This window comes from Prionailurus bengalensis, chromosome D2, assembly GCF_016509475.1.
Source record: "Prionailurus bengalensis isolate Pbe53 chromosome D2, Fcat_Pben_1.1_paternal_pri, whole genome shotgun sequence".
Lineage (NCBI taxonomy): Eukaryota > Metazoa > Chordata > Mammalia > Carnivora > Felidae > Prionailurus > Prionailurus bengalensis.
In genome coordinates this window covers 14,782,786-14,854,064 of record NC_057351.1, presented here as the reverse complement: position 1 = coordinate 14,854,064, position 71,279 = coordinate 14,782,786, and the positions used below count along the sequence as shown (strand labels likewise).

At 47.3% G+C, this 71,279-nt stretch overlaps 1 protein-coding gene across 1 annotated transcript; it reads left to right on the top strand.

Moving 5' to 3' along the window:
- The first annotated feature begins 13,029 nt into the window (after positions 1-13,029).
- Positions 13,030-66,327, top strand: KCNK1 (potassium two pore domain channel subfamily K member 1). Its single transcript, XM_043596288.1, has 3 exons — positions 13,030-13,489; positions 62,085-62,480; positions 65,323-66,327. The coding sequence occupies exons 1-3, from the start codon at positions 13,135-13,137 to the stop codon at positions 65,580-65,582; spliced, it is 1,011 nt and encodes a 336-aa protein (XP_043452223.1). The 5' UTR covers positions 13,030-13,134; the 3' UTR covers positions 65,583-66,327.
- The last annotated feature ends 4,952 nt before the right edge of the window (positions 66,328-71,279 follow it).

Here is a 71,279-nt window from a genome sequence, read left to right as displayed (position 1 = left end):
CAGCCGAGAATACTCTATCCAGCAAGGCTATGACTCAGAATGGAAGGAAAGATAAAGACTTTACCAGACAAACAAAAAGCTAAAGAAGTTCTTGACCATTAAACCAGCTCTACAAGAAATATTAAAAAGGACTCTTTGAATGGATAGGAGAGGTCACAAGTGACAATATAGAAGTTGGAAACACAAAAGCAGTAAAAATGAACTTTTCTCTAAAAATAAAAAAAAAATCAGTCAAGCGGCGGGGGGCTGGTGCCTGGGTGGCTCAGTCGGTTAAGCATCCGACTTCGGCTCAGGTCATACCTCTCAGTTTGTGAGTTCGAGTCCCACATTGGGTTCTGTGCTGACAGCTCGGAGCCTGGAGTCTGCTTCAGATTCTGTGTCTCCCCCTCTCTCTGCCCCTTCCCCACTCGTGCTCTGTATCTCTCTGTCTCTCAAAAATAAATAAACATTAAAAATTTTTTTTTATATCAGTCAAGGAATTCACAAGGAAAAGATATAAAATACAATAACATACACCTAAAATGTGGGGAGAAGAGGAGTAAAGAATGGATTCATACTTAAGTGGCCATCAACTTATTATAGACTGCTATATGCAGAGGAGGTTGTATACAAAGCTAATGGTAACCATGTGTCAAAAACAATTAATAAATATTCAAAGAATAAAGAGAAAGAAATCCAAATATATCACTAAAGAAAATCAGCAAAACATGAAAGAGAGAAAGACATGAAAGGACAGGAGAAAAATCTTCAGAAACAACCACAAAACAAGTAATAAAACAGCAATAAATATGTATCTATCGATAATTCTTTGAACATAAATGGATTAAGTGCTCCAATCAGAAGACACAGATGCAGTGGCAGAATGGCTAAAAAAACAAGGCCCATCTATATGCTGCCTAGAAGAAACTCATTTTAGACCTAAAGATATCTGCAGATTGAAAGTAGGGCATGGAGAAACATCTGTCATTCTAATGGATGTCAAAACAAAGCCAGAGTAGCAATTCTTATATCAGACAAAATGGACTTTAAAACAAAGACTGTAACAAGAGACAAAGAAGTATACTATGTAATAATAAAGGGGGGACAATCCAACAAGAAGATCTAACAATTAGAAATATTTATGCATCCAACATAGGAGGACCAAAATACATTAAACAGTTAATAACATGGGGCACCTGAGTGGCTTAGTCGGTGGAGCGTCCAACTCTTGATTTTGGCTCACATGATGATCCCAGTGTTTTGGGATGGAGCCCTGCATCAGGCTCTGTGCTGAATGTGAAGCCTGCTAAAGATTCTCTCTCTCTCTCTCTCTCTCTCTCTCTCTCTGCTCCTTTCCCCTGCTCATGCTCACTCTCTCTCTAAAAAAAATTGCTTTTAATTAAAATAATTAAATATAAATTTAAAAAAATCTCTAAAAAAGTTAATAACAAACATAAAGGAACTAATCTATAATAATACAATAATTGTAGGGGGCTGTTACACCCTTCTATATCAATGAACTGATCATCTAAACAGAAAGAACATCAACAGGGACGCCAGGGAAGCATGTGGGTAGAACCCGGTTCCTGTGGTTCATTGAGGTCCCCATTTCCCTGCTGGCTGTCAGGTGAGGGTTGCTGTCAGCTTCTAGAGGCATCCAAGTTTCCTGGCTTCACCAGCTCCCTGACCCCTCCTTTGCCTCATCACCTCTCTCTCTGATGGACTCTTTGACCTTCCTCTTCTGATTTTCAGGGCTCCTGTGATTACACTGGGCCTTGCTGGATGATCCGGGTTAATCTGTTTGTTTTAAGGTCAGCTGATTAATAACCTTAATTCCATTTGCAAAGTCCCTTTGCAGCAGTGCCTGGGTTAGTATTGACTGAAGAGCCCGGGGTGAGGGGCAAATTCTCAGGGGCTGCCTTGGTGTCCTGATTCAGCACTGCAGGTGGCCACAGGCCAGTAGGAGGTGACCACTAATACAGCAGGTTTGCTTTAAAAACAAGTACAAGGGGGCACCTGGGTGATTCAGTTGGTTAAGTGTTCAACTCTTGATCTCACTCAGGCCGTGATCTCACAGTTCAGGAGTTGGAGCCCTGCATCTGGCTCTGCACTGACCCCTGCTGGGGATTCTCTTTCTCCCACCTCTCTGCCCCCCCACAGCTGTCTCTCCCCAAATAAATAAATAAACATTAAAAAAAAAAAAAGTAAAAGCAAGTACAGGGCAAGCATACAAAATATTGGAGCAAAAACTCTGGACCCTTCAGGGACTAAAAAGGTACCATAGCAGTCCTAACTTTGCATTCTGTGGGAACGGCTCAGTCACCACAGGGAAGAAACACAAATCCTCTTTATTTGGGATGTCGTCACGGATCCGGGTCTCAAAAGATAGCCAGTTATGGGATATGGTTTCACCAAAATCTAACGAGGCTGAGCAGGAGGTGAGCTTTTGAGAAAGGGGCTGGGCCAGGCACTACACAGCTCGGATTTCAGCTCTTGATATTATCTATCTGCTGAGCCTATGATGCACACACACCCGCTACAAGCTCTCTTCCTATTACTCTGACACGCTAAGGATGACATTTCTATCCTTTCCTGAATACTGACACTGATACTACTTCATACCCAAAAGAATAGACAAACATTTTCTGTTCTTTGGAGAATAAAACCACATTTGAAAGAAAGCAGTAGCGGACCTATCTACGTTTTATTTCTACTTTGTTTATTTACTCAGAGTCTGCCTTCTACTGAATTTTCATTTTAGGGTCAATCTGTGGTTTGCTAATTCTTGTCGCAAATATTTTCCTTAAATTGTTTATTAACATAGGTCGGTATCTACCACCTGGTATTTGAAGTCCCAGCTCAAGAACGACTTCACTCAAGACATTTTTGGGTAACCCAAGGCAGTTCACAATGTCTTTTATCTTCTGAATTCTTGGGGCTTTTATCACAGCTCAGGTGTGAAAACCAAGTGCAGCCATGCCTTACTTTTCCATAGTGCTCAATTACATATTTATATAAAAATTATTCTCCTTGATTCCCATTGTAGACAGAGACAGGTGATGAGTTATTACCACTCTGAGGGACATTCAATGACTTACTCAAGCTGCATAGTTGGATGGAGGTAGAAACAGCGTCTTCTGAAACCTAGTCTCTTACCTTCCTTTGACCTGTGCACCTTCAAAGCACTTGGGGACAGTTTCTCAACCTGTTCCCCTTGTTTCCTCTATCACTCCTCAGGTCCCTGAGGACTTTGGCACTAGGTTTATGCTGTCTCTCACACCAACCCCCACCATCTTCCTGGGAAATATTTGACATCCATGTGGGCGTCCCATCCAGCAACCAACATAGAGATCTGTGTTCTTGACCTTCTTTATGCCAGTAATCTTATACCTTGACTAAACTTCAGTCACTCACTTCCATTGCAAAGCCAAAACGGCCATTATCTAGAAGTGTTCCATATATGAATGTTAAATTGGATAACCCACCATGTGGATTTACATCTCCACCGGAATTCTCCGAGCTCTAAGCTTGTATACACAACTGCCTAGTGTTTCCTTGAGCATCTGAAAAGTAACTCACTCAGCTTGTCCTAAACTGAGATCATGAGCTTCTTGTGCAAACCTGATCGTTCTCCCAACTTAGCACGTAGCTCCCACTATGTGTCCAATTCTGTTGGCTACTGAACAGACAGTGATCCCTGCCCTTACTGCATTCACACAAGGAGGTAACCTGTCATCATTTGCCTCCTGGGAACTCCAGTGGTCCCATGGCACCCACTCCTGCTCTACTCAAACCCATTCTTCACACTGCCAAGCAGCCATTTTGAAACGTAAATTCTTATGCTGAAAACCCTTCCCTGGATTCCAAGAAAAAGACCTGTATTCTTAAGCTGCCCTGCAAGGAAGGTCCTGTGTGATCTGGCCCCACTGCCTTCATAGCCTGTTTTCCCACCAGTTCCAGACCCTCCTGCAGGCCCACCTCTTTATTTTAGTTAATTCCTATCATCTTATAAACATTTTTTAAACATTTATTCATTTTTTGAGAGAGAGCGAGACAGTGCAAGCAGAGGAGGGACAGAGAGAGGGGGACAGAATCTGAAGCAGGCTCCAGGCTCCGAGCTGTCAGCACAGAGCCCAATGTGGGGCTCGAACCCACAAACTGTGAGATCATGACCCAATCCAAAGTTGGAAGGTTAACTAACTGAACCACCCAGGTGCCCCCAATTCCTATCACCTTTTAGCTCAGCCCAAACAGCATGGACTCAGGGAAGCCTTTCTGGTTCCCATATTCCGACAGAGTTCCCTGTTAGATACTTTATAGGTCCCTGGGCCTTGCTCTTTGTATTTAGTTAATGTTTGACTGTCACATTTGAATATGTTCCTTTAAGACAAGAAACATAAACATCTTGCTCACTATTACATTCTCTGAGCCTAGCGCAAGTCTTGCCACATGGCAGGTATTCAAACTCTATGTGTTAAATGAAGCAATAAATAAATGAATGAACAGACCGATCACTTAACTTTTTTCTCTCTTTCTTTGTCTACTTCTATGCTATTGAGTGCAGTCATGCCTACTTCCTCTGAAACCATTCTTTATTAAGTGTCTTCTTTTTCTTCTCTTGCTTAAACCCTACTTCTCCACTGGCTACTTCCCTGCAATACCCAGTCATGCTCAATTCTCTCCCATTTTAAGCATACAGCAAGTCCCCACCCACAACCACTCCCCCCTCCCATCCTGTATCCCCATTAGTGGCTCCCTTTTCTCCATGGGCTAGCTGGATGTTCTGAGCTTACTGTCTTCACTTATCCACCTTGCTCTTCTTTTATTATTATTATTATTATTATTATTATTATTATTATTATTTCAATGTTTATTCTTGCAAGAGAGAGAGGGGGGAGTGGGGGAAGGGCAGAGAGAGAGGGAGACACAGAGTCTGTAGCAGGCTCCAGGGCTCCGAGCTGTCAGCACAGAGCCTGATGCGGGGCTTGAACCCACGAACTCTGAGATCATGACCTGGGCTGACGTCAGACGCTTAACCGACTGAGCCACCCAGGCGCCCTCCACCTCCCTCTTCTTAACTACAGTAACTTCTGGGCCCTCTACAACTGCACTGGGTAGGGTTTCCAACAACTCCATGATGGTCACACTTCAACCTTCTGTTTGAGTGTCCTCCTACAGCATCCAACCCTCTTGTGTATTTTCCTGGTTAATCTCTCTCCTCCTTTGTCTTACAGGTCACCACTCTCCCCCGGTTCTCTTCCTGCTCTACTTCCCAGTCCCTTTCTCGACTGTTTCCAATGTCTTTCTGCTAAAATCTCACCTTAAAATGATAGATGACACTCTGTTCTGTTCTTTCTCGTCCCTTCTCACAGTCAAGCATTTTGGAGGCATTATCTCACCAGCTATTTCTGCTTTCTCACTCTTTATTTACTGCTCAATCTATACAATCTCCCTCCCCCTCTCTCATTTCACTGAAGCTTTCTCTTCCATCTTTTCTTTTCTTGCTTTTCATGCAGGCAGTTTCCTTCTCTTGAACCTGATCTCTTTCAGTCCCAGCACCCCCAGTGCCTGAGAATCCCCACTGGGTTTTCAAATGATTGTAGGGAATCTGGTTGGTGGGCAGATAATCATTGGTTTGACCATCTTTGGTTCAAACTCTATCCCTAGTCCAATCAGTCACGTTAGGGATTGGGTCATGGCCATAATTCTGCTCCTTCTAGAATCTGTAAGAGTGTGTGCTGTTCTGTTGTGCCTTGTTTCAAAGGTGGTGCTCAGGACCAACGATCAAAGTTAAAGTCTAACAGACGGCCTTTGCCTTCCATTGAATAAAAAAGAACCCGAGAAGTCTTCTTTATATATGCAAAATCCTAGAATCCCAATGGAACAAAATTAGCCCCAAGATAAATCATTTCCTTGTCAAGGGCCCCTCGGGCAAGTCCTTGTGCTAAGAACCAGCTTCCTCACATTAAAAGCAATAACAAATACTTACTGCATAAACATGGATAGTTGACCACGGTTCTAAAAATATTTCTCACTAAACAAATCTTTCCTGCTGGGGAAAGTGTAATCATTGTGATTATTTATTAATCAAACAATCAAAGGTATTTACGGTACATACATCATGTGAAAAAACTGTGCTGAGCTTTATCAAGGATACAAAGAACTAAGAGACATAGGGATTCTTCCTAAGAGTGTACACCCTCATTGCAAGACAAAGCGTCTGTGGTTGACCCTTGAACAATGCAGGGGTTAGAGGCACCAATCCCCCCGTGCAGTTGCAAATCTACAAATAACTTCTGACTCCCCCCAAACTTAAACACTAATGGCCAACTCCTGACTGGAAGCCTTACCGATAACATAAACGGTGTCGATTAATACCTATTTTGTATGTCCTGTGTGTTACATGCTGCATTCTTGTAACAAAGGAAGCTAGACAAAAGGAAATGTTATTAAGAAAATCATAAGGGAGAGAAAACACATTTACAGTACTGTGCTGTATAAAGTCTGTAAGTGGACCTATGAAGTTCAAACCCACGTCGTTCAAGGGTCCACTGTACTCATAAAAATAATGAACACTGGGAGCTATATGTTAGGGACCAGGAGGCTCAAACAGGTCACGTGCATAGCATGAATTCAGAGAGGGGAGAGGTGGAGTTTTGTGTGTTCAGATAGTTTAAATAGGTGACCTGAGGGGCAGATTTGAATGGGGTCTTGTAATACAGGAAAGTTTAAGTGGAAGTGTGATAGGGAGGAAACTAAACTATTCTAGGATCTAGGGAAGGTACTAATATAGCAAACTCAGAAGTGTGTGGACTGAGCATTTATAGACTTCATTTGAAGTCCTGCCCCTAGAGTTCGGGGAGATTCAGGGGGCCGAGGGGGAATCTCAGTGTGCCCAGATTTGAAGATTTTCTCTCTGAGTAGGTAGGTTCTTGAAAAGTTAAACCACTGACCTTCAGCATAAAGTCACTCTCTGCTGGAGAGCTTCCTGAAGGACACTTGGGGTCTCGAGTGCAAACGCAATAGTTTATGAAGTGCAGTGTGCTGTCACAGAGCTTGCTGGCCAGGTCCTGTCACACGGCAGGAGCACTGATGATAACCAGCACCCAGGCTGGACCACTCCAAGAGGCAAAAGAGATACTGTCCAACTCTTTTTTTTCCTCTCTCTCTTCTGGCATTAGGGCGATAACCTCCCACTCTGTGTAGTAGTTTGAAACATGGGATAACCAAGCCATTCCTCTGCTCAGACACATGACCTGGTTTTGAACAGTGATGAAGCACTGAGTGAACAGTGCGGGGACCTCAGTTCAGGTGAGCAGGAGCTCAGAGGCAGAGCATGGTGGGGGACTGTGGTGGAGGTAAGTGCACAGCTGGGGGTGGGGAACACTGTCCCAATGTGCATGGCACGGCAGAGCAGCAGATGTCATCAGAATACTCTTCTAGGAGCCTGGGTGGCTCAGTCGGTTAAGCGTCTGACTTCAGCTCAGGTCATGACCTCACAGTTGGTGGGTTCAAGCCCCGCGTGGGGCTCTGCGCTGACCACTCAGAACCTGGAGCCTGCTTCGGGTTCTGTGTCTCCCTCTCTCTCTGCCCCTCCCCCACTCGCACTCTGTCTCTGTCTGTCAAAAATAAACATTAAAAAAAAGAATACTCTCTAAAATAGCTCTTTTAATTAAAAAAAGTTTTTCTTTAAGCTTCAGCTTCTCCCTCTTCTATTTGATCTCTTTCTCTTGCTTCCAGGAGAGCCCCATCTTCCTTTCCTTTCGCTCCTTATTCCTTGCACCCATGGAGGTCATGCCGAATAACAGGTGAGCAGGGATCAATTGTTTTAACACGCACAGGTAAAGCGTGACTGGAGGCGTGGTTAAGAGACAGAGATGAGAGCAGGGAAATTGTGAGCATTGCTCAGGTCAAGGTGGACAGCCTGTCACAGGGCGGCGTGGGAGGGAGGACCTGAAGGGGAGTCATCTGTCGCTCGCTGCTCTAACACCAGACGCTATCTACACGCTGAACCTGATCTGCACTTCTCACAGGATGGACATCTCCCACCACAGTCACGGGGGATGGCAACACCCTTTGGCAAAAATGGCAGAGAAGCTGGGGGGGGTGTCCACTGTGTCGGGGTTCCCTGACACGTGGTCATGACACCACCAGGAGCTGGCAGCTCAAGGGCCGGAGCGTGTCGGGGTTCCTGGCTAGGAATCCGTAATTTTAAGAGGAATCTCAGGGCAACTTTGTGTCTCACCTATTTTACTCCTGATCTCCTCATACACTTGACCTTGTATACACACCGCAACGGTAAAATCTCAGACTTGGAAGGAGCCTGAAGACGCTAAACGCTCTCCATTGTATCTTGCTAATTTGCGATTGATTGCCTTCTGCTCCAATGCTCAGGGCTGGGAGCTGTTTCCAGAGGCAGCTCATTCCATTGGTGGTCAAGTCATGATTAGAATGTTTAGAATGTTCTCTCTTAGAGTGATTTCTAAGTCCTACACCCTTTGAAGACACACAAAATAAATTCACATTTTTTTTCTTGGCATGCAGCTATCCGATCATCCTAAATTTTTTTTCCTCAGGGCAAATGTCTGAATTCCTTCCGCCATTTCTCCAGGCTGAGTTTCCGGATCCATCACCAGCCTCCTGTATCTCATCTGGGTATGAGCCACATCACTGAGGAACTGTCCCAGTTCCCTGGACTGTCTCAACACTGTCCCAACACTCTCTGGAGATGAAGGATGTCTGCTTCTTCAAGGACCCACATCAGGGAGACAGCCGCTCGCTGGTGGGTGGGACAGCTTCAACCCACTCTTAATGACCATGTTCCTACTGTCAACCCAAATGCTAACATTTTTTTAAAAATGTTTATTTATTTATTTATTTATTTTTTCAACGTTTATTTATTTTTTTTGGGACAGAGAGAGACAGAGCATGAACGGGGGAGGGGCAGAGAGAGAGGGAGACACAGAATCGGAAACAGGCTCCAGGCTCCAAGCCATCAGCCCAGAGCCTGACGCGGGGCTCGAACTCACGGACCGCGAGATCGTGACCTGGCTGAAGTCGGACGCTTAACCGACTGCGCCACCCAGGCGCCCCTTAAATGTTTATTTATTTTTGAGAGAGAGAGGGAGCTCACGGGAGAAGGGCAGAGAGTAAGAGGGAGAGACAGAATCTGAAGCGGGTTCTACACCGTCGGTGCAGAGCCCAATGTGGGGCTCGATCTCACAAACCTTGAGATCAAAACCTGAGCCGAAATTAAGAGTTGGACACTTAACCAACCGAGCTACCCAGGCACCCCAATGCTAACATTTTTTTAAATGATGGTAAAAGTGTGCAATTCAGCTGCATTAAGCACATTCCCATTACTGTGTAAGAATGACCGTCGTCTCCAGTATTTTTTCACCCTGCAAAACTAAAACTCTGTTCCTACTAAACACCAACTCCCTGGTTCCCTTTTCTTCCCAGCCCCTGGCAAATACAATTCCTTCTACTTTCTGCCTCTGTGAATTTGACTCCTCTAGATTTCTTACAGTGGAATCATACAGTTTTTACCCTTCTGTGATTGGCTTATTTCATTTAACGTAGGTCTTCTCAAGCTCATTTATATTGCAGCATGTGTCAGAATTTCATTCATTTTTTTTAAAACTTTTTAATGTTTATTTATTTTTGAAAGAGAGAGAGAAACAGAGCACAAGCCAGGGAAGGGCTGAGAAAGCGGGAGACACAGAATCGGAAGCAGGCTCCAGGCTCCGAGCTGTGAGCACACAGCCACACGTGGGGCTCGAACTCATGAACCGCGAGATCATGACCTGAGTCGAAGTCGGATGCTTGACCGACTGAGCCACCCAGGTGCCCCATCTTAAGACTGAAACATAGGGGTGCCTGGGTGGCTCAGTCGGTTAAGCATCCGACTTCAGCTCAGGTCACGATCTCGCACTCCGTGAGTTCGAGCCCCGCGTCAGGCTCTGGGCTGATGGCTCAGAGCCTGGAGCCTGCTTCTGATTCTGTGTCTCCCTCTCTCTCTGCCCCTCCCCTGTTCATGCTCTGTCTCTCTCTGTCTCAAAAATAAATAAACATTAAAAAAAAATTAAAAAAAAAAAAAAGACTGAAACATATTCCATTGTGAATTTATACTACTTTTTGCTTATCCATCATCCGTTGATGGACACTGGGGTACTTCCACGCCTTGACTGTTGTGAATAATGCTGTGAACATGGCTGCACAAATGCCTCTTTGAGTTCCTGCTTTCAATTCGTTTGGGTATAAACCTAGAAAAGGAATCATAAATGCTAATATTGTGTATGTGTTGCTGATTGGCTGGGTTTCCCTAACACCGTGTTTGTGAATTTCACTTTTTGTAAGTGAAACACTTTCCTAGAGAGCTACCCTGTCTATAAATAGTTCTCATTGTCTCAACCTGTTGAGAGAATAAAACCTATTTACAGGAACTGCTTGCCATTTATGCCTAATTATCATATAGCACAACAGTGATCATTTACATCATGAGCTCCGTGTCAGATTAACTTGCAAGGCTCTGCCTAGCGCAAGGTTTGTTTCTCACAAAGCTTAGTCAACTTGTCTCCAAATTATGCTAATTAATGTGAACACCCTGCAGAAAGCACCTCACTGCTTCTCTGCCCACTGCACCCCCTCCCATCCCACTCTTCTCCCCTCTTGTGAATCTCTACCCTTTCCTCTGAGTTTTCTTCCATATTCCTTTTTTCCCCCCTGAGAAATGCTTGCAATGTCCTCTGCCATGCTGAGGTGGGGGTAGGGTGTCAGGGATCTCAGCTCCAGCTCGCATGGTCACAGGGGGAATGGAGCTAGTCGACAAAAGTCCTAGTCTTGATTGACATTGCTGAGATTGCTAACTACCCTGAAGACAGGTGAATAGTGTGTCCAGAGCAGTGGGCCAAGAAGAAGATGGGAGACAGCCAGCCTTGATTCTCATGATTTGGGTCAACTCTGAGAGCCAAAACCACAGAAATACCCACACTCCCCAGCCCACTCCCATCTCCAGGCTTCACTCCACACATCTCACCCCGTGCAGCAAGACCTGGTCCCCACCAGACCACTCACATGGTATTTCCAATTTCTACTGATAGCCTGAGGGTAACATACGATTTGCAAGTATTTGGTATCCCTGGCCTAGCTGTAATATGGAACCAAGGTAGAGTCTAAGTCAGAGAAGTGAAATATGGCAGACAATGACAAATTCATCGGAAGAAAACTTCTAACGATGATTTGTAAAGTTCAGCATAATCCAGATGCATGCTGTTCCAGGCACCTATCAGTGCATAAAAAGCTATCTCAAAACTTAACAGCTGAAAACAGCAACCATGTTCTTGTATCTCATGAGTTAGGCCAGGTTCAGCTGGGAGAGACTCAAATATGGAAAATATTTGTATTTTGTCTTATAAAATAGAACTGCATCTGCCTCACAGATCAACTACATAGAAAAAAACATTTCTTCAGAAAATCGGAAAACCATAAAAATGTACAAGAAATAAAAGTCACTTATGGTCTCCACTATCACCCAAAGACAGCTGTTGGGAGCTAATTTACCTACTTGAGATTCTATACATAAGACTGTATATATTCAATACATACAATTGCTTATGCTTCAGTGGTTTTCAAACACGTCTTTTTTATGTTTATTTTGAGAGAGAGAGAGAGAGAGAGAGAGAGAGAGAGAGAGAGAGAGAGAAAGAGAGAGTGCACATGCATGCAAGAGAGTGGGGAAGGGGCAGAGAGAGAGAGGGAGAGAGAGAATCCCAAGCAGGCTCCATGCTGTCAGCACAGAGCCTGATGCAGGACTTGATCCCCTAACCATGAGACCATGACCTGAACTGAAATCAAGAGTCAGAAGCTTAACTGACTGAGCCATCCAGGCACCCTGAAACACATCTTTAATAGCTATACAATATCCATGCTATAGTGATACCATAATTCATTCATTCCTCTATTTGGAACATTTTGGTTATTCTTGATCCTTAATTATTTCATAATATATACACGTGTATTGCATATATATAATATACATATACATATACACTATTTATGAATAGTCTTGTCTATAAATCTTTGCCTGATTATTTTCTTAGGACAGATCATGGAGTCAGAGTACAGAAGATGTTCAAGGGTCTAGAAGCATTTGCCAATTTGCCTTTCCAGGAGGGTGTGCCAATTTTTACCCTCACCCACTGTCACCTTAAAAAAAAAAGTGGCTCACTGACCCTGTCACCTTAAAAAGAGCATTCGGGAAAGCTCAGTTTCTTCTGTGGACCGTTCTTCCCCTCTTTATGTTTTAAAGAGGGAAGAGTTCAGAAATGTGACTTTTCCAACTCTCTTCAATTCTCGGATTCTTTTTGTGAGGAGTTGAGTGGGTGGGTGGGTGGAAAAAGACTTCTAAGATCCAAAGTGCCTTCCAACCCCGAGGTTCTGATATTTTCACCATCAGCATTGGCACCAGATTGCGAGCCTTGCTTGGACCAATAAGGCAGACGAAGGAAAGAATTCCAGTGCTCGCTACTGGGAAATGCAGGCTTTGATTAACAAAAAATAGGTGGCAAGCAAGTTGTAGCTGGGGCCGAAGGCCTGGACAGGCAGCGCACGGTCCCACGCAACACGCGCACACGCTGTCACACCCCGCCAGCGGTCGGCTCTGGTTTGGTTACCCAAGGGGGGAGGACGCAGCGGGTGGCCGCGGCGGGCGGTTCAGGGGTCTGCGCGCCAGCGCCCGGCCAGCGGGACCACGCGAAGGGCGGGGGCCCCGGGGCCGCGCGCCCAGCCCCGGCGCTCCAGCCAAGTTTGCCTCGCGGTCTGGGCCGACTCGCGGGTTACCTGAGCCGCCAGCCACGTCAGCGCCACATCATCGGGGCCTCTTACAGTGCTAGGGAACAGGAAAAGAAGGAAGCAAAACCACTCCCGGGCGAGCCAATCGCAGGCACACGGCGCTGCGGGGGAACGCGGAGGGCTCGCGTGGGGAGTGGGCGGCGGGCCGGGGGCGGGGCCGGGGGCGGGGCCCGGGCTGCCTGGGGCGGGGCCTGGGCGGGGCCGAGGGGCGGCGGGGCGGCGGGCCGCGCTCGGGCCGGTCTGCGGCGTGGGCCTCGGCTGTGGCGGCTTTGGCGGCGGCTTTGGCGGCGGCGGCGGGGGAAGATGCTGCAGTCCCTGGCCGGCAGCTCGTGCGTGCGCCTGGTGGAGCGGCACCGCTCGGCCTGGTGCTTCGGCTTCCTGGTGCTCGGCTACCTGCTCTACCTGGTCTTCGGCGCCGTGGTCTTCTCGTCGGTGGAGCTGCCCTACGAGGACCTGCTGCGCCAGGAGCTGCGCAAGCTGAAGCGGCGCTTCCTGGAGGAGCACGAGTGCCTGTCGGAGCAGCAGCTCGAGCAGTTCCTGGGCCGCGTGCTGGAGGCCAGCAACTACGGCGTGTCAGTGCTCAGCAACGCCTCGGGCAACTGGAACTGGGACTTCACCTCCGCGCTCTTCTTCGCCAGCACCGTGCTCTCCACCACAGGTAGGGGCCAGCCGCCGCGGCCACCCCCCTACCCCTCCGCGCCCGCCGCCCGCGCCCCGGCGCCCCGGGCCCTCCCGCGGCGCGCACACCCGGCGGAGCCGGAAGCCGGTGCTGTGGCCGCGGAACACGCCCTGGGTGTTGCCTCCCGTAACTCTTGGGAAGTGGTCCCCGAAGCCTTCGGCCCGGGTGGCTGCGGGGGCTTCGCGGGCTGCGTCCTGTGTTTTCGCGGTGCCCTGCACCAGACTGTCCGGTAGGAATCCGGAGCATCCCGGCCGCCGCGCGGCGAGGCGAGGGGATGCTGGAAACTGTCCACTGCTCCGAGGGCGCTCACCTTCGTCCCGACCCCGTCCCGCAGGGCCGAGGCCGCGCTGGAGGGTCACCTTCCGGAGGGTGCCCTCTCTTTGGGTGATGCATAGATTTCTCGGCTTTTTGCTGTTTGGGGGGGGAGGTTGTGGGGGTAGCCGAGTGACATCACTCTGCTCTTCGCAGGTGACCTCCGAGCGGACAGGCGGATCCGGTTTCTTTTCGGAGTAGGAGGAGGGGTGAGGGAAGGGAGCATCCGATTGCCTAGGATCCGGCAAAATGGGGGCACCCTGATTCAGCAGTTTTTTTCAACTTTAGGTGTGCGAGGCCACCCTTCAACTTCGCAGCGACTCTTCCCCCACCCCGCACTAGTCACCCAGCAGGACGCTCACGAATGGAAGAGCGTCCTCGGGTGAAAGCCGAGGCCGGCGAGTGCCCCAGGGCGCCCTTACTCTGCCGGATTAGGTGAATGAAGGCTGCATTTTTCCCAGCGGCTAAGTGGGGCACACACACTTGGTTGGAGATAATTATAAATTGATGTTTGAACCCTGGAAAGTATCCCAGAGAATGCTCAGCGAAGCCCCCCTTTTATCCACGAGATCCAGTCTTTGAACAATCCATCTTGGCGTGCACAAGGGCACACACTTACTACTTCCCAGTGTAGTCCTAGAATCTGGGCCTGGAGTGATCCCTGCCGGGATACTGGACCCGCCCCTGCCCCCACCTCCGGAGCAGGTGAATCAACTTCTTGTGGCGCCAACTCTTACATCATTCCACCCCTTCGACACTTCCCAGGGTTTATTTGTTTATATTCCCCTTGGGCTAAACCCAATTGATTGTTTTAGTAATAAGTGGTACTGAGTAATAGTAAATAGTACACTTTCCACCAAGATCCTGGGAAGCAATGGTTTAGAAGTCTGAGGTGAATTTCTAAACTGTAGTAAACAGAATTCTAGCTTGTATTGTGATACGTTAAAAACTTAGCCCTAAACAAGACGTATTCTCTTACTTTTCACCTTTGCCAACACCACTCTTTAGCTATATGTCCCCAAGTGTTCGCTTCCGTTGTCTTCAGCTGGGTCCCTTTCTGGGAACATTTAGAGGTCACCGTGCTTTTCCTTTGCAGTACATTTATTTGTTCTGAATGGGGAATATTCATTCTCTGCAGAACTCTTTCCACTGGGTTACAGAAAGTCTACAACTGGGTCACGGTGTTGAGTGGACATTGGGAAGAGTTTATCACTTTCAGTACCTTCTAAGTAATGGTATTTTAAGAGTAGAACAGTCTAAGAACAGTGTTGCGAGGAAAAGAATGCATTTGCTTTTACTGGGTGGGATTTTCTAGGACTGGCACAGCTCATGTATAACCTCATCATAAGCAGCTAATTAAATCTCAAAAAAATATGAGTTTACATCTCGATTAGACAGTTATTTCCTAGATTCTGTCTCCTCCTCTTTGTTTTTAATTAGGAAAAATGCAGTTCCTGTTTAAATAAGAAAAAAGGTGGGGATAGATGTCTTATTATTGGTATTCAGATTACATTGTAGTTCCTAAGAAAGTCTGTATTCATGCAAAACAAGAGTTCATTTAGGAAATCCGGTGCAAGGGGCACTTAAGGATAAACTAGATGAAAAAGGTGTCTCTCAGTTCGTAACATTAGCAAATCAATGAATTCTTGTCCTCGATAGAACTGACTTAATTAATTCAGATAGGGTTCCAGCAAACTTCAGAATTCCCTAAATCAAAGCTACTCTTCTCCCGGTTTTGTGTCGACCCGGTATCTGACACATTTTGATGTTCCACGTGGTAGCAAAACACAGGTCTCGTGGCCGGAAGTCAGACAGTTGGTCGGGTGAAGCCAGTATACTTCATTACTAGAAAAATATGTCCTAGAAAATTACTAGACAACTTGAATTGGAGTTATGGTTCGTGCCTGTCTTTCGGGTAGATAGTAGACATGCTGTGGCCGTGGTTGGTTTGCTTGGTTAACTCTTCTCGCACTGTAGGTGGCAAATCCCTGAGCTTATTGTCACCCAGTCAGTACAGCCAACCCTAGAATGCCTAGAATGGTAACGGTGGGGATTACAAAGTTGCTGTTCTCCTGGTCATCACCTTGATACAGGAACGGGATGTGTCTACGGCAGAACCTTCGCATCTCACAAAGTCCAGGCTTCCAGTTTATGCGAGGAGCTTGGTGGTCTCTTGGGAAGAAGACTTAGGTTGGTGATTCAGGGATGATCTGCAGTCTCCGCTCTGCCAAGGACTCTGGGAATTATTTCAAACTGAACGTCTCTTTACTTTTCCTTGATTAAAAAAAAAATGCAGCAACACCTGCGTAGGAACCGTATGAAAGTGGAAGGGGAAACTGTGGTACACTTTTATCTTTCCAGAGGGAAGGGCTGTAGAAAAATAAAAGGAGGCGTTATAGACTGAGGCATTTCCCATGTAACTTTTATACCGTGAATTTTTTTTTTCCCCGAGGAGTAAGGAACACTTGGGAAGGAAGAAATAATTAAGAACATGTCAGTTTACTGTAAGGTGACTTCTTTATTCATCCCCCTGAGCAAGGTTATATCATGCAGATGTTTGGTAAAAGTAAGTTTTGTGTGCATATGACTGTAAGGCTGTCACTTTTTGCTGTGTTGTAAATAGGGGTCTGGATGATAGCTCAGTCCCTGTTGCTGTCAGTTGTAAGCATGGAGCCTTGCATCATGACGCTGCCTTATCCCTGTTTATGAAGAGAGGTTTTGAAACTTTTATTTAAAGTGCTCAGAACAGGGGAGCACCTGGGTAGCTCAGTCAGGTAAGCATCCAACTCTTGGTTTCTGCTCAGGTCATGATTTCGCAGTTGGTGGGTTCAAGCCCCACGCCTGGCTCCACCCTGATAGCGTAGAGCCTGCTTGAGATTCTCTCTCTCCCTCTTTCTCTCTGCCCCTCTCCTGTTGGCGCTCTCTCTCTCTCTCTCTCTCTAACTAAAAAAATACACTTTATTTTTTTTTAATTTTAAGTTTATTTATTTTTGAGAGAGAGAGACAGAGAGAGCCAGTGGGGGGAGGGGCAGAGAGAAAGGAAGAGAGAGAATCCCAAGCAGGCTCCACACTGTCAGCACGGGGCCCCATGTGGGGCGTGAGCCCACAAACCGTGAGATCATGATCTGAGTTGAAACCAAGACTCAAGCCACTTAACTGACTGAGCCACCCAGGTGCCCCTAAATAAGTAAACTTCAAAATAAATAAATAAATAAATAAATAAATAAATAAATAAATAAATAAATAAAGTGCTCAGAAAAGGAAGCTAATTTGGTTTGTTTTACAGTGGCCTTTACAGCTCCGGTCAGGTAGGGAGCTGCTATGGCATTGGTCGTTTTCAGGAAGAGAACATGGGAGAAGGAAACAGGGGTTCCAGGTTGACCCTTAGCTTTCAAACCATTTTCACTAGGAAAACTGGGTTATGGTTAACAACAAATACGGGTTGAGCTTTTAGAATCTAACAGCAGTGGGCAAATTGCAGCTTCTGGGCCAAATCTGACCCACTGCCTCTTTTTATGCAGCCCATGCTAAGAATGGTCTTCGTCTTTTCAGCTGGCTAAAAAGAAATCAAAAGAAAAGTCACGTTTCCTGACACGTTGACGTTTTACAAGAACCAAATTTCAGCACCCATACAAACTTTGAGTTGGCGTACAGCCATTTGTTGGTATCATTTATGACTGCTTTCCCGCTGAAATGGCCGATTTGTGACAGGAGCCATGTGGCCCCCAAACCTCAACTATTTACAGCTTGGCCATTTGCAGAAAGAGTTGGCCGAACCCAGCTTTAGAATAAGCCTTAAAAGGAACTCTTAAGTCAGAGGAGTTCTAAGACCTGTACTTCCTTTGGGAAAACTTTCCAGAAGACAGTTTAGCATCTGAGACTTCTTTGCACTGTGGCATGCAGCATTTAAATTAGTTGGTTAAAATTTTCAGGGGTATGCAGCATTTAGATTAGTAGCTACCATCCCAACCATTTCCAAAACAAATGATTGTTTATTGTAGAATGTCACTAGATTTTGGTCAAATCTGTGACACCACCGCCCTTTTTTTTTCAATTTGGAATGGTGACAAAGCCACACCTCACATTGTAATTGCCTTATCTAACATGCTTGGTAAATACTGTATTCTATCTGGAACAGAAATGCCAATGAGGAAAGGAATTCCCCCAGAAACAACCAAGCAAACTATTGACCTGGAAGAGAGATCTGAAATCCCACGTGCTGAAGTCTGTGGTCTTTATGTGCAGGAGAGCCTTTGGTCTTGATTTGGAGCCTTTATGTTTAATTCTAACAAATTTAATTTTCTGGCTTCAAAGCCCCTAGTGGATTGAAGAAGGAAACGTACAGCTATAAGCAAGCCTAAGCAAAAGGTCACAAAAAGACAAATACTTTAAACATCAGAAAAATAAAGCAATATTATTTTTTTAAATTTTTTTTAATGTTTATTTATTTCTGAGACAGAGAGAGACAGAGCATGAATGGGGGAGGGGCAGAGAGAGAGGGAGACACAGAATCAGAAGCAGGCTCCAGGCTCTGAGCTGTCAGCACAGAGCCCGACGTGGGGCTCGAACTCACAAACCGTGAGATCATGACCTGAGCCGAAGTCGGTCACTCAACCGACTGAGCCACCCAGGCACCCCAAAGCAATATTACTAAGAACAAATTTTTATTGAACACTGTATGTGTACCCCTATCTCAAGGAGCTAATGAGGTGTAGGGGTCATTATCCTCTGTTTAAAAGAGGCTGAAAGTAAAATTTAGGTTCAGGGACCTTAGCTAGGTCACAAAACTAGTAGTGGCCTTGCTTTGAGTCCAGATGTGTCTGGGTTAAGAGCTTGGTATTTGCATAGTGTCTAGGCATAGGGACTTGTTATGGGCTGAATGTGTCTCCAAAATTCGAATGGTGAAGTCCTAATCCTTATACTTCAGAATGTGACTATGTATTTGGAGATAGATCCTTTAAAGAAGTGACTAATGGGGTGCCTGGGTGGCTCAGACTACTGAGCATCCGACTTCAGCTCGGGTCATGATCTCAAGGTTCGTGAATTTGAGCCCCACATCAGGTTTTGCACTGACAGTACAGAACCTGCTTTGGATCCTCTGTCTCCCTCTCTCTCTGCCCCTCCTCTGCTTGTGCTCTCTCTTTCAAAAATACATAACATTAAAAAAAAATCTAAAAAATAAGAAGTGATTAAGTTAAAATGAGGACCCGATGAGAAGGTGCCATCTGCAAGTTAAGGAGAGAGACCTCGGAAGATTCCAAGCCTGCCAGCACCTTGATCTTGAACTTCTAGCCTCCAGAACCATGAGAAAATGAATTTCTGTTGTTTAACCCACCCAATCTGTGGTACTTTTTTATGGTAGCCCTAGTAAGGTAATACAGAAGTACTGTTGTGGTTTTTGGTTGTTGTTGTGCTAAAACAAAGAAACAAAAACCAAATATAGGAACACAAGGAACAGAATTTTTATGTCTTTGCCATGTATGACATGCCAACAACTGCATATGCATGAATAAGACACCATTATTTTAGGATACATTGTAATAATCGATATCCCTGAATGATCAGGAATAATACTTCAACCTGACTCTATTTAGGAAGGCAGAGAAATGCGTCATAAATCCTAGAAATGTTTCCACCCACTAATGGTCAAAGAGTATGTATTAATATTTACTAATACTCATGTGTAAGCCCATCCCTGTCTCTGAAACATCGCTTCTTTAGCATTTTGAAGGGTTTTTTTCCCCCCAAAACTATACATTTGCTATTATCTAGGCCTATTTTATGGCACTCGGAACATCCTGTTGCCATTATAAATGATAATAACTTGAAAGAAAGCATGCGTCTGCTTTTATGACATAACTGTAAATCTAGTCCAGATAGAATTTTCTCTTGTACCGGTAACCCAGTGGGAAATCTGGTGCCTTTCAGGACAAGTTGTTTCATGCACCACACGTTGGACTGCTGAGGGTGGGGAGACCATCTGTTGTCTCTAGCACAGAAGAGGACTCTGAAGTTGGAGCATGTGAAATTGCTTCATTGTTTTGACCCATACGGCGATTTCATGTGGTCCAACTTCCCGCAAGCTGGTTTCCGGGACAGAGAAACCGTTTATACCGTACCCTCTCTTTGGCATAGAATTGCACTGTGCTAGATTTTATTCTCAAGAAACCTCACTCGGTCTCAACTGTAGCCAAATCCATGAACTGCTGAAGTCCTTCTCTTCTCTGCTGACTGTGCCATGATCACCTTGTCTGTTACCGGTGGGAGCTAAGGGTTGTCTCCTTCTTAAAAAGCAGACAACTTTGGGGGTGTCCTCTAGACTTCTGTGATGCTTCTGTCTCCCAGGCTCAGTTTGTGCTCTGACTTCTTTGTTCATTCTGGGTGGATTCCTTGCCTTCAGAGTTGGTGGCCACTCCATCACAGGGCCGTGCCCCTGACCGAAGGTCAAAGTGAAGAATGAGGCGGAGGGGGATTTGGAGGCACAGAGGAAGTAGAACCGGAAGGACCTTGGTTCTCTCCCTGGGTGTGAGGCAGACCCAGCAGCCTTGTATTTTCTGATTGTACTTGTGTTTCCGTTCTTTAATCTGTGAAACAGAATAGGTTCTTAAATCAACGAGATTAACTGGGCTGTGTCTGACATTGGCCGTGTTTCTTCATTGGCTACTATCTGCTTGATTCCCCGTCGGGTTCTGTTTGCTTTGGGTGCTCTGGCTCAAGTTGACTTGCTTTGTGAGATGAGAGCCCGAACTCTGAAGCCTTTGTAGATTTAGTTATGGTACCCGGTGGTGAGGTTTGGGCAGAAAGCTCCCCAGGGACTCAGTGACCCAGGTAATGTAAAGTCAATATAAGCACAGTTTGTGGGTGCTGAGCAGAGGAGACAAAAACACACAATTTAAAAAAAATGCTAGTTTTTATTTCTCCGAGTGTGGTCAGTGGATTGCATATTAGCAATAAGAACTGAGGGGCACCTGGAGAGGATGTGGAGCAACGGGAACCCTCTTGCACTGTTGGTGGGAATGCAAATTGGTGCAGCCGCTCTGGAAAACAGTGTGGAGGTTCCTCAAGAAATTAAAAATAGACCTACCCTATGACCCAGCAATAGCACTGCTAGGAATTGACCCAAGGGATACAGGAGTACTGATGGGGCACTTGTACCCCAATGTTTATAGCAGCACTCTGAGCAATAGCCAAATTATGGAAAGAGTCTAAATGTCCATCAACTGATGAATGCATAAAGAAATTGTGGTTTATATACACAATGGAGTACTACGTGGCAATGAGAAAGAATGAAATATGGCCCTTTGTAGCAACGTGGATGGAACTGGAGAGTGTGATGCTAAGTGAAATAAGCCATACAGAGAAAGACAGATACCATATGGTTTCACTCTTAGGTGGATCCTGAGAAACTTAACAGAAACCCATGGGGGAGGGGAAGGGAAAAAAAAAAAAAGAGGTTAGAGTGGAAGAGAGCCAAAGCATAAGAGACTCTTAAAAACTGAGAGCAAACTGAGGGTTGATGGGGGGTGGGAGGGAGGGGTGGGTGGGTGATGGGTATTGAGGAGGGCACCTTTTGGGATGAGCACTGGGTGTTGTATGGAAACCAATTTGACAATAAACTTCATATATTGAAAAAAAATTAAAAAAATAAAAACACTGGACAGCACCTTAAAAAAAAAAAAAAGAACTGAGGGGCACCTGCGTGGCTCAGTCGGTTGGGCATCTGCCTTCGGCTCAGGTCATGATCTCGCGGTTCATGAGTTTGTGCCCTGCGTGGGACTCTGCTGTTAGCACAGATCCTGCTTCGGATCCTCTGTGCCCCTCTCTCTGCTCCTTCCCGTCCTCCGCACTCTCAAAAACAAATAAAATAAAACATTAAAAAAAAAAAAGTATTGAAATAGAGACTTGCAGTATAAACACCGTGTTGTATACCTGAAAGTAATGCAACGTTGCGTGTTAATTATACTTCAGTTGCGAAAGAACAATAAGCACTGGAGGGTCAATTATAAGCGCTCATCCCCTATTCATGCTTAGAGCGGCATGGGGACCCAAATTAAGCTATGTACTCAAGGTGGTGCCTTCGCCCCCTCTCTGCTCAGCTTCGTGGAAGCCTCTTGAGGTTTATTCAGGCTCTGGTTCGAGTCTGCAGCACAGTCCGAAGGAGACCTTTAGACCAAAGGCGCACCGAGGAGGGGAGACGGGAGAGGCACCCGTGTCCCGGAGAAGAGAAGAGTGCCACCCTGAGCGCGGCATCCTGAGCTGGGCACACACAGGCCTGGGGGCTGCACAGAAGCTGGCTGTGCTCCCCGTCTTCCCAGACGTGTACCCCATTTGTTCCTGCTCTTTCTCCTCTCTGGTTCCCGCAGCATCTTGTGTCCTGCCTGATGTGGGACTATCCCCTTCTTCTGGTACAGCGCTCACCACCTTGGACAGAATTACTTGTTTTCACGTCTCTCTTCCCGCAAGGGTGGTCTCGAGAATGAGCGCTGTCTTGGCCTCGCGTGGTGGCATCCCTAGCACTCAGTAGGTCCTCAATAAAGGCAAAGGAAGGCACGTTTCTTCCCTTGTCTGAGTCTGTTTGCTCTTCTGTGAAGCAAGGAGATTTCTAAAGATGCTACTCATTTTCAAGAGACCTCAGATATATTGTCATTGTCTTGATAAGGAAGCAGAGGCCCACACTGCTTAAATGACCTCCTACAGTTATTTATATAAAAAGTTGTATCTGAGTGCCTCGTGTCTACTCACTGCACTGTGGAAGACTCTAAGTGATCCAAAGCGAGGAGAAAGGCATGCATTCCTGAGCAAATGTTTATTGAGCGCTTAAGTTTACCAGGTACTGATCCAGGCACTTGGGGATCTTGCCTAACTGGATGTCTGTCTAGTAGGAGGAAGGAGATCCTGTAAATAAGATGATTAAGTGTGAGATAATGGAAAATATATATTGGTCTCTGCCCCAGGTTCCTGGCACAGAGCTCCTAAAAGCTTTGTAAATTCCTGATTAGAGCACTGGGAGAATCTTTTGTTCCGGAAGGCAGCTCTGCGTGTGCTCTAGGGATGGGGGCTGGTCATCAAGAAAGACCAAGCCATGATCAGAAGCTTGGAATTTTCAGCCCCACCCCCATCATCCAGAGAGGGGAGAAGCTAGAAATGGAGTTAATGATCTGTCATGCCATTGTGAGGACACCTCCATAAATATCCCAGTAGCACGAGATTCAGGGAGCTTCTAGGTTGGTGAACACATCCACGCTAGGAGGGGGACACACCCCAAGTCCACAGAGACAAGAAGCTCCTGCCTTGGGACCCTCCCAGCTCGCCCCATGTATCTCTCCATCTGGCTGTTCCTGAGTCATAAAATGAGGAACCGGTGACCTAGTGAACGGACTGTTTGCTCTGTGAGCCCTTCTAGCAAATTGACCCTGAGGAAGGGATCGTGGGAACTCTGATTTATAGCCGATAAGTCAGAAGTACAGCTGCCAGCTGGACTTGACTTCGGAAGTGAGGACAGCTTTGCGGGACTGAGCCCTTCACCTGTGGGATCTGATGCCATCTCCAAGTAGACAGTGTCGGAATGGGACTGACTCACAGGACACCAGCTGCTGTCGTGCAGAATTGCTTGTTGTGGAGAAAAAAAACCATCCACGCATACGGCGACCAGAGGTGTCAGAAGTGTTATGTTTTGTGTGAGGAGTGAAAGAGGTGCAGGATGTACACTGAGTGGAGTAAAACGCACAGCACGTTGTGTGGGGATAGATTGCTAAGGAGCAGCATCCCCTCCAGCAGAGAGAAGGAAGCCAAGGAGATAGGGAGACTTGGGTGTGTGTTGCGGGTGGGGGGGGGGGTCCAGGACTGTGGTCTCTGATAAGGAAGTCACAAAAGGTCTCACTGAGTAAATGGCATTGAGTCAAGAACCAGAGGAGGTGATAGTGCATCATTCAGCTATCTGGGGAACTGTTCTAGAACACAATCCCCGTATCGGAGGCGCTGTGAGAAAGCCCTCATGGCTGGTGCTGAGTAAGACAGCGCGTGACCAGGTCAAGGAGAAGGGAAGCGGGCACACGGGGTAGGGTGTCCCAGGCCGCTGCAAAGCTTTGGGCTTTTCTCTGAGCGAGGTGGAAAGCCCTGGCCAAGTTCAGATATCACCCCCTTGTGTTTGGGCACAAGGGTAACGTGATCTGACCGATTGTTCTACCAAGTTCACTCAGGCTGATGGAGGAAGGCAAGAGAGGAAGCCGAGGGCGTAAAACAGGACATTTCCAATATCCCAGATGCTTAGAGCAGGCGGAGGAAGTAGGTGGTGAGAGGTGGTCAGATCTCAGACACAAATGGATGGCGTAACCAACAGGATTTGCCAATAGATTGGATGTGCGGTGTTGAAAAAGAATAATCAAGAATGACCCCAAGGTTTTTGATCTGAACCCTTCCTGGAGACAGAGAAGGCCGGGGAAGGAGCAGGTTTGGGGTAGGCCTGGAGCTCAGTCATGGGCCTGTCAGACTTGAGGTCCCTGCTGTTCGGGGTCCACACATGGCTGCACTCACTCTGATGTGGCGTCCCCAGGGCCGTCCTTGCACTGGAGCCGCGTGCTGTGATTTCACATCACATCTGTGTGTCATTCATCTGACTCAGACTTGAAGAAAGCTTTTGAGGGGTGATACCTGAACTTGGCCTTGAGAAATAATAGCATGTCCATAGGTAGAGAATAGAGAGAAAGTATTGCAGGTGAAGCACGTGAATTCTCTCGACCAAGTTGCCATTTGATTAATTCATTTAACAATAGTTTAAATACTTCAACTTCCCGGCTAAGAAACAGTCTCTAAACTGTAATATTATTTTCTAATTTAATATTATATAGGGCCGTATGGAAAACTGGGAGGGCGGGACAGGAAGATTTGCTTCATATTTTTCTTAAAATTTTAACAACAGGATATTTAGTATCTGACATAATAGTTCAATTTAAAATTTATATTCTGTATAGTCCAGAGAACAGCAATAAATAAATATCTTCTCCAGTGCGGTTTTTAAATTTTTTTTTTTCAACGTTTATTTATTTTTGGGACAGAGAGAGACAGAGCATGAATGGGCAAGGGGCAGAGAGAGAGGGAGACACAGAATCGGAAACAGGCTCCAGGCTCTGAGCCATCAGCCCAGAGCCCGACGCGGGGCTCAAACTCACGGACCGCGAGATCGTGACCTGGCTGAAGTCGGATGCTTAACCAACTGCGCCACCCAGGCGCCCCATCCAGTGCGGTTTTTAGATGCACCTAACGTTAAATAAATTACCAAGAAGTCAGTGTAGGTCTTTTCTGTTTCTAGAAAGTAAATAAGAAAAACATAATATTTTTTTCCACGAGGAATCAATCTCAGAATTTTAGGAGGTCGATCACCTTCAAATAAGAGTATTTACAGTTTGTGACAGAGGGCAAAGTTATCATGGGACCCGGAAAACTACCTGAGTAATTTTCACTTCTGCTTGTTTTTAAGTTTGCCGTAATTACCATTTGAAATGATGTCATTTGAATAACACGGCTCGCAGCTACTCTTGGATGATCTAAGGTGCCCTCTCTATTCCCAAACACCAAATTTTGTCCAAGCTTCCCCCCTACCCCCACCAGCTTGTGACTTACCAGGAGGCAAAGTGGAATGTTTGAAACTAGAATTTAAAGGTTAAAGCATTCTTGTAGCTAAAATTCTTTAAATGTTTGAACACTGGTTACCAAGGAGCTCAATTATTTAAAGGCTGTGGTTAGGGGATTAAGTTAATTAAAGGCGGTCCGGAGAGGTTGCCTCCCTGTCAGAGGGCCTCCCCGAGTTCTCAGCTGGGAGAGGAGACCCCACGTCACCACCTAACCACCTACCTGCCACCCAGGGGTCGGGACACAAGCTCGCCCACGGGGAGCCTGCACAGATGCACCGCTCAGGAGGGGGTGCGGATGAGGCCCACGCTTTCACGCCCCTAAACAGCAGGGAGGAGCACCCGTGTGTGGACACGCAATCTGTCATCCGCTCGGCCGGGCCCATCCTCCCTCCCCGCCCCTGCTACTCTGCAGTGCATCTTTCGTTTAAAAATCGAACCAACAAAGGTGGAAAGAGCAAATCTAAATTAACAAAGGGGGAAAAAAAGGCAGCACACCGCCGATGGTAGTTTCTGGAACATGACCTACACCCACATTTGTTCTTCCAGCAACTCTGGATGCCCACCTGTCATTTGCGAAGGTAATCTGGATGTGGCTGAAATGTCACACTGGCACCTGAACTTGTACGTTCAGGTTCCTGCTCTCATGTCTCTCACAACTACGTTTTGTGTGTCGATTCATGCTGGCAGTCGCCTCCTCCTGGTGAGGCTGCGTCCTGTTCCCCCTGGCTGGCGGGGGTCGGGGGTGTCTGGAGAGTTTCTTCGGCCATTCTGCTCTGTCCCCTCCTCAGTACACCACCAGCCAAGGGCAGGAGGGCCGCACAGCAGCGTCCCCTCATAGCCAGGGTTCAAGGGACGGATTTTTCCCTCGGGAGCCAGGGAATGGAGTTGTCTAGTTCGATTGTTGTGATATCAGACTGAATTCATATTAGAAAAGTACAGCCTTGGGACGCCCGGGTGGCTCAGTCGCTTAAGCGTCCAACTCTTGACTTCGGCTCATGAGTTCATGAGTTCATGAGAACTCACAGTTCATGAGTTCAAGCCCTGCATCGGGCTCTAAGCTGACAGCACGAGGCCTGCTTGGGATTCTCTCTCTGCCCCACCCCCCCCACCCCCGGCCCCACCTCAAAATAAATAAATAAAACAACTTTAAAAAAGAAGGAAAAGTACGGCCTGATTGAGTGAAAAGTGAAGATCATGCATTCTTTTTAGGGGGAGTTTTTATTTTCTGATATACTGAACAACCCTACATAAACGAAGTAAATGTTGCTTAGAGGTGTATTTTAGGGAGCTTTAAAAAAATAAGCCCCGGGGCTTAAGTGAAGGGCGGCCAGTATAAGAGGCACAAAAGCATCGATCCGTGGACTGGGGGCGGGCAGCCTGGGGTCTCTTCTGCCAAGTCACTGGCAACAAAAATTCACTGATAATTTCTCCAGAGCTGAGTCGTTTCCTCTCGATAACAATGAAGGGGCTGAAGAAGACCTTCCTCCAGCTCTAGGCTTTGGGGGTTCTAGGCCCCTGGAAGGTTGGCTGAGAACCTGTCTCCCCTGTGCCCCACACGTGAGGACGCAGAAAAAATACTGTAAAGGGATAATCCCTGACCTTAAAAAAAGGCCTGCCGTCTAGCGGGGGACACGCACACGTAAAGACTCGTGGAGAGCTAACCGCTGAATCGTGTGGGGCTGCGGGGTTCCGAGGGGGAGGCCAGTGTGGGCCGAAGCGTGCAGAGGAAGAGGGGACTCGCAGCGGCATCGACCGGTGGCAGGTGAACAGGCAGCACCGGCCAGTGGCAGACAAGAGGCGGAAAGGTGGAGGCAGAGGGCTTCGACGGTGGCAAGCGGATTTTGCGCTTCACTCGGCCGGCAAGAGGGAGCCACGTCGGTTCCTGAATGTGCTCTTACCGTCCGGCCTGCAGCCTGGCTGAGGACAGAAGCTGGGCAGCATGGCTCTGAGGCATGGCGGTCGCTCGAACGCAAGCTGGGAGTTGCACTGAAGAAGAGTGAGGACTGCCCAAAAGACCACCTGGACATGAAGACAGACTTGCGGGGACGGGGTGGGGGGAGCCGGGGGAGGACCCCTCACAGAGCCCCTCGGTGGGCTTAAATGGGGACTCCTAGGCCCTGGGGCACCATGGCGTAAGAGGGGTTGCTCCGGGCTGGCCTACCATGAATGCCACAGCCCGAACCCCGAAGCCCACCCTGAGGCTTGAGTGACAAGCCGAGTGGCTGCCGTACATGGGAGTGTGAGGTCTTTCCAGGTACGGGGCAGGGAGCACTGTAGGGAAGAGCCCCAGTCCTGTGCTCCTTCACCTCCCCACACATGCGTGGTTAGCCGGACCCCAGACACCGGGTGTGCTTCTGGGGGACACAGGGGGCTGTGGGGGCCGGGGTCCTCCAGCCCCAGTTCTCACGGGTTCAGCCATAAGATAATGACTAAGCTGTAGAGGCTGTGGCTATAAGTGGCATTTGTGATTGGTATTTCAGTTCGTTGCAAACAAGCATTTCTCAATGGGTCGAGGAAGTCCAGTAAAATAGCCGTTCCCTGTATCATGGCCTTGCTGGTAACCTGCTTTAAGGAAATTCTTTTCTGACCTACCAAAATCCCCACTTCAGCCCCGCTCCCGAGTGACCAAGCTGTGACTTAGGGAAGCTTTTGTTGTTAAAAGAAACACAGGTATTGGGGCACGTGGGTGGCTCAGTCGGTGGAGCGTCCGACTTCGGCTCAGGTCATGATCTCACGGTCTGTGAGTTCGAGCCCCGCGTCGGGCTCTGTGCTGACAGCTCGGAGCCTGGAGCCTGCTTCGGATTCTGGGTCTCCCTCTCTCTCTGCCCCTCCCCCACTCATGCTCGCGCTCTCTCTCTCTCTCTCTCTCTCTCTATCAAAAGTAAGTAAAACATTTAAAAAAAAAGGAAACACAGGTATCGTAAATACAGTTCTTTGCATTTTGTAACTGCTCAAGGGAATTTCTCAATGTATTGGACTCAGAATGAAGATGTCTGGCTTCTCTTTAATCGCTCAGTATTTTCAGTTTTTGCCTCAGGGTGTCCAGTATCCCAAGTCTGTTCTTACTTCACAGGGAAAGCTGTGATGACAGCTGCTGTGTGAACCTCGTGGATGCTTTGAGGAAAAGGCACCACTTAGCGCAAATCTTTACATTTATAATCTTCTTTTCTTTCTCGTCAGATGTGATTAAAAAAAATTTTTTTAAGTTTTTATTTATGTTGAGAGGGGGCTCAGGGAGGGGGCAGACAGAGAGGGAGAGAGGCACAGAATTCCAAGCAGGCTCCACACTGTCCGTGCAGAGCCCGACACGGGGCTCCTCGCCACCCGTGAGGTCATGACCTGACCTGAAATCAAGGTCAGACGCTGGAGCAACTGAGCCACCCAGGCACCCCAGATGTGATTGTTATTTTATTTTTTTAATATTTATTTATTTTTTGAGAGTGAGACTGTGAGCGGGGGAGGGGGAGAGAGAGAGGGAGACACAGAATCCGAAGCAGGCTCCAGGCTCCGAGCTGTCAGCACAGAGCCCGACACGGGGCTCGAACTCAGGAACCACAAGATCATGACCTGAGCCAAAGTCAGATGCTCAACTGACTGAGCCACCCAGGCGCCCCTGGTTTTTTATCTTTTTAAAGTGCACACATGATCACACCTGCAGAGACTCCTTTCCTCCTTGCTACCTGATTTGAAAGGCGTGAACTCAAGAACTGAGTTCCCTGTTGAACCCACATGTGCACGCAGAGCAGACAGATGAGGGTAGGTGACTCTTAGACCGAAGGAAAAGCGCTCTTTTAGCCACGGTATTGCCATAGCTCATAGGCAAGCCCGAGACATAGACCAGTCCGCGGACATGTTTGGAAAGCAAAGCAAAGTTGATCAGATTGTTTAATCTCTTCAAAACCTGCTGTGTCAGCTCTGAACATGGGCTCTGGTGGATCTCAGGGTTAGACACGGCCCGCACTCCAGGGCTCCTGGGTCATCTGTACCCCAGAGCAGTCAAGTGCCACAGACGACTGATTCACAGCTGCTTGCAGCAGGTGAACTTTGCATTTCTAAAAGATGTACTTGAAACAATTAGAGTGGGTTGAATATTATTCCTATAGCAACGTCACCCTTACTTCCATTCTAACATGCCTTCTTGAAAAGGAAGAACCCTGGGGCACCTGGGTGGCTCAGTCGGTTAGGCGTCCCACTTCAGCCCAGGTCATGATCTCATGGTTCATGGGTTCTAAGCCCCGCATCAGGCTCTGCGCTGACAGCTCGGAGCCTGGAGCCTGCTTCAGATTCCATGTCTCCCTCTCTCTCTGATCCTCTTCTGTTTGCGCTCTGTCTCTCAAAAATGAATTAAGTGTTCAAAACATTTTTTAAAAAGAAAAGGAAGAAGCCTGGCCCTGAGAATCATGTATCATCCACGGTCTGCCTTATTTATACCTCTGTTGGTAAGTAGTAATTCTAATAGACGTGATGGTTACTGACTATCCGAGTGATTCCCATTGCCAACGAATGGCAGGGTTCTGACATTGGGAGTGAGCCCCTCACTGGATAGCTCATGTTTGTATAGCTGTTGGGGGGAGGCTGAGAATCAGGGCATAGTTTGGTTAGGCGTGCTTCATTATGTTTCTCCTTAGAAGCAAAAAAAAAAAAAAAAAAAAAAAAGTCTGGTTGTGCCCTAACACCTTGAAGGACGTATGTGAGCTCACCGTGAATTTAATTGAATTCCTGCTGGCTTGTGTGCAGGGTGGTTTTGAAAGCCACTCTCCCTTCTGTCTCAGAGCGGGATAAAGTCACCCACCCTTATTTATCTGCTCTGCGTGTTCTGGGAGGTGGTGCTCTGCGTGTGTTGGGGTACACGGTGAGACCATTTATTTGTTTTCAAGTTTCTCCACCCACCCCCCCCCCGCCACTCACTTCCTCATCTGTGAAATGAGGCCAGGCTAGAACCGAGCTGTGTGTTCCTAAAGAAACATCCTTGGTGTTCTCACACATCGAGCTCACTCCTATGGTTGGTCTCATTAGATGCCCACGGGGTCCACCTTTTCCCCAAACACATTGCTCCCCATTTCCCATTAAATGCCAAGGCAGAGAGAGTTGTGCCTTCTTGAAACTTTAGCAACTGGGACTGTCTTCTAGTTTGGCCTCCTTCCATTTGGGGCCAGAGCACTGCTGTTCCAATGCCTCCAGAGGCCCTGGTCCTAGACGCCCAACTGTGTCCCCCAGCAGCACCCCCAACAGATGGTGTCTTGCCCAAGACGCCATGACAGAATGTACCCACCTTGTTCTCTGCTTCTACGTGTGTGCTCCTAGCTTGGCTCAGAAGGAAAACACTGCTCTGTGTCCTGCTAACACAAGGCAAAATGACATTTGTCTGAAGAGCTTCTTAGCGTGGGTCAACATGTGCCCTGCCCACTCAGTTCAGGGAATGTTCTCATTATTCCTCCAAAGTCTGCTGCCTAAGGTAATAATTCCTTCCGTGATGTGTTTTGCACAAACTCATTTTTACACGGATGGAGTTGCACTGTTTTCTCCCCCTGAAATTATCAGCTCTAATTTGAAGCTCGTAAGATTTGACGTGCAAACAGCCAAATTACCTGATGAAATCACAGAGAACATTTGATTAGTCATTTTGACCACGTGAGATGGTTAAGGCCAGTTAATGGACTTTAAGATTCAAGGGACCATTTTTTCATGATCCCACCAATACTGGGTTTTAGCTTTGTTGTTTTTTTGTTTTGTTTTTTTTTTTTTAACATTTATTCATTTTTGAGAGAGAGAGAGAGACAGAGCATGATCGGGGGAGGGGCAGAGAGAGACGGAGACACAGGATCTGAAGCAAGATCCAGGCTCTGAGTTGTCAACAACGGAGCCCAACGCGAGGCTTGAACTCACAAGCCGTGAGATCATGACCTGAGCCAAAGTCGGACGCTTAACCGACTGAGCCACCCAGGCGTCCCTGTCTTTGTTTTTGAGATCAGTGCAGACGCTGCTGCTGGCTCTCCTGGCAGTGGTTTGTCCCCGGCTTGCTGCCTGGACTTCACAAGGGGTCTGTCTGGTCCTGTGATTCCAGTAATTACGACTGTTTGCCGACCACCTGCTGGGGGCTGGCCACTGGGCATGCTGCTTTGTCCTTCACGTAATTGGGGGCCTCCGTCATCCATGTACGGATCTCGAGGTCACAGCCGCTCTTTCCTGATTACCCTGGGTCTGTGCCTCTTCCCAGAAGGTACCCCGGGTGCACTTCCTGGTCCACATCTCTGCTTGCCTTGCCTCCGGCTTTTCTTCCTCTTCAGATGCCCTTGCAGCTCAGCTCTCAGAACTTAGTTTGGGGGAGCCTGTCCTCTTTTACCGGTCTTGTCCTCTAAAGACAGGAGCCAGAAGACTGTCTGTACTGTCTGTTCCCAGAAATGTCAGGCAGCTTGACTTCCGCAGCGTCTGGCATGCACCTGCTGTGCCACAGAGCTTCCTCGTTGGCCCCTCAAAGGTTAGGGGGTCCGTTGTTAACTTGGGTTTGCTTCCCTGTGTTTCAGTGAAAACAGTGTTGATTATTGGTGAGTGAGTTGTGTGAAAATAGCAGTGAGATCCTCGAGAAGCAGGGCTGGAGAAGAGGTTACAGCCAATCCTGGGTAATTTTGTGACCCTTAGAAGTCTCTCTTGTATTAGACGGACCAGTCCTCTGACAGGTATGAAAGTATTCAAAGTATGTTTAAAAAAAAAACAACTGACATTTGGGGCACCTGGGTGGCTCAGTCAGTTAAGCATCCGACTTCGGCTCAGGTCATGATCTCGTGGTTCGTGAGTTCGAGCCCCACGTCCGGCTCTGTGCTGACAGCTCAGAGCCTGGAGCCTGTTTCCGATTCTGTGTCTCCCTCTCTCTCTGCCCCTCCCCTGTTCATGCTCTGTCTCTCTCTGTCTCAAAAATAAATAAACGTTAAAAAAATTTTTTAAACACATTTTCAGGGGCACCTGGGTGGCTCAGTCGGTTAAGCATCCGAGTTCGGCTCAGGTCATGATCTTGCGGTTCGTGAGTTTGAGCCCCACGTCCGGCTCTGTGCTGACAGCTCAGAGCCTGGAGCCTGCTTCAGATTCTGTCTCCCTCTCTCTCTGCCTCTTCCCCACTTGTGCTCTGTCTGTCTCTAAAAAATAAATGTTAAAAATATATTTTTTTAAACTAACATTTTGGGGCACCTGGGTGGCTCAGTCAGTTAAGTGTCCAGCTGTTGATTTCAGCTCAGGTCATGATCTCACGATTTGGTTCGTGAGTTTAAGCCCCACATCGAGCTCTGTGCTGACACTGCGGAGCCTGCTTGGGTTTCTCTCTCTCCCTCTCTCTCTCTGCCCCTCCCCTGCTCTCTCTGTCTCTCAAAATAGATAAATATTTTTTTTTAAAGAAAAAAAACACCTGACATTTTAAGAAGAAAACTTCATTAGAGTACATATTTTAGGGCTCTTCCCCAGGGCATTTCCCTCTAGGTCGATACATTTAAAAAGCCAGATTAACATAATATACTTGGGAAATGTTGATAGCCCATTAAACTCATGTTTGTTTTTCTGAGGAATTCAAGAACTAATTCTTGAATCTAAGAATATTTGATTTTATCACATTCCTTAAACTGCCAATTTTGTGAGACAGAATTTGGAGTCCTATTTGATCCTTATAGAAGAATAAACTTATGGGGCGCCTGGGTGGCGTAGTCGGTTGAGCGTCCGACTTCAGCCAGGTCATGATCTCGCGGTCCGTGAGTTCGAGCCCCGCGTCAGGCTCTGGGCTGATGGCTCAGAGCCTGGAGCCTGTTTCCGATTCTGTGTCTCCCTCTCTCTCTGCCCCTCGTCCGTTCATGCTCTGTCTCTCTCTGTCCCAAAAATAAATAAACGTTGAAAAAAAAAAAAAGAAGAATAGACTTGTGGTGCTAATTTGTCTAAAATCTTGAATGATACCCTATGAAATGGTAAATTTGTTCAGTGGTAGAAACAGTCTGAAAAGGAGACTAGTTTTAATAGTTTCCAGTGTCTAAAATTCCATGTTTTGTTTTGGCGGAGATGTTTTGTTTGTTTTTGAGGTTTGGGGAGATGATTTGAAAGGAAATGATTTGATTTAAAGAAGCACATGATTTAACTGTCAATGGCAGATGCCAAGAAAAAACCATCATGGCTTTGAGGAGAGGCTGGTGGGGTGGAGTGTTAGAATACCTGTCTGTCCACAGTCCACACAAAACAGTAGTTCTGTGTATTCTCTTACAAGTATTTTCTGGGCACACGAGATTGTGACAACAGGTGTTTGGCAATGACCATGAATAAGATAAAGGAGGGAACAATAAATACTTCATAAGAATATCTCCATTTCGATGTTGCTTTAAAATTTTTCCGGCTGCTCTCACTGAAATTACTTTCTTTGACTGTTAAAACATTCGTATGTGGAGGGACACCTGGGTGGCTCAGTTGGCCAAGTGCCAGACTCTTGGTTTTGGCTCAGGTCATGGTCTCACGGTTTGTGGGTTCGAGCCCCACATCAGGCTCTGCACTGACAGTATGGAGAGCCTGCTTGGGATTCTGTCTCCCTGTCTCCCTGCTCCTCCCCTGCTCTCTCTCTTTCTCTCTCTCTCTCTCTCTCTCTCTCTCTCTCTCTCTCTCAAATAAATAAATAAACATTAAAAAGGAAAAACAAAACAAAACCATTTGTGTGTGGATAGCAGAGCACCTTAATCAACCCGGTCTTACAGATACGAAATTGAGGCCGGAGAATGTAAGTGTCTTGTTTAACCTAAAGCAATTAGGAAGTGGCAGGATGGGGACTCCAGTCCGAATGTTCTGGCAGCCCTGGGAGGACTCTGAGAGATTCTGACAGATTCCGAGAGAGTTGACAAGGTTTGGTGGCAGGATGTTAAGTAGAAGCTGGGCTCATGGTCTTGTGGCCACTGCCGCCCTACGTATGGTGACCTTCAGTCTTTGATGTGCCTCAGGTTCCTCTTTGGGAGAAACAACACCAGAAACCTCTACTGGGGCTGATGATCCTATACTTATGCTTCCTTCAAATCCATTAATGAAAAGCTGAAGGAAAAATCAAGAGCATCATTTCCTGGGGGGTAGATAGATGCCACAGTACATTTTTCAGTTTTCCAGGGCGTCCTACTCAGGCATCTAAGTATGAAGTGATCGTTTTATCCAGATAGAACCCTTTTTAAAAAAAAAAATTTTTTTTAATGTTTATTTATTTTTGAGAGAGACGGAGACGGAATGCGAGTGGGGAAGGGGCAGAGAGAGAGGGAGACACAGACTCCGAAGCAGGCTCCAGGCTCCGAGCTGTCGGCACAGAGCCCGACACGGGGCTCGAACCCACAAGCTGCGAGATTGTGACCTGAGCCAAAGTCGGACTCTCAGCCGACTGAGCCACCCAGGTGCCCCCAGATGGAACCCTTTAAATAGAAAGAAATAATTGTTGGGGCACCTGGGTGACTCGGTTGGTTTAGGGTCTGACTCTTAATTTCGGCTCAGGTCACGATCTTATGGTTCCTGAGTTCAAGCCCCCCCATCAGGCTCTGTGCTGACAGCAGATAGCCTGCTTGAAAATCTCCCTCTCTCTGCCCCTCCCCTGCTCTCACTCTGTCTTTCTCAAAAATAAATAATAAATAATAAATTTGAAAAAAACTTAAAAGAAACAATTGTTTCCTTCCAAAGTTAAGTTGACATATTATAACCCTCATGGTTACTCAAGGCTTCCACTCCTTGGCCCAACTGCAGAAGGTTTAAATGTAACTTATCCTCTTGGGGCGCATCCTCTTGGGGCGCCTGGGCGGCCCAGTCAGTTGGGTGTCGAACTTTGGCTCAACTCATCTCATGGTTCGCGGGTTCGAGCCGTGCATTGGGTTCTGTGCAGACAGCTCAGAGCCTGGAGCCTGCTTCAGATTCTGTGTCTCCCTCTCTCTCTGCCCCTCCCCCTGCTTGTACTCTGTCTCTGTCTGTCTCTCTCTTTATCAAAAAGAAATAAAAACATTAAAAAGAATTAAATGTAAGTTATCCTCTGGTCTAACCTGTCCATCGTATAGACCAGTTTTTTAAGATGGAATTATCTTGAGGTAGGAGGAGGGATAAAAAGGCAGAGAGCACAGAGGATTTTTAGGGCACTGAAGTTAACTCTGTGTGATGCTGTAACGATGGATGCCAGGGACCGTACATTTGTCCAAACCCATAGATCGTGGGGCACCACAAGTGAGCCCTTAGAGAAATACGGACTCTGTGTGACGATGCAGCGTAGGTCCGTCAGTTGTAACAGGTACCACAGGGTACCTGTCGATAGTGAGGGTAGTGAGGGAGGCTGTGGATGAGTGAGGGCCAGAGGTGTATGGGAACTCTCTGTACCTTCTGTTCAGTTCTGCTTTGAACCTAAAGCCAGTCTCAAGTACAAAGCCTTTTCAGCAACGTAATTCTCCTGATCTCTGACCTGGGTAAATACCCTTTTTTTTTTTTTTTTCTATTTCAGGAACCACTTTAATGCTGCTAATAGCAGTGATCAGCCTTTGAATGGAAAGATAATCATCTTTTCCATAGAAAGGTTTTAGTGTATACCTGCATAGGAGGGAGGGGCCCTGCATAGGAGGGAGGGGCCCTCCAGGGCACCCCTGAGGTATATTCACCCTGGCACACTCAATAACTAATGGCAGCTCACCAAAATAAAAGTCACATTTAGTGTTCATTCAAGCCACAAACATCTTGTGAGTTCCCACTGTGAGCTGACCTCTGCTAGGCTTGAAATATGGGAATAAACAGATCAAATACACTCCTAGCCCAAAGGGAACCTGGCTCCAAGACCATCATGTTTTTGTTGTTTTTCATACTTTTAAGTGGCTGATAAAATGGAAAGTTTAAGCCAGTGTAACATCACAGCTGTATGTTTGTATTTGAAAGTTTGGAACTTCTTCCCGTGTGATTGGTACCATGTTAATGAGGTACCAATGCCCAGTAACTTGGGTTTTTGTTAGAGATTAAGCTACGGATTTGATTCAGCCAAGGGAAATTCATTTACTCTCCCATTCACTCATGCATTCATTACTACTAGCATAAAATACCTTTTGGGCAGCTGTTTTGTGCCAGGCACATTTTTAGGTGCTGAGGAACACCAGGAAACAACATAGACCAAAATGCCCACCGTGGAATATACATTCTAAAAGGGAAGAATGACAATATTATCAATATAAGTAAATAAAATACATGCTAAGGAAAAATAAAGCAGGGAAGGGTGAGGTAAGGTTTGAATTGACGGGATCATTGATATTTTACGTAAGGTGGCTTCTGTAGGCTTCTCTGAGTGAGACAGCTTTTGAATAAAGACCCAGAGTCCCTGAGGAAGCCAGCCAAATGGATAATTGAAGAAAGACCATTCCAAGCAGCAGGGACAGCATGTGCGAAGGCCCTGAGTCAGGAGTATGCCTGTCACGGAGCTCCGAGGCCGGTGTCCCTGGAGCTGGGCACACAGCAGGATGTAATAGCAGATGAAGTTAGAGAGATGTGATGTGGGTCCTGTCACGTAGGACCATATGAGCCATACTGAGAGCCTTGGGTCTCGTTGTGAGCGAGTGAGCACTGCTGGAAGATTGGAAGCAGAAAAGTAACACAATCTGACTTGTTTCCCGAGCTCGCTGTGCTGCTGTTTGGGGAACAGAGTACAGGAGGCTGCACAGATCAGGTAGACCCATCGGTGGGCTCGTGCTGTGATCATGGGAGAGATCTCCGTGGCTCGGACCGTGAGCGTAGAGTGGGAGGTGGCGAGGACTGGTCAGATTCCAGACATCCTTCTTTAGTGGTAGCGCCAATAGGATTGGCTGAGGGGTTGGACATAGGTGGAAGAGAGAGCAGAGCATCCCTAGGGTTATTGGCATGAGCCACAGCGAGACAGAGGTGCCACTGCCTGGAGAGAGAGACCCAGGGCTCAGCTGGGGACGCGGTAATTTTAGATGCCCGTGTGCCAGCCCAGTGGAGGTACTGAGGAGGCGGTTGGACGTGTGGGTGTGAGGTATGCCACATCAGAGGTCGGAAAGAGGAAGGATCCAATGAAAAGCCTGAGAGGTGACTGGTGATGTCATGGGAAAGCCAGGTGACTGCCGTGGCCTGGAGGCCGAGAAATCAATGATGGAGACGTTGCGAGGAGGCGTGAGTAGTGGTCTCAGATGCCGCTGATGGGTCAGTAGGTGAAGGCTGAGATCGCCATTGGATTTAGCAATGGCGGGGTCATGGGTTGGTGGGGGTAAGTGGCCAATCTGAGTTAGATTCAAAAGAAAACGAGAGGGTTCCTTAGGTAGGTGGATGAGTAAATGAACTGTGGTCCATCCAGAATGGAATATTCTTCACCACTAATGCACTACGAACGCATGAAAAGACTTGGAAAAACCTTAAATGCATGCTGCTAAGTGAAAGAAGACAGTATGTGCCATATGATTCCAACTATATGACATTCTGGAAAAAGCGAAACTATGGAGACGATCAAAAAAATCGGCAGTTGCCAGGGGTTGGGTAGCAGGGTGTGAATGAGCACGGAGAAGTTTTAGGGCAGCAAAACTATTTTTCGTGACCCTGTAATGATGGATACAAGTCATTAGACAGTTGTCTAAACCCATAGACTGCACACACCCAGATTGAACCCCCGTGTAAACTGTGGACGCTCTGGGAGACGATAATGTGTCCGTGTGGGTTCATCCATTGTATCAAATGTACTCCTGCGGTAGGGGATGCCGATAACCGGGGAGACCACGCATGTGTGGGCAGGAAGTATGTGGGAACTCTCTGTACCTTCAGCTCAGTTTTGCTGTGAACCTAAAACTGCTCTAAAAAGTAAAGTCTATAAAAAAAAAGAGAGAAAGAGGTGATGAACTAGAGGCGGGAGGTTGATAATGGTTTCCTTTTTTTTTTTTTTTAATTTTTTTTTTAATGTTTATTTTTGAAGGAGAGAGAGAGACAGAGCACGAGGGGGGAGGGGCAGAGAGAGAGGGAGACACAGAATCTGAAGCAGGCTCCAGTCTCTGAGCTGTCAACACAGATCCTGACACGGGGCTTGAACCCATGAACCACAAGATCATGACCTGAGCCGAAGTCAGACGGTTAACCGACTGAGCCACCCAGGCACCCCGATAATGGTTTCTGAGAATCCTGCTGCACAGAGGAATAGGAAAATGGGTGGTAACTGGGAGGGAAGTGGTGGGTTAGAGGAGACTTAACTATGTTTATGGAAAGAAGGCAGACTTGCTGACCCGTGTCCTTGGGTGGGTGAATGGGTTTGGGGGGAGAGCTGGTCTCAGAAACCCAAGAGAAAGGCTGGGGCGGGGGGGGGGGGGGGGGGGGAGGAGGTCATTGTCACCGGTAGGTAGATGAGCCAGTGAGTTCTTATGGGAGCTCTATTCTGTTGGTGTCTGTGTTCTCAGTGAGAGGAGAACGTAAGGAGCATTGGAAACAAAAGGATTTTTAAAAATTCACTGATACGGGGGCACCTGGGTGGCTCAGTGGGTTAAGCATCGACTCTTGATTTGGGCTCAGGTCATGATCTCACAGTTCATGAGTTTGAGCCCCGCGTTGGGGTCTGCACTGACAGTGCAGAGCCGGCTTAGGATTCCCTCTCTCTGCCCCTCCCCTGCTCTGTCTCCCTCTCTCAAAATAAATAAGTAAACTTGAAAAACAACTCACTGATATAATTTACCAATTTTTCTGCCCATCTCTCAGTTTTCACCATCATTTCTTTCAAGCTAGCCTCAGAGCTCTTTCAAATCAGAATTTCTGTTTGGCAGGGGATGGTTATCTTTTCTTAAACACAGAACTACTATGCTTTCAGGGCGACCTTTCTGATTGGTGGGTTAACCAGGGCCTGACCAGTGATGAGATTTTCTTACTTTCTTTTTTTTTTTTTCAACTTTATTTATTTGTTTTGAGAGACAGAGAGAGAGAGCCAGCAGGGGAGAGGGAGGGAGGGAGGGATGGAGGAAGGAAGGGAGGGAGGGAGGGAGGGAGGGAGAGAGAGAGAGAGAGAGAGAAAGAAAGAATGAGAGAGAGAGAATCCCAACCAGGCTCCACACTATCACTGCAGAGCCCGATGCGGGGCTCTAAGTCACGAACTGCGAAATCATGTCCTGAGCCGAGATCACAAGTCGGACATATTGAGCCACCCAGTCACCCCGGGATTTTCACTTGTAGAAACCTACACCATAGGAGTTCTATTCTTTTGGTACACTGTAATGGTCAGAATGTAATGTCCTTTTGGGAGCCTCTGCATTAAAAGTAAATTCAATTCAGTCCTTTGAAGCCCCAGAAAACCATTTTGCATTTAAATGGTTCTATTTATCGGGCTGATGAGACTCAACATTTAAGGCCTGTAAGAGCAGAGACTCTCAACAGCTAGGGGGGAGGGGAGGGATATGTAGTGTGAATACTAAGTATCACATTTTATGTTTATTTATCATGCCAGTTATAGAAATTAATGCTTGATGGAACGTTCAGGGCTATGGAAAAACAGAAAACATAAAAGGGTATTATTATCTCCCACCCCCACCCCTGCGCCCGCCGGAGAAGCCAGACTCTCTCCTGAGATGGGTTTACTTTTCCTTGTGTTGTTTTTCCAAAGGGAACATTGATTTTAAAAGTTAGTAAAATGTTGGTTTGGATAGTCACCCCTTACGTGTCTTAAGTAGTAAAACAAAGCCCATGGAGTGTCTGATGAGGTGCTTTAAAGTGGGGAGATCCCGTGTGCCTTCACTTCCCCCGACTCTACAGTGTGTCTGCCCTACACGGGGAGCTCACGACAGCTGTTTCCTTATGTCACATAGAGCCGTGGGTTAGGAAGGGAAGATGTGTGTGCGCTTGGTGATCGATTTCCCCCAAAAATAAAAAAAATTAAAAAAAACAAAAGAAAGAAAGCAAGGAAGGAAGGAAGAAAATTGACCCGCTTCTTAGCACACATGAGAATGCTTCCTTTCCCTTGGATGGGACGAAAGCCCTGCGGAATAAGTTCCGTCGTGCAGCAGCTTTGTGACCATTCCAGAAGCTGCCAGCCTCCCAGCCTCCTCTAAGTGGGGGTCGGTCTTGTGGCCGTCCTTTCTGGCCGAGCTGCCCAATGGCACAGGTGCAGGGCTGTGGGGACCCAGCTGGTGCAGAGCGCGATGTGATGCACATTCCAGCACTGGCCACGGGCCGGGTGACTAAGTTGAGCCATGCGCTGTGGTGTTTTATGCCAGAAAGTCGTATTTTTAGAAAGGGAGGAATTCACATGATTCCTCCGAGCAGCTTGCTCTTCCTACGTTTGGCTCTAAAGGGGAGAGTGTGTACCCACGGAAGTGGCAGATAGGTTTTTCCTGCTAGCCCAGGGTAATTGCCCACAAAACAAGTGATACCACTCCCTCTTGGGACGAGTAAACCGTAAGCCTAATGATGATTAGTTGCCTCCGACCAAAAGTCTGCTCCCTGCAGTTTTGCACCCACGTGCGTCTTTACCCATGGCTTTTGGCCCTACAACTGGGCTCAGGTCCTAATGCACCAAAAGAAGAAAGGAATATACAGGATTTGAGGTTTTCATTCATGTGACCCTGAATCTGGACCAAATCAAAGAGAGGTCTACCACTGACCTCGTGTAGTGCTTGCCTCCCTCTCTCTGTATCATATGGTGCATTTTTCACCACTCAGCTGACCCCGAATCATTCACTGTTTTACATTTTAAAAAAGTTTTTTTTTTAGTGTTTATTTTTTTTATTTTTATTTTTTTTTAATTTTTTTTTTTCAACGTTTATTTATTTTTGGGACAGAGAGAGACAGAGCATGAACGGGGGAGGGGCAGAGAGAGAGGGAGCCACAGAATCGGAAACAGGCTCCAGGATCCGAGGCATCAGCCCAGCGCCTGACGCGGGGCTCGAACTCCCGGACCGCGAGATCGTGACCTGGCTGAAGTCGGACGCCCAACCGACTGCGCCACCCAGGCGCCCCTTAGTGTTTATTTTTGAGAGAGAGAGAGACAGACAGACAGAGCCCAAGCAGGGGAGGGGCAGAGAGAGAGGGAGACACAGAATCCAAAGCAGTCTCCAGGCTCCGAGCTGTCAGCACAGAGCCTGACGTGGGGCTTAAACCCACCAACTGTGAGGCCGTGACCGGAGCCAAAGTCGGACGCTTAACCGCCTGAGCTTCCCAGTTGCCCCACTGTTCTGCATTTTTTAAGATGTTCTCTTTCTGTTTGTACATCTTTATTTTTCATAAGGTAAGAGGGGACATGTCTCTGGTCCTGTTTCTTCGAAGAACCTTCAGCTTCTAAAGCATCTAAAAGTGTTTGCTATATTGTAGATGTGTCATAGAGATCTGGCCAGCACAACTGTATTCCTGCTTTTTATGGTTAGATACGAGAGGATCTCTCGTATCTGCCAACTTTATGTTACCTGATGGAATCTCTCCTATAAGAGGTACCCTCCTTTTCACCAGCAGACTTCCTGTTCACTCCTCTGCCAAGAACACTTAAAGTCGGAGGAATCTAACGGCTGGAAAAGCGTTGAACATTGTGTATGTTGAATACTTGATCCCCCCATTAATATCCTGGGGAAAGGAATCTGCTTTTTTTTTTTTTTTAACGTTCATTTATTTTTGAGACAGAGAGAGACAGAGCATGAACGGGGGAGGGTCAGAGAGAGGGAGACACAGAATCTGAAACAGGCTCCAGGCTCTGAGATGTCAGCACAGAGCCCGACGTGGGGTTCGAACTCACGGACTGCGAGATCATGACCTGAGCCGAAGTCGGACACTTAACTGACTGAGCCACCCAGGCGCCCCGGAATCTGCTTTTTAAGCTGTCCAGTTTTTAAAAAACCACAGGCTATCAGTCATCCCGTGAATTAGACATTGTGGCTTGTTCATATTTGCTTGGTTGCAGTTTGTTTTCATTTTGTACTCCTGAATTTTATCCTGAAAACTCCTTTCTGCAAAGCAGTACTGAATGCTGATTCCTTGTTACACGTGTGGCCCAGGTTGGAAGTCACCTGATAGAGATCCTCAGGGGGGCCCTTCCCGCCTCATTCTTGCTTTATGCAGTTGCTAACCAGGAGCGTTGGGGATGAACAGAAAAGAGACTGATGACAAATTAAGCGTTTGTTGGGAGGCTGCTGTTACTTCAGTATTCTCGGTTTTCCCCTGAGGGTCTGCAAAAGGGATTTAGCAAACGTATCCAAAGAGAGATCTAAGATGAGAATTCTCTTGTCCAAACAGAAAGACCATAAGCACAACACCCCGAGAGTGTGGGAAGCAGCAGTGAGAGGAAGCCGTGTGATACGGTTTGAGGCTTTAAACATTTCGGTAACATTTAAATAAATTGGAAAATAGTCCTCTGATAAAACCTGACTTTTTTGCACCAGGGGTAGATTTGAAAAGTCGTGGAAACACTTATAAGACTTAACAGTTGCACAGCATTGGTGTCGCTATGGGCTTAACTCAGACTGATTTATTGCAAGCTGGCCAGGTGAGGAATAAAGGAGTAATTCACATTCTCATTGCTGAACTCTTAGGGACTTTGGGGAAGCCCAGCCTTGCTTTTGACCTAGTGATTAGCTTGAATTCAGCAGACTCATTATATTGCTAATTTCATCTCCACTGAAGGATAAAACAGACATGGAAGTAATTAATTATAGTTAGACGTTAATGGTAAAATGAATTAGCCTCGAAAGTTATTTTGTGATCATGTGAACTCATTTCCCCATGATGGAAGTTTGGTTACATTTTGCACATGTATTTTAATTTTTTTTTAACGTTTGTTTTAGAGAGAGAGAGAGAGACAGAGACAGAGACAGAGTGTGAGCAGGGGAGGGGCAGAGAGAGAGAGGCAGACATAGAATCCAAAGCAGGCTCCAGGCTCCCAGCTGTCAGCACAGAGCCGGATGCGGGGCTCAAACGTGCAAACTGCGAGATCATGACCTGAGCAGAAGTCAGACACTTAACTGGCTGAGCCCCCCAGGCGCCCCATATGTATTTGTAATCTGTTGGGCAGGTACCCCTGTAAATTGCTCCAAAAGAGATGCTTTTCTGGAATAACGTTGAGGGTAAAGGTCCGGTCTGCCTCCAGTCTGCCTGTAACAGCCTGTAGGACTGCTTTCCTCCTGGGCGACGATGCTCAGAGCCTTGTGTAGCAGTGGGGCTCACCACTTGAGAGGCTTTGCTGGGTTCCAGAGTTAGAGGGAGAAAGAAGATAGAGCCCGAGGGATCAAGCGTATCTTAAAGAACCCTGTAAACGGATCGTTATAATAGAATACCAATTAAGATTGCTTTCAGCCACGGTAAACAAAAATTGCAGTTTGTAATGGTTTAAATTGACGGGGTGGGGGGTGCGGTTCTTCTCCCATGATAAAGGTCTGGCCGTGAGCGGTTGCTGGCGTAGGGCTGGCTGCTCCAGGTGGCCGGTCCCTTCATCCCAGGCTGTTTCCGTCCTCATGCAAGGCCCTCAGAGTCACAAGACGGGCCCTGAGCTCCAGACACGCTGCTGGTGGTCGAAACAGGAGGACACAAAGGTTTCCCTCCAGCAGATTCCCACTCAGATCTCATTAGTCAGAGCCATGTTGTGGGGTCACTCCTGGCTTCTGGGGTGGCAGGGAAAGGAAATGCGCAGCTTCGCCGGACCTCTGGGTCCCGGGTGCCTTGTGGCTGTCACAACATGTGTCCGCTGCTGTGGGAGCCTATGTGGGGACCAGTGCCCGAGGGGCTCGGGGGCAGGTCAGAAGCAGGTAAGGGAGCAGCAGCGTGTGCAAAATCACGTAAGCGTAAAGGGCACGGAGTGTCCTGAGAACGTCTCCGGGTTCGCTTCGATCCAGCCGTGACCAAGCAGTGAGGCTGGACACACGGGCACCGAGTGCTCATGGGAGGGACCTGAATTTTAGCCCTTTTTGTGGTGAGAAATGGCAGTGTGGGGGGATGGGCAGGGTAGGAGAAAAGCCAGCAGGGGCTGTTCCTACGGGGGACAGATGATAAAGGCCTCATCTAAGATCTCATGGTGGTGATAGAGAAAAAGGAGTAAATTAGAGACAGTCTTCCAAAGTCAATGGCCCTTGGTGTCCACTTGGATGTTAAGAGTGAGGGCTTACTCTCAGGCAGCTGGTGGGTGGACAGTGGAGGTGATCTCCAGCCTGGAGAAGGCAGGTCGGGGGGTGGGGGGTGCTGACCAGCCGGTCTGTACGTTGGGTTAGTGGCAGCTGTGGGGCGTGGCCAGCTGGGTGGGAATGGGGGGGCTGGGTTTGATGAAGAGAGTTGGGGGCCTGGAGTGTATACGGATTAGGGCCTTGGTGTAGGGGGCGGGGGGGCGGTGCACATAAGTACTAGTTGAACTTAAACGGCTGGATGGGATTTCGGGGGTGAGGGAAGGGCCCACCCACCGTGCGCTGACTGGAATTCTTGTCTGTGTGAATTCAGTCTTGCTCTTGCTTCCCTCGTGTGCCATTTTCTCTGACGAGCTCCTATTTTTGGTACCGGGCTTTTCCCAGAGTGACTTCCCTTTAAACTCCGTGCTTCCTCCCTTACTGTGCTTCTCCTTCCTTATCTTATCCTCGGTACTTGTTGTGACCTGTTTACAGAAGGCAGAAGAGACGTGAATGGAGACCTGGATTACTTCAATGGGTGTGGGCTGCCCCATGGGTCTTAGAGCAGGTGGGCAGGGGTAGCTAAAATTGGCTCCCCCCCTGCACCCCTGTTGCCTGGGTGTGATGTGGCTGAGTCCATATACGGACCCCGCAACTATAGCCTCCTCTCCAGATAGGGCGTGGTTTAAGTTCACCTGGCCCCCCCACCCCCACCAGTCACGCTCAGGGTAGAATATTTAGAACGTGGACGGATGTGCACCCTACTGGCGAAGCAGCTCTTCCAGGCGCTTAGGCGCGCAGCCGTGAACACGACGGACGAGACCCCGGTCTCCGTTTTGGTTAGGGAGGCGGTCGGCACGTGATGGGGTTGGTGCCACAGGAAACTGCCAGCAGGGTAGGGGGCGTCAGTGTCTGGAAGGGGATGGAGCTACTTTAGAGAGGGGGACCTGAAAGCCTTCTCTTGCGGTAGTGATACTGAGGCTGAGGCCAGCAGGAGGGGGAGGTACCGGTCCTGGAAGACTGGGGGAACAGCACGTGCAAAGGCTCTGAGGTCGGAGCTTGAACTTGCTGAAGAGTCGATCCAGGGCCGGGGTGTCCACAGGGGGAGATGGTAGGAGGAAATTTGGTTACAGATAGGAGCCACATCCTGCAGAGCCTTTATGAAACAGCAAGGAATGCCGGATTTCATTCTCTTTCTGGTACTTGCCGTGAAAAGGCGTTGGAGCACTTTAATCTAACGAGGTGATGTGGTATAATTTGCACTGTTAAAAGACACAGTGTTGTACTGGGTTGATGGTGCCCCCCCCCCCCCAATTTATGGTCATATCCTAACCCCTGTAACTGGTAACCATGACCTTCTTTGGAAAAGAGTCCTTGCAGATGTAATGAAGAATCTGGAGATGAGATCATCTGTATTATTTGGATGGGCCCTGGATACAGTGACAACACATGTCCTGAAATGAGACAGAAAATGAGAAGGTGCAGAGGGGAGGGCGTGTGGAGCGGGAGGCGGAGACTGGAGTGATGTGGCCACAAGCCAAGGAAGCCACCTTCCTTGAAGCCTGGAGCCACCAGAAGCTGGAAGAAGCTCTCTCCCCTAGAGCCCGTGGAGGATGGAGGGCCCCGCCCCCACCTTGGTTTCAGACTTCTGGCCCGCAGAACAGTGACACAACACATTTCTGCTGTTTTAAGCCGCCCCGTGGGTGGTAATTTGTGACGGCGGCCACGGGAAACTGACACAAGTGTCTCCTGTGCGTGAGAGGGTGGAGGACGGGCTCCTGGGGGGGCGGCTGTGAAAGTCACACAGGAAAGAAATCGCGTGGCTTGGGTCAACAGGTGTGGGAATGATAAAGAGTGCTCTTCTGGAAGTAGAACCAATAGGATTTGCTGGGGACAGGGAGAGAAGAATTTTTAAAAATCTAGCTGGTACTTGGCCTGAAGAACTAAACAGATACTAGTGCTGTTGCTTGAAATGAGAGCCACCAGGGGGAATGTGGGCCTAGGTTCCATGGTCACAGGTGATGGCGGGACGGGGGGGGGGGGGGGGGGGGGGGGGGGGGGGGGGGGGGGGGGGGGGGGGGGGGGGGGGGGGGGGGGGGGGGGGGGGGGGGGGGGAGGAGGCCCTCAGCATAACGTAATCAAGAAATCTTTTGCCGGGGCGCCTGGGTGGCGCAGTCGGTTAAGCGTCCGACTTCAGCCAGGTCACGATCTCGCGGTCCCTGAGTTCGAGCCCCGCGTCGGGCTCTGGGCTGATGGCTCAGAGCCTGGAGCCTGTTTCCGATTCTGTGTCTCCCTCTCTCTCTGCCCCTCCCCCATTCATGCTCTGTCTCTCTCTGTCCCAAAAATAAATAAACGTTGAAAAAAAAAAATTTAAAAAAAAAAAAAAAAAGAAATCTTTTGTGGACATGGTAATTTTGAGGTACCTATGCCACGTTCCAGATAGGATTTTGTCTTTGTTTTTAATATTTATTTTTCAGAGAGAGAAACAGAGCATGAGCAGGGGAGGGGCAGAGAGAGAGGGGGAGACAGAGAATCCGAAGCGGGCTCCAGGCTCTCAGATGTCAGCACAGAGCCCGATGCGGGGCTCGAACTCACAAACCGTGAGATCATGACCTGAGCCGATGTTGGACCCTTAACTGACTGAGACACCCAGGCGCCCCAAGAGGGCCCAGATGGGATTTTGAATTGGATGTTTGGCCTGAATTTGGAGCTCAGGAAACAGGTGAAGGCAAGTACATTTGGGAGTCATCAAATATAGGTCACTGGTTCTCAGCCCTAACTGGTGACTGTTGGGGAGCTTTGAAAAGACAAAAAAAAAAGATAACTGATACCCACAGTCCATCCTAGAGCAGTTGAAAGGAAATTTCTATGGTATTTAAGACATCTCCCGGTGAAGTCAATGCCCTGCCAGGGTTGAAGGGCCACAGGTGTAAATGGTGTTGAAAGCCATAGGTCTGGATGCGACTGCCCAGGGCGGAGCTGCCTAAAACGGAAGATGCTGCTAATAGGCCACAGGTCGGCTAGGCTCTGATCCCGTTGAGCTCTCTGGGGGGGCCAGAGGTTTAGGGTTAGCACCGTGTTTCTCTTTTTGAGGGCCCTGAGGTGGCAGGCCCACCGAGGAGAAGGGGCCAGGGGAGGGAACTGGGAAGAGTCTGGACACACTGGGAGACACCCAGGGAGAGTCTGTGTGTCTCAGACCGAGGGAGAAAGTGTCTCAAGGTGGAGGAGAAGCAGGTTTGGTCAAATGGTGCTTAGAAACTGCAGAACATGAGGGTAGAATTAATTTTAGGATTTTTCTTCCTTTTTTTTTTTTTTTTAAGTTTATTTACTGTGAGCGAGACAGAGCGAGCAGGGGAAGGTCAGGGAGAGAGCGAAGGAATCCCAAGCAGGCCCCGCGCTGTCAGCGCAGAGCCCGATGCGGGGCTCGAACCCGTGAACCGTGAGATCGTGACCTGAGCCGAAACCAAGAGGCAGACACTTAACCGACTGAGCCACCCAGATGCCCCGATTTTAGGATTTTTCAAACCACCGGTGCCCTTGAGAAGGCAGACCTGACTCACCGGAGCGGCTTGGATAAAAACTCCGATCGAGCCAGTTGAAGGGAAGTGCGTTTTGAGCCTGCAGATCTCCCCGCCAAACCTGGGGCAGCCAGTGAGGCCTCTCTCTCTCTGCTTTCTCCACCCAAACTCCATCCCAGCCGTGAGCTAGAGACTTTTATTCCAAACGACTTTGTTGAACCAAATGTCTAATCTTGTGGAATGTGGTACCCGAGTCCCCTTATTAACCTGTCGGTGTTATAAACGAGATGTCATCTGCGCCTCTGTTCCTTTCATTTAAGTCTTTCTCGTCGAAATAGGACTTTGCTGCAGATGAAATCCTCTCGGTACTTCCCAGGGGTACGTGTGATTGTTTGGCTTCTGCGGGTCCTTTCTCCCGAGCCAGGGTGTTCTAGCTTCATGAATCAGAGCCTCTGCAATCGCTCATGGAAACAAACGGTCTTGTCAGACCCGTCGCCTGGTGCGCAGTCGGGGCTCAGCCAACATTAGTTGAAGTTTAGGGCTCAAGTGAGCCCGTGGCAGACCACACTGCCCAGCGGAGAGCAGGGTGAGCACTGTGAGGTCCCTTGAGAGGAGGGTGTCCGTGCCGTGGCGGATGGGGGAGTGTCTGCCCTTCACGGGACCCACCGCCTTCCCTACCCTGCTGCCCCTCAGTGATCCCATAAACACCAGTGCCAGATGCTGATGGGGAGGGTGGCTTTGCCTTTTCGGTGCTGGCCGCCAGCTCTCCTTTCCTCCGGTGCTGTGCCCTCCATCCTCGTGTGCCATGCTAGTTTCACAGGATGATGGACGTCCGGCTCAGCCTGTGTGTTGTGTTTGATTGCTCCCTGGGTGGCGCCCCTCCAGCCTGGCAGATGGACCTGGGCTCCTCCAAGAATTCTGTCCTACATGCAGGAGCAGACAGCTGGCTTGCTTTAAACCCCAGGGTGTGGGGCTCCTGGATGGCTCAGGTCGAATGTCTGACTTAGGCTCAGGTCAGGATCTCGTGGTTCATGGGTTCAAGCCTCATGTCGGGCTCTGTGCCGACAGCTCAGAGCCTGGAGCCTGCTTCTGATTCTGTGTCTCCCTCTCTCTCTGCCCCTCCTCCTCCTTTCTCTCTCTCTCTCTTGCTCTCAAAAATAAATAAACATTAAAAAGTTATTAAAAAAAAATTTTTTTTAACCCAAAATTCACTCCCCTCTATCTGGTCAGCTCCTGGACTTGTGGGTCGCTGGTGGCCCAGGAGTTTGTGCCCTCAAAGAACAACGTGAGGTTTCAACTCCTCCATCCAAGGAGATTATGGAATCGTTGTAGGTTTAGAGGGCATTAAATTAAGAAATCACATTTGGCTGGATTGTAGTGTGTGTTATGTGCCACACTTCTGGGTTCTAATTCTTCTGTTATATTTGGAGTGCTGTCTGTAAGAAGCGAGATTCCAAGGCATGAAGAAAGTCTAGAACTCTCTCAGAGGTTGTCTAGATGAAAAGCTGTCCTTACGTCCGCATTTCAAAGCCTCCACTTTTTTACTTTTTGTGATAGGTTATTACAAAATTCATACAAAATTAGAGAATTGTGTAACGAGGACTCCATGTGCCCACAGGCCAGCTGTCCACCCGCTCAATTCCACCATCCGTGCCTCATCCGTCCCACGTGCCTCCCCCACCTTCTTTTCATTTTTTCCTGGCGTATTAGTAAATTTTGGCAAGGCGGTGCTGTGGTGACGGGGCCCCCCCCCCCATCTCCTGGCTTACGGTAACAAAGGTCCGTGTCCTGGGTGGGTGCAAGTGACCCTTATACTCTGGGGCTAAGGCAGCAAACTGAGTCTGTGAAGAGAAAACGGCTATTTTGAGTCGCTGCCCGGGCAGCGATAACCCTGCTCACAGCCAGGGTCTGGACATTTAAATAAGGACCTGAGCTGCGGATTCCTGCCCCGTGTTCCCACGTTGCTTTTCCTGGGGCAGCTTTGAAAATAACCGCTTAGAGTCGAGCCCATAAAAAGTTACGGACCTCCTCCCCAACCATCTGGTAAGTAACAGGTGCTTGCTGGCCTGCTGTCTACCCCAGCCTCCCCCAAGACCTAGGATGAAGGAACAACCTTCCCCTGGCTTAGCCCCCTGCCCCCCTACCACGCCCCCCCTCCCGTATCTGGGATCTGTAAGTCCTAAATCTTGTGACTTCCTTCCTTTCGGGTTAGTGGGTTGAAACTGCACAGGGTTGAATGACCCTGTGTTTTTTTCTCTTCCCCCAAGTAAGAGCTCGGATGCTGAGGGAGCTGCCTCATATGGGTGGCTTGTGCGTCCTCAGTCAGCAAATCATAATCTGCATATTCTGAATTTAACACACCAGCTACAGCTATGGGCCTCCCAGCACAAAGGCCCCACTCACGGTTGCTCCTGAAGGGGAGTCTGCACTGACTGGGCCATAACCCAGCACCCAGAGCAGCAAGATTCCCTAGAAGGAAAGGCCTGTCCAATTGTCAGACACTCAGAAGGAAAAAATGTTGTATTTTAATACCTGGAGAACGCGATAGCTCTCTTTTCAAGGAATCTGCACTCCAGAGGCCGGGAGTTAGCCTGCCAAGTTGCTAATTAGGACTGCTGGAGGGAAAGTTAGTTATCATTTGAAAGACTCTAACTAGGAATCTACTTTCCTAAATCTATCTCAGCAGGTACCTCCCTAGCTAGACCAGAGAGTCTATTAATTAGCATAAGGAGTACTTAGAGGTACTTTTCACAAGTTAAGAGTGGTGGTGGTGAACTTACGGGGATTAACTAGAGAAGTCGTTCATCTCCCCGGGCCTGAAGCGGGCATAAAATCTTCATGCACCCGGCAAATGGATGTCCCTGACAGTGGTAGTCAAGGCCTAGGACTCTGTCCTGTTCTGTGCTCTGTCACGTAAGGAAGGAGCTGAGGATTTTGTCACCTGATTTGACTAGAAAGTAGTTGAATCCGGCTTCAAGAAGAGCGTTCCATCTGACCTTTCAACGAACTACTCGTTCAAGTACCTAATGTAGAGAGTTTGAATTGAATTGCCCTCAGCCTACGACGCGTTGTGTGACTGTTTTGTGACTCTTTTTTGTTGTAATACACCACACTTAGTAGAGGAGTTTTCTGGGCGGGGACCTGGAGTTTTCACCTACCTTTGATCGTTGGAATCTGCTGGTATCTCCTCTTGGAAATGTGACTGATTAATGGCCACCACATTGGGTCAGTTTACAATGGAGGGAATGAGAACCTGAAAGGGAGTCTTTGGGTTTTTCTGTTGGGCGGGGAGAGGCGGGTCATTAGTAGCCTCCCAAACTACGGAGCGGCCACAAAGTTCCAATATCAAATTGTTCCCTAAGTGCTGTTGTTAGGTCTTCAATCATTATGAGGGACTGCTTCAACCATTGCTGTGAAAGATGTCTGGAAGGATGTGAGGAGAATTAAAATGTGTACAGAGAACAGAGGTGAGAAAAGAGAACTTCTGACTACTGTGCCTAGGAACAGTACAGCCACCTGGAAGAGTGTAGGTATCGTCGAGATAATTCCATTAGCTATCTCTTTCAGCATCAGAAGAGAAGTTTAACTTCCCTGGACTTCATATGCACCCGCATCTGTGCTCGTTGCTCTATGTGGGTTCTTTTATGAGGGGAGGAAGTATTATTCATATTTGACAGATGAGGAAATGAAGGCATCAAGTTTCTCAGGGTCACACAGCTCCTAAGAAGCAGAGCCTGGATTTCGTTTAGGAAATCCGATTCCTCTTCCCCTAAGCACCACTTAGTTGACAAGTGTGGTATTGCAAAGGACTTTTTTTGTTTGCACCTTCCACCCTGTGTTCTCAAAGTTCAAGAGCCTTTAAGTCTTTACAGTCTGATGAAGAAGAAAAAGAACAACGTTTACTTTATTCCAGAAGGCTCTCCCTCCAAAAGGTGTAGAGATTTTCCCATCAAGGCCATTTTCCCATGGACACCTGTTTCCCTCCCAGACTCCCTAGAACCCTTGGGACATTACTGCTTTGAGTCCCTGTAAAGGGAAGAGTGGAAATGTGGTTTGATTCAGCAGGTGTCTAGGGCTACCCCCCCACCCCCCGCCCACCCTTCACACCACATGTGAGTTTAGGACATACTTTGGCTTCTTCTAGTCTGGAGTTAAGCTTTGGGCCGGGCTAGGATCTCCATCGTAATGTGATGGGTGGGAAGCGGGATTTCAGCACCAAGTAAATGGCGTGTCTTCTCCTTGTCACCCCGCACTTTTTCTATTACCTTTTGAGCCAGTCTTCCACAGGGCAAGGTGCCCAACTCTTTCGGGGGGAAAGAAATCCTGAGTTTCCTGCACAGCATACTGGGTTGGGGGGGGGGGAGGGAAGCCAACAGCATGAATTGTGAAAGCTTGTTGTAAAAGTATATCACTGGGAAGCCTTTCCAGTGTAATCACTTTTAAACCTCGTGGTAGTCATGGCTGCAGGATAATCATGTCCAACCCGAAGGCAAACCCGAGGGAAGTGGCAGGGGTGGGGGGGACAGTGCTTCAGTTTCTACATCAGGAAGCCTTGTCTAATATATTGGGGCTTTAGGAAAAACGAGACCCGCTGTTCCTTGGCCTTCTTCAGCTTCACTGTGTTGTCCTGCTGACAGAAATTCCTAAGAAATGGTCAGGAACGAGTGAGAGGGGACAATAAAAATAAATAATAAAAAACACCAACAAGAGTATATATAATGTGTGATTCTTCAGCTGTGCCATTTTCAAGAACGATCAGACTTTGAGTCAGTGTTAACTCTTCCTACCAGTGTCCCAGCGGTGGAAGGGTGGGGCCGTGGGTGACAGCAGGTGGGAGCCTGGGCGCGTGCAGGTGTGCTGACCCCTGGTACAAGGGCTGGGTGGGGGGGAGCATGATAAGCAGCGGCTGGCATGGGGACGCCGGGGAACGACCATGGCAATGCCCCCGCTGGGCAGGTGCTAATGTCTGCGAGCGATTATGTGGCTCGCATTCGCAGTGAGGATCGGATAAGCCCTCATTCGCTCTTCTCATGGAATTGGGACCGGACAGATCAGAGATGACCTGGAGATTTCATTTAGGTTAGACCAAAGGCCGAAAGAAATCTTGGGAGTAACCCCAAGACAAAGGCAACAAATTAGAATTAGAAAACAGAAGTCTGAGGTCAATGGAGGATCCAGGATGTGTTCTCCCCCGCCCCCCATAGCCTGGGGCCACTGGATCTCCCGGGCAGGGCGGGAGAGTTTCTGGAAGCCCAGGGTTGGGTTAGCTCAAGCCCTGCGGTCATTGTCTTAGGTCTGTCTCAGAGTATTCTTCTCTTTGGAAGTATCCACGGATTTCTCCAGCTTTTATTTCCCATGTAATCCGCCGTCACCCCTTTCTGTTTTCCCTTCGTCCTCCTCACCACAGCCCCGAGGGCCAGATTGAAAAGATCCGGTAAACGCAGGGTTCGGATCTGCCTCCCTCACATGCTCGCAGTTAGAACTAATTGCATAGTCTCTTTTCTGTAAAAGAGGGACTTGCGTGCTTATCTCCAAGGGCTGGTATGAAGATTAGAGGAGATGGTGTTTATAAATCGCCCAGCATGGTGCCTGGGGCTCACACACCAAGCACTTCTCCTTACTTTTCTCTCTGGAACACTCTGCCCAGGTCTGCAAGGGCAACCCAGAATTGACAAGTAACAAACCTGGGGAGAATTTAAAGGTTCTAGGAGTTCAGTGCACAGAAGTTAGTTTCTTCATGGACCATGTTCTCTGACTTTTTTCCAAAATGCTCTCTGGCACGCCTCGGTCCCTCTATCCAGACCACTGCATCTTCCTGGTTTGGTTACTAGAACAGGCCCCTCAGGCTTGGCACTGCTCTGGGCATGCCTTTCCAGAACTAGGCTCCTGCTTTGCTGTCCTGTATTATTTCTTTTCAATTTGATGCTTTGATCTCTTGGGGCCTTGCTGATCCAGAAGGAACCACCCTTCGCAGGGTTAACTAATTTTAGATAATAAAGGGCTTCTCTGTGAGCACACCTTTCATATACAGCCCAACCAATCGAGAGCCCACACCCCTAAGCACCTCCTTTCTGGGGCTCTCACCCTCCAAGCTACTGTCCTGCTGCCCTAGTGACCCCGGGGCCAGATGCTACACAACTAGGGCCAGCCTCTGTGCCCCCACATCCACTGACATTATTCAGACCAGCCAATCCTAAGCCTGCTTACCCTGCCTTTCCTGTTCCTTCCTGGGGGAAACCCAAGAAATGTGACTGCTTGGGATTCTGGGAAAGCTGTACTAAAAAGGTGACATAATTTGGTTATAATCTCATGGTGGGTAGTGGGTCATGTGACCTAACAAAGCCCTTCAAACGCACTGCTCAACAGATGGGACAATTGAACAAGCTGGAGTTTGGGAAGGTAGAGATTATCACCTGATTTATTTTTTTTTTTCCACAGGGAGCAGGTGTAATTATGATGATAAGCAAAAAATGCCCTTGGCCGATTGTTCCCTGTGCCTCCACTAGGGTAACTTACAGCATCTTCCTGCAAGGGTTCCCGCATTATAACCAAACAATGTGACTGGCCTTGTCAGCACCTTGACAAAGTTAGGCTCACAAGGGAAGACAGTGGATCGGAAGCTGGGCTGTCCACCAGGTGCTTACCTGCTCATCAGCAGTGGCCGGAAAGAGGATGGGTCGTTTGAAAATGTTATGGAGCACGCTCACTTCTGTCTCCTAACTACAGTTTTATGAAGCCAGGCTTGTGAGAATTATGCAGAGGGCAGTGTGAGAGAAGACATGACAGGGACACAGGCCTTTAAAAATGAGGGAGAAACAGTTCTAGAAATAGGAAAAAAGAAACACATCAAAGAATCATTGTAATTTGAAATCTAGAGCTTAAAAGGTTGTGTAAGAAATCGCAAAACTAAATAGTCAAACAGTGCTCGGGAGAATGTATAGCAGTGAAACAGTAAGGATCAAGGAGAGTCAGGTATTAGGATTATTAGTTTGGAGGGGGTAAAAAATGTTTTAGAGTCACAGGAAACTGGTGATGCTTCAGAAAAAAAGCATCCATAACAGGAATTCCTAAGTTGGCCAAACTACTTAAAGTTTAAAATGAGAAAATTTAATGGGGTGCCTGGGTGGCTCAGTCGGTTCAGCATCCCACTTTGGCTCAGGTCATGATCTCACGGTTCGTGAGTTCAAGTCCCGCGTTGGGCTCTGTGCTGATGGCTCAGAGCCTGGAACTGCTTCCGATTCTGTGTTTCCCTCTCTTTGCTCCTCCCCCGCTTGTGCTCTGTCTTTCTCTCTCTCCAAAATGAATAAACATCAAAAAAACTAAAATACAATGAGAAAATTAACCATTTTGCAGTTGGGTAATAACAGGTAGAAAACTATGAAAAACTGCATATTCAATCAGAATCATCAAAAACCAAACGGGGTTGTTTGTATGTGAACAGATTATATGTTGACTCTAGGATGCCAAGAGGGAAAAAAATGGTAGTATCATCAGCCAAGTAAACAAAAAACCAGACACATATAAAAGTGAGCCCAGGTGGAAGGGCCCGAGGGAAGCCAGTTCTCACCTGGAAGTCCCAGTCCCTGCATACTCGTGCCAGAAAAGGAGTTAGGTTATGCCAGCACCACCTAGGAACTGGGTGTGTCAACCCCCAGGAATGGCCTCTGCTGGGAGCTGGTAGATTCTTCGTGCAGTGTAGAATTTATTCTTAGGTTTCTGCTAATAAGCTTTCTTCTGAGCTGGAAACGTGAGTAGCGCACAAGGCGAGAAGGGAATGTTGGTGATCACAAGATCACAACTCACCACTGTGTGCTGCTCTTACCAAGGACCGGAGTACCCTAACGAAGCTGCTTTTGACCTGGAGCTTTGGCCAAGGAGACTTCGCCTTCACTGTCATTTTTTTTGAAACTTTCACAACGAAAATGTACTTGTGCATTGAGTAAGTGATCATTTTTACTTAAACTATTACCTGATATGTATATTATAAATACTCTCTCTATATATATTATACATTCTTGGGACTATAACCAATCCTCTGGGCCACTGGACAGCCTGTCTTATTTAACCGGCGTCTCTGCAGGTATATGTTTGTTTACAGACAGGGATTCCACACAGGTTATCGACATGTAAGCTTAATAGTGGAATGGGAAGATAAGAATTTTAGTGAACCCTTTTCTGTGCTTCTATCCCTGATATTAGTTATTGCTGCAGACACTCTGCTTTCCAAGGTCGCCCCTAACTTGTTCTGATTTCGTGTTTTTCTCTCATTTTCTCAGTCCTCTTCTCCATTTCTCCGCTGATGACCCTGCCATTTACCCAGGTGGTCCACTGGAATTCGAGAACATGGGGCTCACCTGGCTTGTGCTCACACTCCATGGCCCTTGTAGGTTTTGTGCCGACCTGCCCCTGATACCTGCAGCATTACCCAGGCTCCGCGTTCCCCCGCCACCTCGCTGTGCTGTCCTTTGTCCCTGCTGATCACCGTTTCCCTTCCTCCTGCCCTATCCTGAGGCTCACTATCTCATAGGCAGCCCCATGGAGCCACAGGCCAGACATGGCGCCCTTTTGCGGTGATGGCCAACACTGCCTCTTGGTCACCACGAGCTCCTGAGAAATAACGTTAGGACTTGAGTTGACTTTAGAGGCATCGTTGACCTTTGTATCAAAATGGATGATACAAATGGAAAGATTGTGGGCTCTATTTATTTATTTTTTGACCTCAAATAAGTTGTCTAAGCTCTCAGAAACTCAAGGGTTCTCGTCTGTAAAGTGTGTATAATGACTCTTGGATTTGAATCTTGTCATGCAATTTGCAATTCTACATACACTCAGACACACACATGGCAAGTGGCCCTGTTGGAGATTTTGAGCTCACCTACATCCTTTCTAGCACCTCAGTCTCCGCAGGCTGATGGATATGTGGCAGGGGCCCCTTTGCCCTCGTTACCATTTCTAACTGCTCTTCCACAGTGCTGCCATTTTGGGTTGAAACTTGCATTGCAAAACGTGCAGGGTGCTCCCACCTATGACATTCAGGCCATTTGCTAGGATCCTGTAGTTTTAAAAATTTTTTTTTTCAACGTTTATTTATTTTTGGGACAGAGAGAGACAGAGCATGAACGGGGGAGGGGCAGAGAGAGAGGGAGACACAGAATCGGAAACAGGCTCCAGGCTCTGAGCCATCAGCCCAGAGCCTGACGCGGGGCTCGAACTCCCGGACCGCGAGATTGTGACCTGGCTGAAGTCGGACGCTTAACCGACTGCGCCACCCAGGCGCCCCGGATCCTGTAGTTTTTAAATGCAGTATGTTGATACAGCCCATCTCTCAGAATGGTCACTCCAAGGTAAAGGATCAGAGCAGTGTCCTAACTAGGAACACCGCTGCCGCTCTCTCTTGGGACGTTAGCAAGAAACCATCTGTGATTGAGTAGAATCAACAAGAAGCATCCGAAAGATACTAAAAGAACGGGCTCCTAAACATAAACAAGAAAAGCATGGCCATTTGCACCGCCAGTGACTTCTCACTTCTGTTCCCTCTTACCATCCTTCATCGCATGAAGTGAATGTAGCCCACTGTCAGGTTTTGCCGATATTTCTCTTCAAGTCTGTTTAGATTCCCCTGGAGTCTTCTCTCCCTTGTAAGCAACTTTGGTTATAAGCAAAGTAACAGAAGCTGTGCATTCCCTGCCCTGTAGCTACATGGATGGAAGGGATGAACAGAGTTTATCCCCTTGCGAATCTTTGGAAAACATTGCTGTAAAGCAATGAACCATGAAGACCTATTGTGTGCAAGGTATCTAGAAGTCAACCACTTACTGACACTGTGGAGCAAAAATTTACTTCAGGCAAAGTCAACGTGACCAGAAGCCTGTTTGTTGCCACTTAGTGAATTTCTGGCCCTCCCAAATTTGAAGTCACTTACAACCCCAGTGTTAATTGCTCTCGGTGGACTGGATGACGCTGTGGTTGGGGAACCCGGAGAGCTTTATAGTAGAAAAGGACCTGATTTCCCCATCAGGGGCTCACGGTCTACTGGGAAAGAGATTAGCCAATAAGCGAAAGCCAGGACTGCAAATGAATACTTGTTTTAGAGGAGAGGAAACACTGTAATTTATTTCAGTATCTCTACTGGGGTGGATTTCAGAAGTTGAGTTTCTTCTTTTGTAGATTTTTTTTTAAGCAGGTATCAAACTAACTTGATGGAAAAATGTAAGTGTTGTACGACATCATACTAAAGAATGTGAGTAAATGACAATATTTATTCTCTGTGCAGGGTCACAAGAGGTAGCAGTAAGCCGTACCTCTCCCAAACACATCTGATAGGTGGGAGGAAGTTGCCTCACGGTGACTTGCTGTAATGAACTGAACAAGAGCCCACAAAGGTTCTCTGTCTTGTACTCCATTCGGGAGGACTTAAATACCAGAAAAACCAGAAGGCCCAGATCCAGCATGGCATAGCCCCAGATTGGATGTTAGCTAGCAGAGCGTGACGGCTGTCATAGTAAGAGTGGCCAAACGGGAAGCCATATTTACTAGAACACTATCATATGTAGGACTCTCCCCGCTCCATTATACATACACTCCTACGATGCCCAAAAGTACGTGAATAGCCTCAGAAAATTTAAAGAACACCAAATATGTGAGGTTTATTAAAATTTTGCTACATTCTTCATAGTTTATAATGGATTTGAATATAATTATGAGATTTTTAAATACGAACTTTGCTTCATGATTTACCTGGGGGGTTCAGTTGACTGAACTTGAGTAGACTATTCACCACTTCATTAAAATTCAGTAGCACTGAAGGTTGGTTTCCATGTGATGCATTAAGCTGGCTATTGCCAAAGAATTGCTGTGCAATGGATTCCCCAATATGGCCTGTACCGAAAGCGTAGAGAATACCAATGAAATGCAAATTTAACAGTTCGTCTTCCATTAACAAAAAATTATTTATGTAAACACCAGGAGAAGAAACGGGCTTTCAGTAAGCAATCTACATGCTGCTGATTTTAAATCTCTTAGCGGAAACAGATTGCTGGCACAAACACGCATTTACCGCGGAGAGAGATATAGAGTCTCGCAATGAAGATCTCCGTTGCTCGGGGATAATGTTTTAGGAAATGGAGATTCAGTTAACGTTCTAATGAAAAGAGCTGTTGTCATTTGGAAGTGAAAAACACACCCTAACATATTTTAAAACTAGACATTTGTTCACTTTTGTTCCCTACTAGCAGCGAAATCAGGTACTGTGTTAGAGCAGATGGCACAGGAGAGGTGGGCTGCAGGAAACTGATGTGTTCTACTATCTGCAGAACAGATACTTTTTGAAAACACTACCACGACCCATAATACAGTCATGGACTTAAGGGCTTTGGGCGAGTCCCGCTGATGTGCGCCGCCTTCTATCTCCTCCACAAAATCCCTGCCACGGTGGACGCCCTCCCTGGCGTCTCTGTCGGGCTCCTCGGTCTCCTAGCACTTGCACAGGCCCAGAACCAAGTCTGCCATCACTTTCCAGGGGCTTTGTTATGGTTGAGTAAGATGGCCTTTCCGAGAGATCTCTGAGCACGGGAACACCCCTCCCGATGCCTCGCTTCTCTTGTGGCGGTTACGGGCCCCGGTCTCCCGTCGTGTGGCAGCTTTGCTCAGTCCTCAGAGTAAACAGTCACTTCCTCCTGCTTCCTTCTGTGGCGTGAACATCATTTGGCACGCTGGCCCCATCTTTCCTGCTCTTCCCCGGATGCCTCCACCTGTCCCCTTCCCTCTACCGCACCCCGACCCAGCACGCCACGCCGGGAGCAGTCGGGTGTGCAAAGGCCACACGGCTCTGGGCCCTGAGGCTCACTCAGAACGACTGTTCCTAACGCTTTTGAGAATCTAAGATTCCAGAATGTCGTCACAGAAAAATGGACACGTGGGTGGACCCACTGCAAACAATTTCAGCAGGTTTCTGGGACTCCCTGCGGCGCATTCATAACCGGAGTGCCTTCTGGGCCAGCAGATAACCTCCTGACGGTTGTGTTGACATCGTGCGGGGGCAGAACCAAGAAAGCTTCCATCACCCATACCTGGGCCCTACCCCAGCAGGTGCCACAGAGCAGGGAATCGCGGCATCTAGAGCCGAAGGGTTTTCAGAGTTGTTTATTTTTAAAGGGGATACGTTTTACAAATCAGGGTTTGAAAGAACTTTTCAGTCGTGACCACACATAGGAGGTTTCTTCAGAACCCAGCTCCACAAAAAACTGCGTTTAAAAAAAATTTTTTTTAATGTTTGTTTATTTTTGACAGAGCATGAGCAGGGGAGGGGCAGACAGCGAGGGAGACACAGAATCCAAAGCAGGTTCCAGGCTCGGAGCCGTCAGCACAGAGCCTGATGTGGAGCTCAGATTCATGACCTGTGAGATCATGACCTGAGCCAAAGTCAGACATTCAACCGACTGAGCCACCCAGGAGCCCCCAAAACTGCGTTTTGTTGGCTTTTTCCTGAACTGACTTGTTGCGACCTGTTAGGCCTTTCAGGATGAAGTGCTCCTGAAATTTTAAAAACAGGACACAGAGGGGCACCAGAGTGGCTCCGTCGGTCGAGTGTCGGTCACGATCTCACCGTTCACGGTTTCGAGCTCCATGTCAAGCTCTGTGCTGACAGCTCAGAGCCTGGAGCCTGCTTTGGATTCTGTGGCTCCCTCGCTCTCTGCCCTTCCCCTTCTCACACTTTGTCTCTCTGTCTCAAAAATAAGTAAACATTTAAAAAAATTTTTTTAAAAACAAACAAAAAAAATAGTACACAGAACCTCAGCCCCTTGGATTCTCTCTTGCCAGCATTTGTTGGACGAAGAGTCTTTTGAATGGCTTAATTTGGGCATGATTCAAATCTAGTGGAAAGCCAAACAGACCTCTGTTTTGACCATTGGCCCTAATGTGTTTTTTTCTTTAATGTTTGTTTAAGGGAACTTATGGCATCTTGGAACCTTCAGAAATAACAAAGAGGGAGTAAAGGCTAAAAAAGGTTACAGTTGGGGGCGTGGGTGGCTCAGTCGGTTAAGCATCCGACTCTTGGTTTTGGCTCAGGTCGTGATCTCACGGATTGTGGGTTCGAGCCCCGCATCAGGCTCTGCGCTGAGGGTACGGAGCCCGCTTGGGATTCTGTCTCCCTCTCTCTCTGCTCCTCCCCACCTTGCTCTCTATCTCTGTCTCTCTCTCAAAAATAAATAAACGTTAAAAAATTTTTTTAAAAAGATTACAGTTTCTGAATATGCCATTTAGCCAGATAATGGAGCAAAATATTTTAAAAGAAACGTTCCATCCTGTGGCTTGGTGTGCTTAAATCTTAATTTTTTCTTCTTTTGTGATGTCTTTATCTTCATGGAGTCTTCTTTGCCTGCCCATAGTTCAGCCGTCCCTGTTAGAACTCTAGTTCTGTGAGCAGTCTGTTTTGGATGCAAGTGTAGACTGGTGTTTGGATACTAATGAGGATCCTGGGAGGCAGGGGTGGAGGGGCATATCTCGTGTGTTTTCCCTGCTGGTCTAGGACAATGGGCATCAGCCCCTTCTCACACAGAACCTCTGTCTATTCCAGCCTGACAGCAAATTCAAAACCAGACTTGGATGTGTTGGAAAGAGCTGGTCAGGTTTTATCAAGGGCAATAGCATCCTCTGTTGGATTTTACTGCAGTAAAAATTCTGATGGAGCTTTTAAAGTATCAGACCCTTTGGGGCGCCTGGGTGGCTCAGTTGGTTAAGTGTCCAACTTCAGCTCAGGTCATGATCTCATGGTTCGTGATTCAAGCCCCGCATCAGGCTCTGTGCTGATGGCTCAGAGCCTGGAGCCTGCTTCAGGTTCTGTGTCTCCCTCTCTCTGCCCCTCCTCTGCTTGTGTTTCTCTCTCTCTCTCTCTCTCTCTCTCTCTCTCTCTCTCTCTCAAAAATAAATAAACATTAAAAAAAAAAAGTATGAGACCTGAAGACTGATTCTTTGCCTAGGTTTGAGGGGGCAGGGGTGGGTGGCAGGCACTTGTCATTTACAGATGTGTTTTCCGGCCCCCTCTTCCTTGCAGGTTATGGCCACACTGTGCCCTTGTCAGATGGAGGTAAGGCCTTCTGCATCATCTACTCGGTCATCGGCATCCCGTTCACCCTCCTGTTCCTGACGGCAGTGGTCCAGCGTGTCACCATCCATGTCACCCGCAGGCCTGTCCTCTACTTCCATGTCCGCTGGGGCTTCTCCAAGCAGGTGGTGGCCATCGTCCACGCCGTTCTCCTCGGGTTTGTCACCGTGTCCTGCTTCTTCTTCATCCCGGCGGCCGTGTTCTCCATCCTGGAGGATGACTGGAACTTTCTGGAGTCATTTTATTTTTGTTTTATTTCCCTGAGCACCATCGGCCTAGGGGATTACGTTCCTGGAGAAGGCTACAATCAAAAATTCAGAGAGCTCTATAAGATTGGGATCACGTGTGAGTAGCCAGGCTCCCGGACTCTACTTCCTTGGCCTCTTTTCCTATTCCCACACCCCTCCTCACCTACCAATGAGGAGTCATTCATAAAAGCCCTGATCTCTTTTTCACTGATAAATCTGCAAACTCTTTATGCAAAAATCTTACTGCTGAGACTTACTTTTTTCCAGGTACTTAAAACTGCTGATCAGTTTCTTACTAATAACATGACTGATCAATTCCCTACTAATAACATTATAAATTACAGCGTAAAAATGCACCACACAAAATATACTGGATTACCAACTTTTAATTAAAAAAAAAAAAGTTGCTATTTTTATCAAATGTTTTAAGTTCCAGAAAACTAGGGCTATAATGTAGCCCATTAGTAGTCGATTGTGTTCTTCAGTTTACCAGGAAAATCTTAAATTCGGATGGCCAGTGGTTTACAATTTTTAAACAGTTTTTAAAAATTCGGTATGATATGGAAGGGCACCTGAGTGGCTCAGTCGGTTAAGCATCTGACCAGCTCAGGTCATGATCTCACGGTTCGTGAGTTCGAGCCCCGCGTCAGGCTGTCTGTTGTCGGCACAGAGCAGGCTTCGGATCCTCTGTCCGCCTCTGTCTCTACTCTCCCTCTGCATATTCTCTTTCTCTCTCTTTCTCCCAAGATAAATGAGTAAGAACTTAAAACAAAATTCAGTATGATATGAAGAACTTAGAAATTCTTAATTTTTGTGTGCTCCTTTCTTATCTTTTGCATCTTGATGTATAACAGTTTGCATTTCTGCTGTCTCAAGATTTTTTCAAGACTTGACTCATGTCGTGTCTCCTAGGAAATCTTAATAGATGCTCTGTCCTGGCCCTGTCTTGTAGTCTTAACCTGACAACATGCTTCGTTGAATTATGTATATTTTCACATCTCCATTAAACCACGGGCTCCCCCAGGACAGAGACTTCCCTCACAAACCCCAATGCTTTGAACAATGCCTGGCTACCATATGAGTTCCATAAATATTCACCAAGTGGTTACAAGGATGATTTCATATTTCCTCAAGTTACCGTAATTATTTTCAATGTCCACATAATGTTCCATCCCTGGCTATACCAAAATCTAACCGTGCCATGGGGGCATTATAAATAACACTACAGTAAATATTTTTGTACGTTTACACTTTTTCTACTTTGCTGTCTTTCCAAGAAGTGGGATTGACGGCCCAAAGTGAATATGCCTGTCCTGTGACTCACAGAACACAGTGACCCGATGCTTTCCGAATGGCATTATGAGCTCAGACCGTCCCCAGAATTATGTGGGCGTAACGGTTTCCACTCTTACAGGGTGGTATAGACCCGTAGCATTAGGGAGGGTCTTGTGGCACGTGGTACCTCTGGTAAACATTATCTCAACTTTTTGTTTTTCACCCATCAGGTAAAATATTACCTCCTTGTTTTAATTTAGTTTGTTTATGACTCCGAGAAGTTGAGTGTTTCTGAGATTGTGTTTGCTAGCTCTACTTTTCTCTTGGGTTTATAGTCTTCTCATAAATTCTGCCCAACTGTCGCACGCCTCAGTTTGTCACATGACGCCAAATCCTTTCGGATCATCTTCACACTCGTAGCAATATGAACCGGGTTTTCTGGAGCCGTCTACGTAGCATATGTGCTGACCGGAGCAAAAGAATATTCCAGAGGCATATTGGGTTGTGGATAGGGTAGAATCCCACAGTGTTTACCTGAAACCCCATGGATATTTTTGCCAGTGCTTGATCAAGGCTTCACTAAACACTAGATAAAGGGAAAGGAGGGGAATTGTCAATGGGCTCAACAATGTCATTGCTATTTCTAAAATATACCATGCTGTCATCAAAACTTAATAGCCGAATTCTAAAGATGCTAGAACCACATCTCCGTGCATTCTTGAGATAGTCCGCCTCCTCGTTCCCACTATGCCGCTCCTTCTAGCCCGCTCATTTGTTTTCTGACAGTCCTCAAGCATTTTACCACTAGGCCATGAAATTGGAATCTTTGTTATTTTTAGTTTTCATTTCCACTTTCCTGTTCCTTTCCATGATGGATTTTTTTTTTTCTGGAAACCGATTTTAAATGTGTAGGAACTGAGTTAAAAGCACCATTTTCCCCTCACCGAATTCAAAGAACACCACTCAACCTGAACCAACGGGTTATCTTTTATTTCGGAGTAAGAAGCTGGTAGAGTCAACCGGTGAGTGTGGTCCGTGTGGCCCCAAAATAACTGTCCCACAATGGACAGCTTAGTGGGCAGCTGGATCCCGGTCAGGTGCAAATCGCCCCACGCCAAGGCCTGTTCCCCGTCGGCATCCATTCCTGGAAGGATTTTCAGTTAGCTTACTTCTCTCGCTGCACTTCTTATTCGGTAGTGGAAATACTGACACGAGTATTGAGTGCTTAAGAAAGTGTCAGCCTCTGTTCTGAGCACTCATGACCATCAAAAAGTCTTCTGACGCGTGTCACTGGCTTTTTGAGAGCCGCTGATGATGAGGCCGAAGCGGAGAGCCCTCCCCCGGCACGTTACCCTTGTGTGGGCGGGCATTGCAGCATGCTACTTCCCTTTAACGACGCCAGGTCAACCCCATCTTTTTGTTTCCTCAAAAATTACACCCTGGGATCCTGAGCATCCCACGTTTGCACAAGGGTAAGTCATTCTTCATTTTCCTGTGGGTAACCCGTCTCGGAGCCACGGACCTCAGAACGTTCCTAGAAATTCGGAAAGCGGCAATGACTTGATTTCACGCACACGCTTTCCGTGGGGTCCCTTGATTCATCCGTGACTCGATCCCACTGAGACACTGTCTTTTTTTTTTTTTTTTTTTTTTTTCTCACTCAGGTTACCTTCTGCTTGGCCTCATTGCCATGCTGGTAGTTCTGGAAACCTTCTGCGAACTCCACGAGCTGAAAAAATTCAGGAAAATGTTCTACGTGAAGAAGGACAAGGACGAGGATCGAGTACACATCATAGAGCACGACCAGCTGTCCTTCTCGTCCATCGCAGACCAGGCAGCCGGCCCGAAGGAGGACCGGAAGCAGAACGAGCCTTTCGTGGGCCCTCAATCCTCTGCCCACCCCGACGGCCCCGCAGGCAACTAAGGGCTTTGCCGTGTTGTCCGGGAGCAGCCGGGTGAGGGCAGCGAGCGAGACCCTTTGTCTTGTTTATTTGTATGAGAACGTAGACACCAAGATAGTATTTTAACAAATACCTACTGTCCAAAATATTTACAAAAAAACAAAAAACAAAAACAAAAAACAAACACACAACCCCCCCCCCCCCCCCCCAAATAACAGAACAAAGGAAGCTTTTACTCTGGAGGACTGTCTAATATCCGAAGAAATGGGATGTGTACCTATGATTCCCATGGGACAAAATTACCTAGACTTTACTAATGGGTAAAGAATACTTGAAGAAGTGTGCTGCGGTGGAGAGAAGTGGATTTTATATTTTTAATTGGGGATTTGGGGATTTGCATTTAAATCGTTTTAGCTGATGGCTAAATAGAACATTTATATTTAAAAGCAAAAAAAAAAAAGAGAGAGAGAGAGAGAGGCATAGAGATGTGTTTTATAAATAAGTTTATGTGTACCAGTCTGCATGTGCCCATCCAAGATCATTATTTTTGTAGAATCTAACTTAAAACTACTATTTATAATGAATAGGTTGCCATTAACTGTGTACAAACAAGTCCAAATATGTTTATATCTTGTACATAGAAGGTTTAGGTCACCAGATCTCAGCATACTTCTTAACCCAAGATTGTAGATACTTTTCCTTTTGATTTCTCTTTATACTGAAGAATCGAGAGTTGCTACAATAAAATAAGGGAAATAATACACTTAAGAGTGAGTTACTGTCATATTCTACAGTAAATGTTTCTACCCTTTGCTTTGGAATGATACCAGATGTCTAAAATGTCTGTAAGTGTTTCTCCAGAGGTGGACAAACAATGAAGAATACGATTTGTAAAGGAAGTTATTTTGTGATTCTTAGTCACCTAGTGCGAAAGCCCAGATCGTGAACACAGAAGCCCCAGATGAACAGATGCTGGCAAATTAATCAGAGAGTTTTTTAAATTTACAAGCTGACATCAATAAAAATCCTAGCTGGTTGCAATCTTTATGCTTTAATGTATCAAGGAAAGCTCTCGTCTATGCAGATAATATGTAAGGACTCCTTTATAGAAACCATTACGGCAACATGTAAGTGATACACACAGAACACTTAAGAATTCTAGAAGAGAGGGGCACCTGGGTGGCTCAGTCGGTTAAGCATCCAACTTCGGCTTAGGTCGTGATCTCACAGCTCGGGAGTTCGAGCTCCGCATCGGGCTCTGTGCTGACAGCTCAGAGCCTGGAGCCTGTTTCAGATTCTGTGTCTCCCTTTCTCTCTGCCCCTCCCTCGCTTGTGCTCTCTCTCTCTCTCTCTCTCTCTCTCTCTCCAAAATAAACATTAAAACACTTTTTTTGTAGCAAGAATTCTAGAAGAGAAAAAGACCCTGCATGACAACTGATGCCCAGTGACCCCCTCACCTGCGTCTTCTCTCCCATGAGGTGGTGCTCGAGATGTTGATAGAAATCTGTGCCCTGCTCATGAGGCAGCTGAGCAGCGCGTCCTCACCTCGGGGACATCACTCAGAAACATCTCCATGACGTGCACCCTGAGCACACAGTTACCAGCCTTGCCCTGCTGGCTGCTGGCCTTACATGAGCAGGGCCTTCTTCGTTGTAGGAGATCCCATCTGGCCTCAGAGCAACAAAGCTGTAAGAAGGATGTATCTTGGCTCCAGAGCTTCGGTGATGCTGTCAGTAGACCACCCCCCCTTTCCAGCGTTCAGTTCCAAACGTGTTCTTCTGTTTTTCTGGATCTGGGTGATGCTAGGTGATCCAGGAACACGTTCCTGTCTGCACCCCATGCTAACTGTGTCCCCATGGTGGAGACTGCCCTTAGACGGGGTTGGTGATCGGTTAAGGAGTGGAATAGAGACTCTTTAGAAAATAGGGACATGCATCAAGGACATGATCGGGTCCGGAAAGTTCACTGTGACCACAGTGCTTGGTATGGTGCAGGGGTGTTGAAGGATAAAAATTGCAGAAATGGTGGATTTTACACGGGGAGAGTGTCTTTATATTCAATGCGGAAAAAAATAACTCAAGTGTCACCACCGCTTGACTAATCTGAGTGGCGAGTCCAAACTACAGAGAACGAGAAAGAGCAGAACGGGAAAACTTGGAATCAGGATGCCGTCAAGTAACGAAGTGTCAAGGTCATTTTCAAAGCTTTTATGAAGCTGCAGAGAAGACACCCTTAACGCCCTTCAAATTGCTTTTGTTGTTTCTAATGTGAAGCAGGGGGTCCAAACATGGGGGGCAAGTTTTGTCTCCCGCACCCTTTTGGATGCCAAGTATAAGGCAGAGTATCTTTTCTATTCATGTCTTTTGTCCTTGGCCAGTGGGTAGGTGCTACCCTGTGGTCCTGAAGGTGGAGTGAGCTGTCAATCAGAGAACAGGGGCAGGACAAGCAGCGTGCAGCAGGCCAGCGCGGCACCTGCCGATGCTGACCTTGGAACCCTCTAGTTGGAGGCGAGCGAGGGTGCAGCTGGAAGTGGAAGTGAATACTAGCAAAGACGATTGGGAGTGATGAGTAGAGGATAAGCCCAAGGATCCAGCTCTTGTGCAAGAGTGTTCTAAATTGAGTTCTTAAGAATCTTGGGGCGCCTGGGTGGCTCAGTCAGTTAAGCATCTCACTCTTGGTTTTGGCTCAGGTCATGATCTCATGGTTCTGGAGTCCAAGCCCTGCATCAGTCTCTGTGCTGACAGCATTGAGCCTGCTTGGGATTCTCTCTCTTTCTCTTTGCCCCTCTCCTGCTCTCTCTCTCAAAATAAATTAAAAAAAAAAAAAAGAAAAAAAAAGAATCCTGTAGAAGGCCCTTGGGATAGAGAAGCGGCAGAGACCCTTGTCCTTCAAGGACAACACTCCTGTGTGTGAGTGTTAAGTTATGTGTGTCCAGTAGGTAGGCTGACTTCAGTGCAGCAGATACGCTCAGTGGGAGCAGAGAACAGCATGTTGGTGGAGGAAGCGTTCTTGCCCTCCCAGAAGTCGGAGGCACCGCATAGGCTACGAGCAGCCCCCAAAAGGAGGTAATAAAGGAAATACACCAAACAGACGTTTGGCCCAGATGACTCCGTGTATGAGACTGTAGTCTCCGTATGCCCCCAGGAGATTTAGAACGCCATATGTTCAAAAGTCGAAGAGGAAGATGCGTGGGTGGGAAAAGGGAATGCTTTCCAAACAAATAAATACGATGTGACTTAAGGAAAAAACGTCTTGGAGTTATCAGATTAATAAGACACGGGGTCACTTTTCTCACCTGACAAAGTCATGCCCACACTCCACCAACCAGCCTTCTGTGCCTTTTGGAAAATGGATGGGGAGATACTTACAAATCTGGAGACGCCGAAATAACTGGAAGATTCAACACAAAACCTTTTAAACCCTTTAAAGCTATCAGTAGTACGATGTCTTCGTGAAAGTGGAGGATCTTTGCTTGGAATAAGAGTTTGTTTTCAAGTTGGCCCAACAAGCACGCCCTGCAAGGTGACCGTAAGATTATCTGTCTCCTACTCGGAATGCAGTGAGTAGGGCTTCGTGATTGTGTGGCGTATGATACAGCCATCCCATGCCGAGGAGGGCTGTGATAAATACTGATATCCTCGAGTAAGGAAAGCAGTCCTCTGGGATCAAGTTTCTGAAATGCGTACGTGGTCAACCGGATCATGCCTTGGCAAATTTAGAAACGAAACTTCCTTGTGATGCCGAGCCTGAAATCATACAGAGCTCAGCTACGTATTTGTTGCTGCCCAGTACAATTTTCAACCTGTCTCTCTAACAATTTTAAAGCTTTCCCCGTAGTGATGTATTCTTTTCCAAGAGTTCTACTTTATGAAAATTGGGTGCATCCGAGTGTTTTGTGTGAAGGCAAAACAAGAAATTATTTGCTGAAGACAACTTTCCAAGCATTTATCTAATAGGTATTGTCAGGCCAACTCAGCTTTTAAAATACAGTAAGAATGCAGCGTGTGGGTGGCTCGGTCAGTGAGGCTTCCGACTCTAGGTTTTGGCTCAGGTCCTGATCTCATGGTTCGTGGGATCGAGTCCCGCATCGGTCTCTGTGCTAACAGCACAGGCCTGCTGGGGATTGTCTCCCCCTCTCCTTCTACCCTTCCCTCAACTCGCTCACATGCGCTGTCTCTCTCTCTCTCTCTCTCTCTCTCTCTCTCTTAATAAATAAACATTTAAAGCAAAACACAGTAAGGAACCCAGAAGTAAAACTGTAAGTATTTTCACAGCCTGGCAGTGAAGCACATTTAATAAGCCAGCCCCTTTTCTTCCCTCATAGCTTACCCACACTTTGCACACCGCTCCGATAAAGTGACGGCTCTGGGTTCGAACCCACAGAGAATACAGGAGAGCAATGCTACCCAATAGTTCTCAACGTAGGAGTTAGCATACTCTTCATGTTGTAATTTTTGGTGGAAAAGAATTACAAGTCTCGGTGCAAATTGGCAGGAGTTACTGGGCAGTCCTTACCTTAGGCAGCCTTAAAGTTAACGCCGTGGCTCTGTGCCTCTAAAAGCGTCCACGGTTCCTGCACCCCCCCACTTGGATCCCCTGTGCCACCTGCTTGGAGAACCACGTGTTAACAGCTAGTAAGTGCACTGAGAAGGGCTGTTGAGAGCCTAACATGAAAGGCAGACTCAGACTCAGAAAGGAACTGCCTCACAGAGCCCTCTCCCAGGCAGGGGCAAACAGCCCCCAGGATAGCTAGCACATTTGTTTGTTCATGTTATTTCAATGTTGTAATTTTCCTAACAATGTTCAACTACTGTTTGCCTATAAAATGATTAAAATTAGGTTTTTTAAAGATTTTAAGTAATCTCTACAGACAATGTGGGGCTCGAACTCACAACCCTGAGATCAAGAATTGCACCCTCCACTGACTGAGTCAGCCAGGCTTCCTTTAAGAGGTTTGCTTTCCTTTCTTTCTTTCTTTCTTTCTTTCTTTCTTTCTTTCTTTCTTTCTTTCTTTCTTTCTTTTTTTAATGTTTATTTATTTTTGAGAGAGAGAGAGATAGAGTGTGAGCGGGAAAGGGGCAGAGAGAGAGGGAGACACAGAATCCGAAGCGGGCTCCAGGCTCTGAGCCGTCAGCACAGAGCCCGACGTGGGGCTGGAACCCACGAGCCATGAGACCATGACCTGAGCTGAAGTCGGACACTTAACCAACTGAGCCATCCAGGCACCCCAAGAGGCTTGCTTCTTAAATATAACTTCCACTGTCTAAAAACTTCATTTAGGCTAAATCTCTCATTTTTCAGCATGAGATAGCAAGGTTGTGAATGTATAGCCTTGCTGTCATTTACCTGACCACTAAAAACTTCTATAAATAAATTAGATAGTATTTATTTTTAGTTGGAGAAATTGTTTTGAGGGCTTTTTTCATCCTCTTCCATTATTTATATAAATTATGATCATTATACGTAAATGGTCACACATACACCTCAGCACTTCCTTTCCTTTTTTTTTTTTTTTTTTTACTTTTTAAAAAATGTTTATTTATTTATTTTGAGAGAGAGAGAGAGAGAGTGTGCACGAATAGGAAGGGGCAGAAAGGACAGCAAGAATCCCAAGCGGGCACAGAGCCAGACGCAGGGCTCAAACTCATGAACCATGAGACGATGACCTGTGCAGAAATCAAGAATCCGTTGGACCCAGCCACTTCATTTCCATTTCTAAG

Coding starts and splice junctions, on each gene's coding strand:
- KCNK1 (XM_043596288.1), top strand. CDS start 13,135: ATGCTGCAGTCCCTGGCCGGCAGCTCGTGCGTGCGCCTGGTGGAGCGG. Junction 13,490..62,084: donor CACCGTGCTCTCCACCACAG/GTAGGGGCCAGC, acceptor TCTTCCTTGCAG/GTTATGGCCACACTGTGCCC. Junction 62,481..65,322: donor CTATAAGATTGGGATCACGT/GTGAGTAGCCAG, acceptor TTTCTCACTCAG/GTTACCTTCTGCTTGGCCTC.